The sequence below is a fragment of the Xyrauchen texanus genome, chromosome 14 (assembly GCF_025860055.1).
Source record: "Xyrauchen texanus isolate HMW12.3.18 chromosome 14, RBS_HiC_50CHRs, whole genome shotgun sequence".
Classification (NCBI taxonomy): domain Eukaryota; kingdom Metazoa; phylum Chordata; class Actinopteri; order Cypriniformes; family Catostomidae; genus Xyrauchen; species Xyrauchen texanus.
The window spans coordinates 14,677,634-14,749,722 of NC_068289.1; the positions used below are offsets into that span (position 1 = coordinate 14,677,634).

The window sequence follows — 72,089 nt, forward strand, 5'->3', positions numbered from 1 at the left end:
CTGCCCGCGTGTCGGGAGTGTGTTTACCTTCCAGTTAGCTGTATGCTTGTTCTCTGCACCCACAATTCTTCAACTGAGGATTCGTCATGGATCTGCTCCTGACTAACGTGATGCATAAACTTGCCTACGAACTCACTCTTCATGGAGGATTCCTCACAGATCTACTCACTGTGTGGCCATGGCGTGCCTGCATCAATGAACACCTATATTCTGCTTCATGCAGTTGGTCCCGGGTTCTCCACACTTCGCCAGCCCAGTCAAAATGACAATTTATTTATTAATAAATCCTTTCTTTTCAATAAATCATTGCTCTGCCCTTGAGTCTCTTTATCTCGCTTTCTGACAATATGCAATTAAAAATATAGAAGCCTCAGAGAAGAGAAATGTCCACACAGCAAACTAATAAGGAACTATACTTCTAACCACAGGTAAAGAGCTGTAGTTCCAACCACACAACTTTGCGATATTGTTTGTGAATGTTCATTGGAACTTTGTTTCGGGAAACACCAAATCATTGAACTATGTTGGTAATGATGGAACTTGCGACCATTGTTGTCTAACAATGCTTTTAAGGAACACACCACAGGATGGGAGATCAGCTAATACCAGCAAACCATCTTAGGCTGGTTAAAGGTGTTTTTTGCTTTTCTTTCTGAAGGCAAATTTTTTATTTCTGCAGTTTTGATGGATCAAGCATTGTGGTGAGACACCTGAAGAGAGTAAACAGAGAAATCACATGGTGACACCCAGCCATACAGCAATTTACAATTCAGATGAAAAATACATACCAAATTTTCCTCAGGATTGCAATGAGAAAAACAGAAACACAAACCATAAAGAATTTCAAATTAGTCTTAAAATGAACTATTGTGTTTTACCTGAGTCTCAGAGACCCCTGCAGATGTTCAACTGTTCAGCTAAGCATAGTGATTTAGATCACATAGAGCAAGTTAAAGCATCTCTATGTCTAGGGCTTTGGAGCTTATATTTTTACCAAACACCAAACCTGCCAAACAAAAAGTAATTGTCAAGTGACCAGATGGTCAGATGCACACTGGTCAAGTAAACATTCATGTCATGTCAAAGCATGTCTCGCTAAATGAGAATGTTTTTTTTCTCTGCAGAAATTACAAATGCATAAGAGAATAAATATATCAAATTGCATTTTACTGACAGCTTGAAAGCAGTATTTTGAGAAGCTTTAGATATAAATTGAGCTTAAAAATGTGTAAATAATAAAGAAACTCATAAAATGTAGTTTTTTTTTCAAAGTTATTAATCGATATTCCACTTTTAAGACTATTTTTAATAAAGAATGTCTAATTCTTCTGTAATTATATTATAATCATACATTACAAATTTATATTATATTTTATTATTGTATAGCAGTTCGAAATACTCCAATTCAACTAAGACTACTTTAAACAAAACATGTTTCCTATACTTCTTTTTATATTATATATCTACATAATTTTATATATATATTTATTTATAATGTCATAATGAGATTTATATATCATAATGACATTATTTAGGACCCCCACATTTATTAAAAAACTGCATGGAATATTAGTAGTTTTAAAAATGTATTGTCACACCATAGCATCTTTGAAATGAACAAGTCCTGACAAAAAGGTGATAGAAAATATTGAGAAAAAAAGAAAAGAAAAGAAAAGGTGATCAGTTACAGGACCTAAGATGTACACATTCCCTTATGCATACATGTAAATTTAACCAAAAATCTTGATGTTGAATTAAAAAATAAAACATTTTCAGGGGCAAGGTTTTGTCAACATAAACCTTTTATAAATATTCACATGGGCCTCACAATACTGGTATACTTTCCTTTTAAAGCATTTCCTGTTTCCCTCATTCAACAATAATTCCATATGTATGCAGTCACTCCCTTAATGCATGAAAAAGTAAATGTAAGCATAGTGTAGTTCTAGCGGGAAGACTATCAGCTGTACATCATCGCACCATTAGCTGGGTAATTCCCAGCCAATCACATGTAAGCTGTTGCTTTATAAGTCTGCTCACAATCTATCACATTGCTGTTTCAAGTGTGCTAACACGGCAAGTCTTCCTGATAGAAATATAAACACATTCATAGATTGGCTAATTAATGCATATCAGTTTGGAAACTTCAGTTTAATTCACATAAGCATTGATTTTGCAGTCATTGGTGTTTGTTAAAAGCAACACAAATAAGAAAAGGACAGTATCAAATTGCACCTCTTTGCCATAATTACCAGAGTGTTATTTCAGAAAGCTGCTGTGGGCTGTCATAGTGTGGTAACAGCAAGATGGTATTAACATACATGAGGGGTCCGAGGGGCCTCAGTATAAATACCTGCACACGCCCCGCTCATGTCACACAGGTGTTTGGATGTCACACATGCAGGAGGCAGTAGTTGAGTTGGTGAATATTAAGAGTCATGACCTACCAGGCCTTCAGCACCACTGATTCCTTCACTGCTCTGAGTGGAGACTCGGCTGCTCTGCCTCTGCTCATGCACCATACTGGAGCCTCCGACTGCTTGCCCATCACCAGCCACACCAGCAACATGGTGCCTGCAGGTAAATTTGGTGCTCTTGAAGAATCTAACACTTTACTTCTCAAACGGTAGGGCGCATGTCTGTTCTGATATGATCAATAAATGAAAATGTCAAGACAAACTTTGATGTTGGCTTGAAAAAGGCCCGTCTCAAAGTTTAAGATGGTTATACAGACAGCTAGCTAACTAGTTAGAGAGAGAAACTTAAAGCGGATTAAGTACCTTGTGTGTGTTTGTTTACATTTGAATGTTTTGATTTTTGGAATATGAATTAATTTTAATAGTTTTGGCCCCTTTGAACATTCCAACGAGAATCTGTGGAATTTTTCCAAGATTTGATTGCCCACTGTGTGAAAACTGTAATTCCAATCAGTTAGAAAAGTCAGGGTAACCTGAGTTAGAATAGTCTGAAGGTGTCTGCCAAATTTGGTGGATGTGGATTGAAAGCTTCAGGAGGAGTTACAATTGATAATTTTGTTTTTTGTTTATGGGTTCCATAAAGACCCTAAACCATGTCTGTTGAAGCTACTGGAGAGTTGAAGAGCTATTAAATGTGATGGACTTAATAATTGGACAGAATTTAAATTGCTTAATAAGGTAGGAGTAAATAATTTTTTTATGCCATCAAAGGTTGTGCACCAATTTATTTGTAACATGGTAATATGGCTTTTATTAATACCACACTTGGCCCCATGTTTGTCACATGTGTTTGGCTTTTAATTTAAAAATGTTTACATTTTTGTATATAGCCTATGTCATGTAAATAATTTTGCATATAGTTGGGTCTAGACAGATGACAGTAATATCAATCCTTATTTTTATTAAAAATGTTTGGTGCTGTGATGGGTTATCAATTCATGTCCAATGTAAAATCTGGATCCTTCAGCAAAATTAGCTGAGAAGATTGAGTTTTCGTAAAATTGAATGCTAAATTTAGCAATGAATGATTCATAATGCGTACAAAAGTGGTTCACTTCGAATATAGTTTATATGCTTTTAATTATGAAGGTTTAGACTCACTGAGCACTTTATTAGGAACACTTTGGTAATAAAGTGCCAGTCGTGGTCTTCTGTTGTTGTAGCCCATCCACTTCAACGTTCGATGTGTTGTGCAGTGTTGCCAACTATTTTCAATGGAAAGTAGCTAAAGCCTGCTCGAAAAGTAGCTAAATGTCGCCAGATGACGTCATGCGTCATTAGCATATTAATGACTTCATCGCGTCGTATTTGCATTCTGCCTAATTTGTCGGTACTGTAGCCTACTTCAGTTTATAATAACGGTTATCTCCCCTAAACCGTGCACATACTGTTTTTATATAAGTATATAGCCGAATGTCCAGTAAAAGGGTTCTCAATTACATATTTTCTGTTAGACAACGGAACGGAACGGAACTTAGCTAACGTTACATGTTTATGAGTTTGAAGAAGGTTTATTGTTGTGTTTGGATAAGTAAAATGTATAGAGTCTGTAAATATACGATCTGAAGTCGGAGAGTTCAGATACCGAACCGGAATGAACTAAAACTCTGATTAGAAGTGAATATAAGCGCATGCCAAGAACAAACGGTCAAATTAAATGTTTTGAATTAAAACAAAGGAGAAGGCAGCTGCTATGTGATCACTGATTGGTTCCTGCTAACACAGCGTGCACATGCGCAGCTCATTCATGTCTATGTCCGCTGGCGTGCAGTCAACGGAATGTGCTGCTCCTCTCAGCCGCTCACTGAACAGAGCAGACGCAGCGGGGAAGTAAGCCCTCACGCTTGCAGTACTGGCGATATTTGGAATTTGGAAAGTTGCTAAGGTTTGTCCAAAAAGTCGCTAGATTTGTCGCTAGTCGCTTTTTTGAAAAAATGTCGCTAAAGGGGTCTGAAAAGTCGCTAAAAATAGCGACAAAGTCGCTAAGTTGGCAACAATGGTATTGTGCATTCTGAGATGCAATACGATGCACCAAAACTCATGCCATGGTGGAAATCACTGAGATCACATTTTTCCTATTTTGATGGTTGATATGATATGAACTGAAGCTCCTGACCTGTATCTGAATGATTTTATGCATGGCACTGCTGTCACATGATTGGTTGATTAGATAATCACATTAATATGTAGGTGTACAGGTGTTCCTAATAAAGTTCTCAGTGAGTGTATATTTCGTTTTCACTTTTATCTTCTCTGGTCATATATTGTTTGTTCTGACCTCTTATCATTGAACTAAAATAAATTGCATTTATTATCTGGCATATTACTAAGTTGGAAATGCCTTACTCATATAAGTTAAAGAAATTGCAAACTTTGGAAAAGCCCAGCTAGACTTCCTTTGATAAATCCCATAGATAACAGCATTTATCCATTAGGATAATTAATTTATTTTAAATTAGGATTAGATTATTTGAAAAAGAGAGGAAAACAAAGACAAGGATATAAGAGATGAGAGAGAGAGACAGAGAGAGAGAGAGAGAGAGAGAGAGAGAGACTGGACTACGAGTGGATGTCCTTTTGACTTAGTCTAAGCCAAAGTTCAGATATGTATCAGATATGTAAGTAATGACACACATTTTAGTGGAATTTAAATGAGTTAAGTGAGTAAATTTCATTACAAATGACAGCACTCAAAAACTTTTAACTAACCTTGTTTGTTACAGGTACTATTTACATTTTGCCAAGTGTATTTGAGTGACACCACTCATCCATTAGATAGATGTGATACCTGTGAGAAGGTCTGTGATGGTCTCTTTCCCACTGCAGAGCAGGATAAAGGCCTGAGGTGTCTGTATTTTAGACTGGGGTGAGGACCTTTTTAGAACAGGTGCTGAAGCCGAGCGCTGGTCCTCTGCTCGTGCTCCCTGTACTAATTATGTTTAAGGACTTTGTGCTGCCTTACTTGGTTACTCAACGAAGACTCAATGTGCAGGGATTTACCTGAGAGATGTAATGAACGTGGTCGTACTTCTTCAAATCACATGTCCTTTGTTCAAAAGGGTTAAGGGTCTTCTTTACAGCCCCCTTAATCAGGTGTTTGAAGCCTGTCTCTCTCTCTCTCTCTCTCTCTCTCTCTCTCTCTCTCTCTCGCTCTCTTTATCTTTTCATCTAGCTCTCTTGTATAGCCTCCATCACAACAGACACTTGTACAATAGGTGTTATTTTAAGGGCAGACACTAACTCACTTGGGACTTGTATTGCACTCACCTCCATTGAATTTGCTCGCTTCCTTTGACAGGCAGGAGGATTAGAAGAGACTAAATTTCTTTCTCAGAGCTGATGTGGAACACACTACAGAACTTAGCAGCAATTACATTGTATCAGGGTCCATTTGTGGGGTAAAGGAGGAAACGGGAAATGTGGCTTCAACTCAAAAGCCTTTAATAATAACTCAAAATAGCTTTCCAGCATTTAACATGCAGACAGCTTGGTGCAACTCTCTCTCCCAGTCTCTGGTGTGCTTCCTCCTAATATCGCTCTCCCCACTGATCACTGCGATAAAAATAGGTGTAAGACATTTTTCTCAGGTGTGTGCACCATTACCACTCTCTTTCTCTCTCTCTGAACGAATACTACACCATGCCCCCACCTCCACATGCATCTTCAGACTTTTGTCAATTTGTCGATTCATAGGCACCCTGAGACCAAAATAAATAAATAAAAATCACAAGTGCATCATGTTGTGTATGTTGAGAAGCATATGAGACAATGTTCAAACTTACATGACCTAAAATAATGATTTATTTCTGCATTCATTAAAAACTTCAGTCATTAATTCTGAGGTGGAATAATAACTTCTACCAATATTAATCATAATAGCTAATTCTCATCTACTTCAGAAAGCTGTTTAATGCACGAAAGCTGAGTGCACTCTGTAAATGCAACAGGTACATTGTGCTGCAATAGTGGGATTTCCCTCTACATCAGACTTTGGGGTTCCCCGATGCACTTGAGCATACACTTATGCGCACTCTTCAAAAACACACAAGAACTTCACTTATGTGTTAAAATGGACACATTTTGAAATCTTAATCTCTCACGATCAATATACATCAGCACTGCACTTTAATAATATTAGAATCTTATTATCTCACACTGGACTGACATTAATAATATTCTCTCTTAACAACACACTGGCAACTGACTATCAACCAACAGCCTGAATGTCAATACAGCACAATACAACCTATGGTATATTTTATATATACAATTTTAATTGTATTCTGTGTATTCCATATTGTGTGTATCGTATACTGTACATTGTATATTATTATTTGTATATTGTGTTAAGTAATTATGTGTATGTTAGTTTTGTAAATTGTGTTGTGTAAATGTATCTCTCATCACTGTCATGACTGCTATGTTGCTCGGAACTGCACCCAAGACTTTCACTCACTGTTGCACTTGTGTATATAGTTGAGTGACAATAAAGTGATTTGATTTGATAAGCCGTGATCTCAGACAAAAATTGCATGTGTTAAAGCACGTTCTCTTAACAGCCTTTAATCCCTTAAACAGCTGCATGCCTTTGTGACATTTCAGAATGCTACTTTTTGCAAAACCCCTGAATAAGCAATTTTTTAAAGTGCATGTTAACAAGGTGATAGTCTTGATAGAATCAAAGTGTGGCAGTGCGGAGGGCAGGGCAGGGTCGTGATTCCACACACCCGGCCCATAATCAGGCTAATTAAGCCTTGAGAGGGATAAAGAGCAACTGATGACAGCAGTGCGACAGAGAGAGAGAGATTTACGGACAGCTGACACCCGTATGTGTGTGTTTCTCTTTTTTTGTTCAGTTTATAATGAAAATATAATTTATATTGTCAAGCCGGTTCTCGCCTCCTCATTTCTATTAACTCCTTTACACTGGTGCTGAAACCCAGGAAGGAGGAGGAATGCACCGTAGTTGAGCTCTCGGCGCTACCATCTACCCCAAAGGAGCAGCTGCAGCCATCTGCTGGAGGACAGAGGAACCCGGCCGTCTGGAAGTGGAGGATAGGCCTCTGACGCGAGGGGAGAAGGGGCTCCTAACCAACCGCCTGGAGCAGTTACTACTGCCAGGGGCGAGGGAGACCCCCACTGTTCACCAAAAATGTGGCGGGGTGTTCCGTCCTTCAGTGGCCAGAAGACTGCCTCCTCTCCCCTTGTCCCCTCCCTCATCCTGGTAGTTGGGGATAACCTGCTGGCAGACGGGGTGGAAGGCACGCCCCTCCCCAGTGTAGGGGGGGTGTACGTCATGCTGGGGGCTCCCCGGCCTGGGCGTGATTCCGCACACCCGGCACATATTTAGGCTAATTAGCCCTCAAGAGGGATAAAGGGAGGCCGACCGAAGATGGCAGTGTGACAGAGAGAGAGATTTACGGACAGCTGTCTGACACCTGTGTGTGTGTGTTTGTCTTTTTTGGATCAGTTTATAATTAAAATATTATTTACATCGTCAAGCCGGTTCTTGCCTCCTCCTTTCCATTAACTCCTTTCCAGAAAGATATACAGTATATGTGTCATGGTTCCAGTGAGTTTGTCAGTTTGTTTTCTTTTGTTTTGTTATTTCTATCAGGAAGACATGCAAGCTTGAGTGAAGTTTGAGATGCCATTTATTTGATAGATGTAAAACGGGAGGTGATGTCTCTCTCTTTGGTGTAGGCCCCGTCCGGCAGTCCGAGAGAGTTGTACCCGGAACCGTCAAGTCCTGCCGGAGATAGGAGGCAGGGGCGAGGAGCCTACCCCCCTGTGGGACAGGGCTCAACTGGTGGTGGTGGGGAGGTGGAGGTTGCAGTGTTAGCACACCGAAACAGCAATGTGATAGATTGTGAGCGGACTTATAAAGCAATGGCTTACGTGCGATTGGCTAGGAGTTATCCAGCTAATGATGTGATGTACACCTGCTGGTCTTCCCGCTAGAACTACGCTCCACTTCCATTTCTTTCCCTCATGTGTCACAGGCGCTGCCAGCATGCATGATCAGTGTTTACATGAGAACACTGATTGTTCGCAGGGGAATGCTGATCGTGCCACTAATTAGCATGCTAGCAGCACCTAGTTCTCTGCTGATTCACTGCCTACTTAATCCCTCCATTGTGTCAGTATCTTTGCTGGATTGTTGTTTGCTGTGAAGTAACTTACCTCACTCTCTCTGCCTAGTTGGTCCTGTCTCGTGTATCCGTTTGGTTGCCCATCTCTGCCGGTGTGTTGGGAGTGTGGTTACCTTCCAGTTTGCTGTATGCTTATTCACTGCGCTCACGACACTTCAACAGAGGATTCCTAGTCTCTGTCCGCGTGTCGGGAGTGTGGTTACCTTCCAATCTCCTGCGCGCTTGTTCTCTGCACTCACAATTCTTCAACTGAGGATTCATCACAGATCTGCTCCTGACTACCACAAAACATAAAGTCACCTATGAATACACTTTTCATGCAGGATTCCTCACAGATTTCTTACTGTGTGGCCACAGCACGCACGCATCAATGAACACCTATATTCTGCTTCCTGCAGCCAGTGCCGGGTTTTCCACTCCACGTCAGACCAGTTGAAGTTACAATTTATTTAACTGTTCCTCTGCTCTTGGGTCTCTTTATCTTGATTTCTGACAATATGCAAAGCCTCAGTGAAGAGAAATGTCCACACAGCAAACTAATAAGGAACTATACTTCTAACCACAGGTAAAGAGCTGTAGTTCCAACCACACAACTTTGTAATATAGTTTGTGAATGTTCGTTGGAACTTTGTTTCAAACGAACATTCGGGAAACACCAAATCATTGAAATATGTTGGTAATGATGGAACTTGCAACCATTGTTGTCTAACAATGCTTTTAAGGAACACACCCCAGGCTGGGAGATCAGCTAATACCAGCAAACCATCTTAGGCTGGTTAAAGGTGTTTTTTCTTTTCTTTCAGAAGGCTAACATTTTGATAGATCAAGCATTGTGGTTAGACACCTGAAGAGAGTAAACAGAGAAATCACATGGTGACAACCAGCCATACAGCAATTTACAATTCATTTGAAAAATACGCAACAAATTTTCCTCATGATTGCAATTAGAAAACACTCTTCAGGTGATTACTGTTTACAAAAACAGAAACACAAAGCATAAATAGTTTCAATGTAGCCTTAAAAATGAACTATTGACTATTTTAAACAAAATAAATTATGATTCTTTTGTAATTATATTATAATCATACATTACAATTTTAGATTATATTATATTATTGTATAGCAGTTCGAAAATATTAGTAGTTTTAAAAATGTATTTGTCACACCATAGCATCTTTGAAATGAACAAGTCCTGTAGTTATTAAGTTCTGTGATTTTTGGTTTCTTAGGGACAGGGATAATAATTTTTATAATAATTTGTATTTATTAATTGAGCGCTTGAAGCAGCATGGGACTTCACACTGCTCCATTGATCTATTGAAGATCTGTGTGAAGATAGGGGCCAGTTGGTTTGCACAGGAACGAAGGCACACTGGTGAGACGCCATCTGGGCCTGAAGCCTTCCTTGACCTTTGCTTCCGAAAGACACGGCACACATCGTCTTCACAGATCTTGAGTGCAGGTTGTGTAGCAGGTATATGAAACCGGTTGTTATAGCCCATCCGTTTCAAGGTTTGAGGTGTTGTGCATTCTAAGATGCTATCCTTCACACTACAATTGTACAGAGTGGTTATCTGAGTTACTGTAGCCTTTTTGTCAGCTGGAACAAGTCAGGCATTTCTGTCCACAAAACAGCCACTCACTGGATGTTTTTTGTTTTTGACACCATTCTGAGTACATTTTAGAGACTGTTGCTCATGAAAATCCCAGGAGATCAGCAGTTAAAGAAATACCTAAACCAGCCTGTCTAGCACCAACAATCATGCCACGGTGGAAATCACTGAGATCACTTTTTCCCTATTCTGATGGTTGATGTGAACATTAACTGATGCTCCTGACCCATCTCTGCATGATTTTATACATGGCACTGCTATCATGTGATTGGCTGATTAGATAATCGCATTAATATGTAGGTGTACAGGTGTTCCTAATAAAGTTCTCAGTGAGTGTATGTTTCGTTTTCACTTTTATCGTCTCTGGTCAAAGATTGTTTGTTCTGACCTTTGTTCTGAAGTTGGAAAAGCCTTAGTCATATAAGTTAAAGAAATTGCAAACAGTGGAAAAGCCCAACTACACTTCCTTTGATAAATCCCAGAGATAACAGCATGTATCCATTAGGACTATTTCCCATAGAGGTTTTTATGAGAAAGAGAGAGGAAAAACAAAGACATGAATAAAAGTGTGTGTGTGTGAGAGAGAGAGAGAGAGAGAGAGAGAGAGAGAGAGAGAGAGTGAGAGAGAGACTGGGCTATGAGTGAATATCCTTTTGACCTAGTCTATGTCACCCTAAAGTTCAGATATTATTTTGTACTATCTCCAGTCCACAATGCTGTCTTTAATCACAATCTGTTGGACTCTCACTCTGAGCAAATTACCTTTTCAAAGATTGCATATCTTTTTCCCCAGTGGAAATGTGTTTGCAGAAAGATAACTAAATCTGAAGTGTAATGCACTGGCCAATGTCATTTTATATCAGATATGTTAGCAATGACAAAAAAATTTGTGCAATTAAAATTAGTTAAGTGAGTAATTTTCATTATTAATGACAGCTTTTTAACTTGCCTTGTTTATTATAGGAACTATTTACATTTTGCCAAGTGTATTTGGGTGACACCACTCACCACCCCAGGGAGTAGAGAAGAGATTGGCAAGACAAACAGTAATTTATTGAAATAAGTCAAAATTATGTAGACATGGCAAATCAGCTCAATTTGCACAGCTGTTATGTCTCCATAGACAATTATCAAAGCAGGCATACTATTATTTTGACATGTTGACAGCTAAATTAACATGTACGTATTTTTTCCCAGATTTGTCTCACATGTGAGAGAGCATTATTGAAAGTCTTGTCAGAAATTCACTGAATTGAGTCACATCACCTAGCTATTGTTTGCCATATAAATCACAGTTCATATGCATAATTACTAAGAAGTGCAATTTAGCACTGGCTTTGAGCCAGAAGATGCACAACTCTATTTCAAATGAAATGTTTTGGCATTTCTATTCATAGACATATGCTCTCTATTAAATGTCATAGTATATACAGCTATTGGAGAGTTTGAAGAGCTAATACTGTAAGTGTGATGGACTGACTGTATCTGAACAATTAATTGTTGGCTTTTAGTATACTAATGGAACAAACCAATGATTTTTTACATTAGGTATCTAAAAGGTTGATTGCGTCATTTCAATGTTGGGCTTGTTCTTGCACTAGTGGATAAGGCCAGACTATATAAACAGATCATCTTGACATAAGTACTATTATTACAGGCTGTTCTCAAAAAGATGTAGCACGCAGGCACTTTGAGCTCAATGAAATTCAATAGAATCAATTTTATCTGTTTCTTTTCAGTGTGCAGATTTGGAAGAATTTACTGTATTTAGCATCCTTCCATCCATCCATTTATGCATCTTATCATGCATCCATCCATCAATCCATCCAACCATTTATGCATATAACCATCCATCCATCCATCTATGCATCCATCCATCCATCCATTCAACTATGTATGCATCCATCCATCCATCCATTTATGCATCTATGCATCCTTTCATATTTCCATCCATCCATCTATCATTTATGCATCTATGCATCCAGCCATCCTTCCATCCATCTATGCATCCATCCATCCATCCATTTATGCAACTATGCATCCATCCATCCATCTATCCATCCATCCATCTATCCACCTATCCATCCATCCATCCATGCATCCATCTATGCCTCCATCCATCATCCTTCCATCTATGCATCCATGCATCTATGCATCCTTCCATTCATTCATCCATCCATCCATCCATCCATCCATCCATTTAATTAGAAATGCATTGTTCCCATAGCAAGCATGAGTTGTACACAGGGTCAGGGACAGGCCAAGAAAGACATCCAGAATAAGAACAATCTGTATCTTGGATGTGATATGCTTCTATTGCTTTTTGGTTTAGTCCCCTCAGGTCTCCCACTGGTCCAGTCATCCAAACGCTCTCACATGCACCTGTCCACTTCTGCTCTGGGCAATGTGTCAGCTAGCCTGCACTACCCAATGCCCCCATGTCACTATAGCAACCAGCAGACCACCTACGGCATGATGACAGGTGCGTCAAGTAACACACAAGTTACGCAAGTGCATCAAGTATCGTTTCAGTGTGCATATGCAATGTCGTCATGCAAAAATACATATAATTTAGGTTGTGTGTATGTGTGTGGTTATGATGTGTGATGTCAGTGCAATGTTGATGTCCCTAGCGCAGGAAATGCTCTCTGCCAGCATCTCACAGACTCGCATCCTACAGGGTTGCAGTGTGCCTCATGCCAACATGGTCAACGGAGCCAGCTCATTGCAAGGTACAACCTTTGATAATAGCCTGAGCACAACCACATGACACACAAGTTCATGCAGTTTTTTTACCCTGCTGTCAAGTCCTCACAAACTGTACAGCCAAACTCATATACAGATATACCAAGATCAAAGTCATTCAATTAATTATCAGCACAAAAATTGGATATAATAGAAATATAAAATAAATGTGGTGTACAGTGACCCCCGAAAGTATTTCGAAAATTAAGCCACACTTTAAAATGTATCTATGTCACTGCATTAGGCCTACATAACAAAATATCAAACTAGATGACATTCATTTTAAAGAATGAAGCATAAGTACACTGTTCAAGTTAAACTTTTCACAAAAAGAAGTTGGTAAGGTATAAATGATAAAACAATACTATTTAAAATTAATATATCTGGACACTTTCTGGTTGTCAAATGTTTGTGGAACATGTCCATAGTTAATGTGCTGAACTACTTTAGTTACTTTGCTAGGACACCTGTGTGAACTGACATCATACATGGGTTGGAGAGTAACGAAATACATGTAACAGGATTGCGTATTTACAAAATATAAGTAACTGTATTCCATTACAGTTAAAGTTTAAATCATTGGTATTTAGAATACAATTACATTAAAAAGTATTATGATTACTGAAGAGATTACTTTGCATTTTATTGTCATTTGTTTCATTTAATATTTAGTCCTTTCAGATGGAGTTACTACTGAGAAAATATCTAGCAACATTTGTTTGCAGATGACTCTTGCAATGACATTCATACATTTTTAAATGTGCAAAAATGTGTGTGGTGTCTAATGTTTATGTGATACTACTGCAGTTGACTTTTACTAAATGAATGCAATGTAAGAGTTTACCAGATAAATTCTGCATGTTTGGGGTTCCACCTTGTGTCTGTAGAAAGAAATAACAATTGATGCGTTGTTTTCTCTGATGTGCTTCTTTTAACAGTGAGAGCTCTTAATCTAATAATAATAATAATAATAATAATAATAATAATAATAATAATACTATGAGAATTCACATCTTTCACATTTACCTCTGCATATACTGGCTAATTACAACTCATATTAGTGCCATATAAGTCATTACTATAGGTACAACAGGGCTAAAAGCACACCTTAAGGAAATGTGTTTTTTTCTTTCTGGTTATTAAGATCAAGATTTTATCTGAATATTGAAGGAGCAACACAATTTGTGTAAAAATAAATAATAACGGATGGTTGTTTCAATTAAAATTATTTTCTTTTTCTTTTATTTAAAAGTGGCGAGGGAGCCCTTTACCCCTCATCTGGGGTAAAAGGTCCAAGGGGGTTATAGTGATATTGTGTAAATATAGGGACAATAGTTATAGTGCAAAATATATCAACTTATGCAAATACATTTGAGACAGCAAGATACTTTTTTGAGTAGCAAATTAAGATAATACTTATTCAGAATAATCACTACTGTTAACTTAATTTACATTTGGCATTTTATTACATCTCAAGTATTCTATAAAGCCATTAACCTCTATTGTGATGGGATCAGTCAATGTGAGCCCACTTTGAACACTTTTCATATAAAATCGATTTGCTCCACTTAAAAATTAAAAACATTGTGTTTTATGGGGGCCTTTAGCCCTTGCAGCAGTTGTTTTTATTTTTATTTTACAACAAATACAATCATTTCACTTATTTAACAGTTATTTAAATTTATTGGTTTAATCGCCTTGGCTCAACAAAGGTATTTTATTACCTACATACATTTGCAACATTTTAAGAATTGTTAAATATTAAAGCAAATGACCTCGAAATCAAACTTTAGACATTGCACATAATGATCTCATGGATCAGGAATATTTTACAGTTTATAGTGACAAACAGGTGTTAATTAAAGTACTGTGTTAGGTTTCTCTCTCTCTCTCTCTGTTTAGTGCTTTGGGAGAAAATGAAATGTGCTTTTTACCCAGGGGGGCCTTTAGCCCCGTTGTACTCATATTAGTGTCTATGTAACATGTATTACGCTGTATTAATAATATATGTTTTAATGAGAAGTGAATTCAGAACTAAGTTCTTATTCAAAAGGAGAAAAAAAGAGAATTCAACTGCCTTTCAAACATAACCAAAATTAACAGAAAAATCTGTGTGAGGGGACTACAATAATTTAAAATACAGCCACAAGAGGGAGTTGCAGATCAATTTATTGAAAATAGCAAACGTACGGCCTCAGATAGATGTGGGGAAATGTGGGGAAATTATAATTATTTGAAATATTATACATAAAATGTCCCTAGTTCACTCCTGTTATGCAGTACATTTTCAAGTCCCCATCATGCCTTATCACAATATTAAAATTAAGTGAACACAGGTGATTTTTATATAGGCCTAATTTACTACTTTGGTTTGAGCGGATGATGTTTATTAACACAAACAACAATTTGTTAAGAAATATTCCGTGTTGTTGTAGTTTTTTGTAGTCGAAATGTAGCCTAGTCGCAATCGTTTTCTTAAGAACATTTTTTAAAATGCTAATCAATTTATGTTCTTACAAATTGTCCTCGTATCACTTTCAATAACGTGTTAGTCTTTTGTAATATGCCTTTGACTAACAAAAGCAGTTCTTAAATTACATCATCCTCCAAGAAGTGACATCATTTCTGTGGGACAACAGCAGTGTAAACATAATTAGGTTTTAGGCAATAGGTTTAAAAATAAAAAACATTCTGTGATGATATGTAGTATTAATTGTTTTGTACAACATTCCATCCATCCTAAAATTTTAGAAACCGGCCTAATAATATCAAGTTTTATGTAAGATAACTCTTCAATCTCTCAGTGAGCAATGGATTTAGGTCTTAATTTCCATCGTGTTAGTCATATCATTCGGCATATCGCGGTGCCAGTCCGCCCTTGCCTGAGCATGACCAGAGCTTATTCCTCAAAGTCTGGAATAGTCTGTTATTTTCCCTTTCGTAGAAATACTTCCTTAAATTACAACACATGCATATTTATTTAATTTTGAAAAGCTACAGAGTTCAAAATTTACTACATAACAGGAATGACTCTGCTACAAACTAACAGATATCACTGAAATAGATGCTATAAAAATCACACCTGTCTCTGGGACAGTCCTGGACTCTGTAAACAGCATCTGGTTGGCTGACATGTCTTTGCAGGGCGGGGTTTTTTGAGAGAGAGAGAGAGAGAGAGAGAGAGAGAGAGAGAGAGAGAGAGAGAGAGAGAGAGAGAGAGGTGTGGTCGAAGTTACATTGTGGTCTCATTCAGTAGCAGAATTTAGCAAAAGAGCTAAAATGGCTTGCAGCACTTTTAATGAGAAATAATTTTGGCTAATTGAACCTGTTGGTGTTTCAAAAATCAGTGTGTGGGGCATTGAAAGATGTTCAAGTTTCCTTTTTGAAATAAATTATAGTTTAATATTCTGTCTCTAGCATGAATACATTGCACTTGCTCCAGATGTGATTCCCTCATACCACATTCTTCATTTCTGTCCTCTTTGGTCCCAAAGGAGCTCTGGCTCCACGCCTGTATAAGTTCCCTGAGCACAGTTTGGGAGGAGGGTCTTGTGCTTTCACCCACAGCTTCCCCCCACTGCCCCAGGCCCTGCTCAAGGATGAACCCACTCTAGGTGACATCAAGCAGGAGCTGCACAGGAAAAGCCGGCCACTGGATGAGCCCCCAGATATGGACTCACCTCAGATCCGTGAACTGGAGAAATTTGCTAATGACTTCAAGCTGAGGAGGATCAAACTGGGTTTGTCTTTTGAGTTGGACTTTATGGATGTTATGGCTTATAATGTTAGAAGACAATTGCTATGCTGGATAGTGCTGGTTTGGTGCTGGTCTAGCTGGTGGACCACCATAACCATGCTTTTCACCAGTACCAAGTTTGTTCTTTCTGATGCAGCTAATTAAATTAGTTTTAAAGCCTGGTGGGGACACCAGCACACTAGCATTCAAAGCAACCAAAACATAACATAAGCTGTTTAAACAGTTTTTCCCACATAGGTTTAGTGTTGTATTCACCAGTGCCTAAATGGCACACAAAGACAAAACAAACTGTTGTTGGTTTCTTTACAGTACATGTTAACCTGTCCTCAATGGTTTCTCCCTTTCTAAGTGGGCGGTTCTTAGCCAGAATAAACTGCAAAGTTGAAAGGACATTATGCTACAAGTCAAAAATCTCACAATGCGAGACTACCACACGTGAAACATAAGAAATGCTAAATATTTTTGTGAATATTGGTGTTTTTGAATACCTATCCCTAACTTTTAGCTTTGATTGATAGGTTACACTCAGACCAATGTGGGTGAAGCACTGGCGGCTGTGCATGGCTCGGAATTTAGCCAAACCACCATCTGCCGCTTTGAGAACCTGCAGCTCAGCTTCAAAAATGCCTGCAAGCTCAAATCCATCCTGGCCAAGTGGCTGGAGGAGGCTGAGCAAGCCGGAGGTGAGTCAGCAGATGATATTTGAACACCACAAAATTACTTAGTTGGTTTAGCAATTGCACAATCTCATCTTTGTTCTTTATGACACTCTCGGTTAGGTTTAGGTTTAAGGTTTAGGGTAGAGAGGTAGGTTTTTTTTATTTAAAACTTGGTAGAACTTTAACTTTCAAAAACCTCAAAACCACATCTGTTTGAGTAAAAATTTAACTTGTTTTTAGTGCCACACAGTGGCGGGATCTCCAAAACTTGGAGAAGGCTATAGCTGCAGGCAGGGCTTCAAAAAAGGGGGAGGACCTCCAAACCGGCAGCAAAGATGTAGGGAGCCCCTTACCTAACCATTTCCCTAACTTTAACCGTGAGTGGAAGTCAACCCCACCCCACCCCTTCTGACTGTAACCCTGCCCTCTTTCTGAGATTACTCCCCCATTAAGAGATCTCTGGCCAGCAGCTATACCTATTTGACACTGACAGCAAAGATATAGGGAGCCCCTAACTAGGCTTGGGATCGATGCCTTTGTCACACATCGATAATCTGAAGATTATTTTCAGATATAACTTGGGCTACTCGTTTCACAAGGGACAACGGAGCACAACTCACATAGTTTTCCATTAAATGCGACCCAAATCATTATCAAAGACAAAGATTTTTTACTGTAGCCATTGCTGGATGGTATATTGTGTAGTGTAAGTATCTTTCAAAGAGCCTAGACAATGTATTTTCAGTTACAAGTATGTCATTTTGTAGTTTGACAGCTTGAATGAAAGACCAATTCAAGGATATAACCTGCAAACTCATCAGCATCCCTTTGTTCATTCCTGAAGAAGTACAAAAACCTTTTTAACTTTGGAGTGCCATCTGCTACGCCACTGTGAGTGATACCTGGCTTCAGTAAATTTTATATCACTCTCTTGTGGTCACCCAACTCTATTACACCAGACTGAGGCCAACTGAGTGACTTGGAAAGCACACTGTGGCAGGGCGGAGAGCGGGGCCAGGTCGTGATTCCGCACACCCGGCCCCTAATAAGGCTGATTAAGCCGAGAGGGATAAGGCCGACTGGAGACGGCATCTGTGTGTGTTTGTGTCTTTTTGGTTCAGTTTATTATTAAATTATCATTTATATTATCAAGACGGTTCTCGCCTCCTACTTTCACCACAATCCCTTTACAATGGTGTCAGACAGCTGTCCGTAACTCTCTCTCTGATGCACTGCCGTCTCCAGTTGTTCTTATCCCTCTTGGCTTAATCAGCCTTATTAGGGGCCAGATGTGCCCTCCGCCCTGCCACACACGCAAATGAGGCTTCTAATTTAAATGTTGGCTAATTTTAATATATCGATGCCTCAAAAATATATTGATAAAATAACATGCTGATCAATAATCAGTACATTTATATTTTATGACATCCTTACCCCTAACCTAAGCCTTTACCAACCCCTAACCATGAGTGGAAGTGACGCCCCCTTTTGGAGTAACCCCACCTCCTACTGAAGTAAACCTCCTGCCCTCTTTTCGAGATTTCTCCCCATTTGGAGGTCTCCGGCCTGCTATACCTGCTTGAAACTTCCAGCAAAGATATAAAGAGCCCCTAACCTAACCCTTTCCCTAACTGCGAGTGGAAGTGATGCCCCCTGTAGTTGTCACAATCCCTTCTGGAGTAACCTCGCCCTCTTTTAGAGATTCCGCCCCATTTGGAGATCCCTGGCCTGCATCTATACTCTACCTATTCGAAACTACCACTATATGTGCAAACAGGTGACATCATTTTAAGTCAGGTTGTTAAGAAAAATATATATGTTGTTCTGGATTTAAACCAGGTTCCTTTTCACACCAGGACTAGCCAGGACTGCTTCTGCTCCCTTTTTAAAAGACAGCTGCCCCCTGCTTGTGTGTGATGTTATATATATACACACACACCACTGTATCATTATCGATGAATTACAATTAAATCATTATCTTACACTTGCCTGTAATTTGTGAACCTCCCCAGCTCTTTTTAACGAGAAGATGGGCATGCATGAGCGGAAACGGAAACGGAGAACAACCATCAGGTAAACTCGGAATTTGAGCTAAAAAAAATAAAACAAAACCCATTATATCAGCATCTCCGTCTAATTAATTCTTAATTCACTCTCTCAGTCTTGGGGCTAAGGAAGCCTTAGAAAGAAATTTTGTGGAGAAGAGCAAACCCTCATCTCAGGAAATTGTGCAGATGGCCGAAGGTCTCCATCTGGAGAAGGAGGTGGTCCGTGTGTGGTTCTGTAACCGCAGGCAGCGGGAGAAGAGAGTCAAAACTAGCCTACACCACAGCTCATTCATGTCCAAAGAGACTGTATTCTGTAGACCCTGAAGATCTATAGTCTGTGCACTGCGTGATTATCCACTGGCAAAAAAGAAACTCTGGGATGTACAACACAGGCTTTTAGCAGTCAGTGGGCTTACTGGACTGATTTACCAAAAGGAGTGTGAAAGGGTATAAAGTGTCACCCAAAACTACTTGAACACAATTAAATATGCTGCATTTGATACAAAATATCAAACTAAGTGGCATCTGCAAACAAATTACGCTAGACCATTTCTCTGAACTAACTTTCTGATTACTTTTAATTGGTCTCAGTTTAATTTTAGTTGATGTATGAAGTCAGATCCCCTCAACCACAGGTGTCTAAATACCTTTTATTTTCATTTTTAAGGGTATACCAATAATTTTATTATTTAAACCCAACAAACTGCTTTTGTGAAATGTTTTGCTTGAAAATGTTACTTTTTATGTGTTACCAAATGCAATGGATAGGGATAGTTCACCAAAAAATGAAAGTTCTCTCATCATTTACTGTAGTCACCATCATGCTACCCCAGATGTGTATGACTTTCTTTCTTCTGCAGAACACAGTAGATTTTTAGAAGACTATTTCAGGTCTGTACAATACAAGCGAATGGATACCAAAATTTTAAGGTTCCAAAATGCACATAAAGGCAGCATAAAAGTAATCCTTAAGACTCCAGGGGTTGTATATCTTCTGAAGCAATATGATAAGTGTGGGTGAGAAACAGATTTTACTATAAATATCCACTTTCACATTCTTCTTCTTTTGTTTTGGGTGATTTGCATTCTTTGTGCAAATATTTAGCTGTTTCTCACCCACACCTATCATACAGCTTCTGAAGACATGGATTTAACCACTAGAGTCGTATGTATTACTTTTTTGCTGCCTTTATGTGCATTTTGTAGCTTCAAAATTTTGGTACCTATTCACTTCCATTGTATGGGCCTACAGAGCTGATATATTCTTCTAAAAATTCTTCTAAAAATCTACGTTTGTGTTCTGCAGAAGAAAGAAAGTCATACACATCTGGGATAGCATGTAGGTGAGTAAATGATGAGAAAATATTCATTTTGGGTGAACCATTCCTTTAAGTGTCTAAATACTTTTTAGGGCCACTCTAACTTTTTGAGGGGCATTATTTTTTTTACTTTTTATGGATTATAAGAGATTGCAGTGCAACCACGAAAATCTTTTTGTTCATTTTTATACCTGATGTCTATATGTTGAAAAGGCAAAATAGCATTTTGATACTTGAGCAAATGTAGTTTATTATTTATTCTTTAGAAATATATTTAAAACACATTCAAATAAAAGTTTAATATATTGACTAAAACTAAACATGCAAAAAAAAAAAAAAAAAAAAAAACACCATAGTGTTGTATGAATTAACCAAAACTTTTTGTTCTGTCATTTGTCTAGAAATTATGAACATGTCAGAATAAATCATTATTATTGTGGTCATGCTTGGTTTCCCATATTATCATTAGAGCCCACAAAGTCATTAGCCACTACAAAAATCTGAAAATATAATGTGAATTACATGGTTTGCTGTAATTCTGTAACAATGATGGAAAATGTGGCATGGTTCACCATGGTATTGTAATCTAACATCATTCCAATGGGAGAGCATCTATCCTCTGTGTATACTATATGACTCTTGTTTATATTTAGTGCACCTGGTTTCTACTGAATATAGTGGTATCACCAGAACCCGGTCCCTGTTGGGTTTTATTTGAGGGAATATTTACTGTATTATATTGCTCTTGACAGTGTTATAATGAGGTAACAAAGCCACTCACCAGCATGCAGCTCTCTCAGCAGAGATATGTGTGGTGATGATAATATCATCATCTTTCTGCCATTGACTCTGTCAGCTCACATCCCTTAACACCCAATGTGATCTAATAATGCAATAAATACTCTATAGTCTGGAATAATGTTGGCAGGATTTGATATTTTGAGTGTATATCATACATAAATACGATTGCTGAGAAAACAATACAATTATGCATTGGTCTGCATGCATTCCAGTGCATATTTTTTGCAGAGATGGGGGTTTCAGTCCAGCAGAAAAGGCCTTGGAGCAGTTATACATTCATACTTCATTAAGTTAGTTCAAAATTAATGGACTCCACTGTGGTTCACTTAATTGAAGAAAGGTCACTCTACAAACTCATTAAGACCTTATTTAAAAATCATTTTTGGTTATGATTATGAATAATGATGTTTAATTTAATGCAATCGGAAGTGGTCTAATAGACCATTAAAACAGTTGTAGAGGTCTAACACTGTGACGTAAACAGAGCTTAAAGGATCCCATCATTCAAAGGTTCATTATAAGGCACCGTCACATAGCCTCTAAGTAGTTAATGGCCGTACAATCAGCTTGCCGTTATTATACATGATTCAATTAATAAACACATGTTAAACAGGGGTTATTTACAAATATGAAGGTACTTTATTATTTAGAAAAGCAATTCAAAGCATAAACTGTACAGTAATATACACATTGTATTGGTGACAATGAAAGAACCATTTTAAAATGTGTTTTCATATCGTATTACCACAATATGACAACAAACTTGTGGCTTTTTGCAAATAACAGATTTGTAACAATAATTAGGGTGCATATATATATATATATGCATGTCCATCACTTAAATTCACGGGTTCCAATTAGTTGTTTTTTTTTTTAATTTTGAGATATGAAGTCTTGGAATAATATCCTAATAAAATCAGTAACATTGTAAACACTATGAAAGCTTTAAGCAGATCTCACAGTAAGTTTGAGCATCTCTTTGCAACACCTTAACAATTACTCAATACTTTTCATTAAAAATTTGGGCATTCTGAACCTACAATTTGGTTTTGTTACCTACCAACTTATCATCCACAATGTAGTTGAACGGTCTCAATGGTTGCATTGTTTCAAGATTAATAAGTAAATACTTCATCACATTATCATATCAACAATGATTCTCATGCAAGATATTTTCTGGTCAGTTTTTGAGAAAAAATGCTTATTGAATGCATAAAAAACCTCACTGTGAAGAAAAGTGGTTTCCATAACTTCCTAAAGTCATACACAAAATAAAGAGACGTCACAAAGTACACATAATGAGAATCTTATGAGCTATATGACATACTTGAGATGATTAGTCCTATAACATGGGAAAATCCCATGCAGATCCAAAATGTTCCATATTTTCAGCTATGTACATTTAAAGAATAGAGCGGACAATTTATTGCCATAAGCGTAACAGATAGCACCCTTTAATTTAAAGGTGAGGTGTTTAATGTCTGTGCCATTAGTGACACTTAACAGAATTGCAAAAAATGACCGTTCTCAAACAAGTTTCAAATACTTCCCCTTCTACCACAAGCAGGTTTTCCTGTAGTCTGAAGAACTGCCAATAAGATGAATGGGATTGCTAACAGATAGCTTTCTCCAGGTATTATAGAACATTGTGCCTCAATCAAACAGATTGCAATTAAGTTTGATGCCTCCAGTTGTGCAGTAATTAGACACTTTACCTTTAAACCCCTACAGTATGTGCCTAGTATTTTTTCTAATATGCCAAGAAGCAAGAGAACTAGTAGGTCAAATATGAGTACTCATTTTATGAGTATATTTGGTCAGAACCCTCTTTACTTTAAGTCCAAAATCTGCTCTATACATCAAACCATTTAATCCAATTATAGACCAGTGACCTATTGCATTCTCTACATGCCTATAAGAAGAGTATGTGACATTTTTCCTTCATTTATTACTCGACCATCCCCACAGACTTCCCTGCTCCAACTGTATGAACTCAGCCCTTTGTTGACAGACAGTTGTAAAGTGTGATGAAGTTTAGTCCACTCCCAAAGCCTTTAGCTGTCTCTCGATCTCTGCATCTGAGATAGTGGCTGCTTTCGATTTTGCTGGGGAGGTGCCAGGGAGGCTTGTGCCTGATGAGGGGGCTCTTACCATCTGTGCAATAACAAAAGGAGCCATTTATTAGAGTAGTAACACTTTAAATTTCACAGCTCACCTGGTGCTAATACACTATCAGCAGAAGCCTCACAGTTTAATTGTCATGTTGGGGGGTAGATTTAAAGAGGCACTAATCAAATGTGATCATTGCTTCTCCCAAATGTTGTAAAAAAACAGAGCAAAACACTTTATTTGGGTAAAAACATGAAAAAGAAGCTGTGGTATATGGTAATACGTGTATTAAATTTTGCCCCAGGGAAATACACATCTGGCGGAATCGGAAACAATGATTATACATCTCATGAATTGAAAATAAAAGGCCTACAGTAATCACAGGCACAGCCAGAGTCCAGCCATCTGCTTACAGTAGCTTCTGGGACTGTCTGTATGAGAAGCATTTAAATGGCTTTGTATTTTAAAAACTTTTAGGTCTCATCACACAGCTTGTATTTCATTCAAAACCTGCTTTGTGCCTTTATTAGGGTTGTAAATGTTTCCTTTAACATAACTGTCTCAAAACCTGACTGTATAAGGCAGGTTATTACACACATATTATATGGCTACTTACCAAATAACTGAACTTGTAATATTAATTTGAGAATTATTTTATTATGTGAGAACAAAGAGAGCGTGAAGTGTCCAGGGACACTGAACTCAACCTCTGCTTTGCCTATTGGTGTAAAATTGTGTGATAATAATCATCTGCCTGTCCATTTTCCTGCTTTTTTACCACATGGTCACACATGAAACGGTCGTGTTGCTTAAGAATGTTTATGCACCCTGAAATCGATCCCATTCTACAGAGTTTAGTGTCATTCGCTATTAGAAATTTTTTCATCAATTAAATTTTTTTCCAGTGGCGCTACTGATGGCAGCCTCAGGCCATGTCCACACTAATACATTTTCATGACATTTTTTCCTAAGTTTTGGCCTTCCATCCACACTGAGACAGCATTTTTGACAGTGAAAATGGAGCTTTTCGAAAACACTCTCTCGCAGTCTGGGAAAATGGAGATACCTGAAAACGATGACTGAAAACATGTGATGCAGTCATGTGATCATTCAACCCAAAACAATCAATGATGGTGCCACATGATTTAGTGGCATTGTTGTGCCTGCTATTCACTTTGATAGTGTTGTTAAAGATAAACGTTACTTTGTACAACCTTCACATTTAATTTCTTCAAAGGCGAAGGGATTTTTTTCGGAATTGCTGTCTGGCGACAGAACACGAGGACAATTGCGTTTCAGTCTGTACATGCAACGGCAATTTTTTGAATGCACAGTAAGAGGATTTAAGAGTTTTCATATGTTTCAGTGTGAATGAGAAACTTTAAATAAACCTCTTGAAACCGGCAGTGTGAATGGAGAGTGTTTCAAAAACTGCATTTTTAAATGTACCCAGATTAATGTGGACGTAGCCTCACGTGGAACCCAGTAAGTAATCACATTTACATGACTAATGGGAAGCATGATGCAGAGATTGAGGTTAGGGTTAAGTTGCATTTTCACCCTAAAATTTTACTTCACTGACGTTTAGGTTTATGGTTGGGGTTTGGGTTGATGAGTTCTTTTGACTGCATCATTTACAAAAAAACTAATAAAATAACAAAATTACTTGCTTTTGGCATCACGCTGTGGACATGTCACCCGAAAACTGGAGCTCACATGTGCCCATATGATCAACAATACTTCCAGCTCCACCCACTGGGGGCAGTGATTCGAATTTTTGTAACCAAAGGCCGATTTCAACTGAAGAACTTTCGTTCTACTGTTGCCAAATTCACATTGCGATCCGTTTTTTATTACATGGCTAAAATACATTGTAAAAAAATGGACAGGAAATTGTGATTTGAGTTCAAATGATTTTATTATATTCTGCTGAGCTTTAATATGACTATTTGCCAATGGCAATATACTGGTACTACCTTCAAGTCTCTCGTATTACGCAGTCTCTCTCTTTCAAACTAACTCAAGTTAGAATACAGTAGCTCATTGGTGCTCTTTTTGTAACTCAAAACAATTAGCTAAATGACAATTAAAAATGGTCTAGGAGAACTTCAGTATTAATTTAATTTATATATTTAAATACATTATATGGCAGGGTTTCTGTTAGCCGGTAAATACAGTTTTTTTACCGTTAAAACATCCCAATGTCTGACTTCAAAACTTAAAAAATGCCTGGTGAAAAGATTCACACAAAGCGTCAGCAACCCCTTTAGTTGATGCCACAAGAGTACAGCATTATGCCATCATGATGACAGAGGTTCAAACTTTACCAACAGCTTGCAAAGTTCTAATCCGTGACTACATCAGGTTGTATCCCACACATTGGCAGGACACCAGGAGAAGGACACCAGGCATATGTGCATTTTAAGCTTTAGAGAAACAATGAACACATTTCACTTCATTTTGGCAGCAAAATGCTTCTGTGCTATGAGGAAAATAGTAATTTAAATAGTCATTAAAGAGAAAGAAATTAGCCAAGGTGAGAAATGATCTAATATTTTTATATTTCTTTGTGAATGAAAAGATATGTGACAAATTGCAGTTTAGCTTTTTGCTTTGCTCTCTGTTTCTGCTTTGAATTATTTATTTTTTATATAATTAAATGCTAATTTAAACGCTAATGTTTTATTTTTAATGGAAAAACAGCTATAATGAACAAAAGTTGTAGTTCATTTGACTTGATTATGTCATTATTATATAGCATATTATGCACAGTTCATTGCGTTACAGTGTAAAACAAACACAAAAATGAGACGATTCAATTTGTCTGGTAAACTTTCAAATTCCCAGACACACTGACCAGCACCAAAATGTCTTAATATATGATAAATATAAAATAAATATGTTAATAGATGTCTAGATGCTCAGGAGTCCCCAGTTCAAGCAAGAAAACGAAAGCCCTGTTCAGGAGAACAAGGAACCAGTAAAGACAAAAAGAGCTGTACGAGAGAGACCTTAAAACAGGAAGACATATAACACTGAGGCTAAATATCAGTTAGCTAATGAACTGTTTTCTTCGCTGAAGCTATTTTAGATAATAATGTACAGTCAGACAATCATTATCATAAAATAAACCTCTTCAGGACGATACAACACTTCTTCTCTTCTCACTGATGTCCTGATCATCCCGTCAGTGTTTATTTTGCAATAATGACCGTCTGGCTGCATATTATTCCTTATGAGAACATTTGGTTTAATCACCAAAAGACCAACAGTATGATCTTGTTTCAGTTTAGTAATTTAACGATCATTTGATTTAATAACAATCAACGCAAGACACAGTACACTTTTCAAATGGTCCTTAAGGAGGTACTGAATGCAAGATCACAATCCCTACACATTAGGAAATACGAATATATTAACCAAATTTACATAAAATACATAATGTTTGTACTATCTTTCCAATGTGACAGTAGAAACTCTGAGAGTAGAACAGAGTACAGTATACAATATGCATAATAATATAGCCCATGCCCACATCTCTCTAAAGGGCCTCTTGCATACAAAGTCACTGATTGGTTCCTTTTGCTTCAAGTCTATCCTGGTCTTTGCTGAAAAACTGCAAATGCTCACAAACTCATGTTGAATGTAAGCAATTGTGGTTGACATAAATTGAGATAAATTGGCAAAAGAGTAATGAGAAATCATTATGTTTGTTTATCCTGTTTCAGACATTACATTTATAATTTAGATGTTTATGATTAACAAATGCACATAATAAAACTACTTGAATTTCCACAGGTATACCAAATGCTCTGTTAATTACTCATTAATATCAGTTGGATTAAATCCAGATTAAACTGAAATGTTTCATGTTCTTTGCATTATGAGAGGCAATTGGTTTACATGAAAGGTAACTATAGATCAGGGGTTGGCAAACTTTTTGACATCAAGTAAATTTTTACATTTTTCTTGTTCATCACTATGCTACATTAAAAAGTGGTTTTGCGTGCAAATGCAAGGGAATTCAACATTTCTAAATCATTTCTTAAAATAAATACATTTAATATGAAACTTTCTTGCTCTTATTAAATTCCCTTATTAAAAAAGTCCTTTTTGATGATCTTGTTTGGAGATCAGTCCTACAAGTTTTGAAAATGTTCCACTTACTTATAAAAGTGATTAGAAAACAATTTGAGAGAATGAGAACGATAAAGAGATTGAAAGGAAGTGTCTCACCTTTCCTGAGATCTCAATGCCAATTTCATCGAGCACCTGGTTTACAATGTCCTGACATTCCTCCTCATCACCAGATTCATCAAATATCTCATCCAGTGTATCGTTGACTGTGGCCAGACAAACAGTTGTACAAGTTGTTAAAAAGTTAATTGAATAACTTAATCTCTACACTAGTGGTTTAAAACTGGTTTTGTTTCAGGACATATATATTTAGTAGTTTTGCTTGTGGTTTTCAAGGATAAGGGCATGCTGTATCTGTACATGTTGGTGCATTCTAAAATTGTGGCAAAATAGAGTTTGACTGGACACACAGTCTTTTGACCTTAACAACAAAATATATGGTTACCGAAACTCCAGGTGATGTTAACTGCTAGACTCTAATTAGACGCAGATGTTTTGAAAAATAAACTACTCACTCATGTCTTCTGTCGTTCCCATTTTTAAGTTTTCCTTTTGGAAGTCCTGCATCGTTTGTAGTGTCTTCTTGGGATCCATTCTTTTATTGACAGCTTGCATAGTCTGAGAGACAGAAAGAGTTCAAGCCATCCATCACATTACCGAAGAAGTAATGGCACAGCCTTACGGTGCACAAAACGGTGATCAAGATGACAAAAAATCACCATGGACAAATACATTTTGAATGCAGCTCAACATAAATCTTAACATCGCACCATTTGGTTGGAAGGGGGGGGGTGCGGAGAGTATATGACACAGAACATAAAAATAGGTCACGTTGAGAGAACGCTGTTTTATTGTCCCTCTGGGTTTCAGTGCAGCAGAGCAGAAAAACAGGAAAAGTTTTATCTGATTAGAGGGAATTATTTACACACATGGTCTTTGACACAGCCTCATTATCACCTATATCATATCTTACATATATTACACTTGATAACGCCATATGATTATTAATTAGCTTCCTTCCTCATACAGTATAGATAGGATGCAGATAGAATGAGGGTGACATTCCATTCTAAAGTCAGCATTACTATGCCCTAATCACTCAGAAGTGCAGAATACTTGAAGTGAACACTCAGAAGATTGCAAGGCATCTGAAACACACAACGTGAATTTATACATTAGTGCCAATTCATTTTGAATCAGAATGCTGCCTTGGAAACGTAGCATTAAAATCCATAATTCTATATTTAAATTTTAAGATTGTTGTGGCAAATAAAACTTGTATTATTTGATCATATTTTGCAAATATTTTATTCAAATTCATTTGTATTTACTTACCGTGTTGTGTTAAATAGGAATGGGAATGGTAAGGAATTTAACAATTCAGGTTCAGATTTCTCTTAACGACTCCAATTCCTTAATGGTTGCATTAATGATTATTTGTTGAAACCAAGCTGACAAAATGACTTGTTCTCTACTTCATCCAAAGTCTGATGTCACACTGTGGTAGACATTTCCATCTGACTGCCTCCACAACAACACATAAATGCCTACTTTACCATTAATCACTTTCATAGCCTCACCCAGTATCGGTGAGCAGTTAGGTGGCAAGCAGAGAGAGCAGGTCAGTCAAGAGCCAATCAAAACAGTGGGAATGTACTCTGAAGTCTTAAAGCACCAAAAGCAGCACCAAAATTGAGCCTTTCTGACAGACGTCTGCAAAAAACTTTACTAATATTAAGTGAACCTCAAGGAACATATTAAATTATAAAAATGCATGTCATGACACCTTTTAAATAAAAAAAAAAAATTTAAATAAAAAAAGTGATAACATATTTAATTAATTCATCATTATTTTTATTTTTATTATATTCCAAAAATCAAATGTAGGCATATCTTTAACTACACATTGTCACATGAAAAACCAGTCAGTAACAGCACTGCCTTATTTAAGTCTCTGTTTTGGAACAGTCTGGTTTAAATATAAATGGGTGGGAAAAACAACACCCCACCAATGGGCAGCCAAGGACTGAATACAATTAGCTGAAATATGCATATGCGATGCCACTGCATGCCTGCAGTGATTGTTATAGATTTGACTTGCTCTGTGAAGTGTGTATTGGAAGTGTGTAATATATCTTTGTATTCAGCAAAATAAGAGTCTCGAGTCAAAAATATATGGATGAAAAAAGAGTGCAAGTAGAGATCCTGCCTCGGGTTTCACTAGGAGGTAAAATTAAGACAAAGGAAACTACATACATTACATTCAAAATGCCTTGCTGATTGATTAGCATTACATTGTAACATTACAAAAAAAGATATGCTAAAATATTCAACTGCTCCAAGCTCCAAAAAAGACTATATGGCTCATATTTCAAATTCAGTTCAAGCTATCACAGAAAAACTTCTAAATAAGTGATAATGAGGACAGTGTGAATTAACACTGAGAATGCCATGTTATGGTCTCTTTCTCAATGCAGAGCAGAAATGATAAAACTGGGTCAAATAATAATACTGAACTAAGAAGTTACTCAACAACATGTAATTAAGACCCGTTTAAGCATTCTTTTGAAGTACGTTGCTGCGTAAGGCATTCTGTTGCAGTGCTTCCTGGCAACACATCAGACTAAATGTGAATAATAGAAAACGGTTGTCAGGCAGATCCATTAGGAAGTTTGGGGTCTTACCTTTGCTGTGGTAGACATGGCTCCAGCCATCTTCATCTGAGAATTCATGACCTTGGTCTGTGTAGACATGGAAGTGACCTTGGAGCTCACGGCATAGGTACGGTTCTTCTGTTTTCTAAGCTGTACAAGTTGTTTGGCTAAAATTTTGCATGCTTCTCTGTTTCCAGTCTTGGCCATTTTCTTGATTTCCATTTCCTGTTAGGAATAAACACACCAGTTCAGTGGGTGCATTCATACTAGGGATGCACTAATGCATCGGCAACTGATATTATTGGCCAATTATTGATCTAAATTATAACCATCCACATCCAACAGAAACACAAAATGCAGATGTTAAAAAGAGATGGTTTATTAATAATTAATAAACATTTATTGTGTTGCACAGAGTCTACAATCAGCTTTTTACTACTCATGATACAATTACCTGTGCTGTTCATCACAAATATGCAAAAATAAAATAAAGATAGGGCTGTCAAATGATTACGATTTTTTATTGAATTAATTACATGCTATGCCAATTAAGTAATCAAATAAATCTCATATATAAATATTTGATATATATAGTTGAAGTCAGAAGTTCTTTCTTGAGAGCCTCGCACATCTCGGAACTTCGGGCACTTCAACAGTGCTCTCTAAAAGATAATGTTTGTAAAAGAGTTGAATTCTCTAAAAGAGCAATAGACAGCGGCGTTGAACGTCCTTTTTAGGACGCGTCTTTATAAAGATGCCCATCTGCCCCTGTGTAGTTCCTAGATGCGGTCAAGTGCTCTCCGCTCCTGACGGTCACAGGCGCTGCCTCGTGTGTCTGGGGCGTGATCACACCGAGGCAGCATTTGTGGATGGTTCGTGTTCTCACTGCGAGAACCTTACCATGGCAACGTTGCGGTCGCGGCTTTGAGGATGACCCGGTTGGCGATGAAGGCGATTTGGGGATGGCAGCGTGCTCGGTTTTGCCGGGTACATCCCCACGAACCACCCGCCCCTCGACATGCTCGTTGACTTCCGCCCAGGCTCAGGGTGACAGCGGCTCGCCTCACGGCCAGTCTGCCTATCCTCTTGAGCACCCTGAGCTGGATGATGAGCTTGCCGCTGCATCGGAGAGTGTTCCAGTGTCTGACGTGGAAGACTCGACTGGGCTGCCACCCTCGGGTCAGCACGCCCAGTCAGAGGCTGACGCCCAGATGGCCGACATGCTTGCCCAGGCTGCTGTCAGTGTGGGGATGGACTGGAAACCTCCGTCCTCCCCACAGCCTTCGCGGCTGGATGATTGGTTCCTCGGGTTAGCGCGCCGCTCACAGCCACGTCCCCTGGTTCCTTTCACAGAGATGCGCAGTCGGGTCAGTATTCTCATTTCAGCAGGAGAGGTTGGAGGGGAGGCTGTCCCCCTCCACCTCGAAGGTGTATGTTGCCGCTATTGCGGCCCACCATGACGCAGTAGACGGCAAGTTGCCCCGGGAGGAGGCAGACCCATCCCCTTTGTTGCTGTGTCCGGTACGTGCTTTACGTATCTGTGTCCGGTACGTGCTTTGCGTATCTATTTGGTCTGCACACAGAGCTTTAGACGTTCTGAACAGCTCTTTGTCTGCTTAAGCGGACAGCGGAAAGGGAACGCTGTCTCCAAACAGAGGCTTTCCCACTGGGTGGTTGATGCCATAGCATTGGCCTATCACACCCAGGCCGTGCCCACCCCTTGCGGGTTCAATTACACTGGACGAGAAGTGTGGCATCCTCGTGGGCACTGGCCAAAGGCACCTCCTTAGCAGACATATGCAGAGCAGCAGAGTGGGGAACACCCAATACCTTTACGAGATTTTACAATCTCAGAGTTGAGTCGGTTTCATCCCGTTTCTCAGGTCCGAGCCGGTAGAACTCAGTAACGCGGTAACAACTGACCGGGCGTACCGCTTGCACCTAGCGCCCTTTCCCTCCACTGAGGTAATATTGTGCGCTCTTATCCCAGGAGATCCCACTAACTCGGATCCCAGGATGACTCCTCCCTAGCCCTCTGGTCCGCGAATTCAGCAGAGGAATTCCCCAACCAAACCCAATGCGAGTACTCAAATTACTCTGTACTGGAATAGGTGCTCCACAGGTTGGGCCCCGTGTGGACTTGTCCCCCTGTGTGTATTTTCCGTAATAAGGTCCCCTTGTGACGGACCCGTGTCTCCCTTGGGCAGTCCTCACTGCCTTCCGGTCGCCGTGTTTGTAGCAACTCCTCCTTCCCAATGACGTAGGATTTATCACCGCGCCATTCTCCACATGCGACTTAGAATCCCATGTGATGTATTCCACCACTCTTTACCTCCCCCTGCCTGGGCAGGTGTGGACTCCGTAGGGTCTTTCCCCCCTGAAAGAATAGGAATTAGGAAAGGATGCCTTCCCCGATGCATGTGATAGCGTTAAGATGGCCCCAGCCGCTTTAACTCTATGCGAGAAACATAGAAAGAGAAAAGGCGCGGCTGGCGCGGCTTGCTCCCATGCTTGGAACGTAGCCTTGTTCCCCCATATCGGGGTGTAGGGAACCAGAAGGCTATGACGATCTTATGGGGCGTTGGAGAAGGGTACGTGCAGTCTGACACGGCCTGTCATTTTGGCACGCAACTGCCTGCCTGCACCTGTGTCAGCAGCGCACGTACATGGTTCAGCGCATGGCGTGATTAAAATTGGACCCCTAGTGTCGTTTTTCTAAATGAGCGACAGATGGGGAACGTCTAGGTTACTGTTGAATACCCGTTCCCTGATGGAGGGAACAAGACGTTGTGTCCTCCCGGCCACGTCGCTGAACCGAGCCACTGTTATGGCAGAACCTCACTGTCGGCTCCTCAGGCAAAATCCTGAATGAACAGACGCATTTCCCTGCCTTTATACCAGTAAGTTCGGGGGCGGGACATGCAAATTATGTCTGCCAATTTCTCATTGGCCTTTTCTCAAGTTCAGAGATGCGCAAGGCTCTCAAGAGAGACCCCTAGTGTCGCTTCTTCGACACAACATCTCGTTCCCGCCAACAGGGAACGGACGTTACAACAGTAACCTAGACGTTTACATACACTTGGGTTAAAATTTTTAACCACTCCACAGATTACATATTCGCGAACTATAGTTTGGCAAGTCGTTTAGGACATCTTCTCTGTGCATGACACAAGTAATTTTTCCAACAATTGTTTATATACAGTTTGTTTCACTTTTAATTGACTATATCACAATTCCAGTGGCTCAGAAGTTTACATACACCAAGATAACTGTGCCTTTAAGCAGCTTGGAGAATTCCAGAAAATGATGTCAAGCCTTTCAGCAATTAGCTTCTGATAGGCTAATTGGAGTCAATTGGAGGTGTACCTGTGGATGTATTTTAAGGCCAACCTTCAAACTCAGTGCTTCTTTGCTTGACATTGTGGACCTCTACAAGACTGGTTTATCCTTGGGAGCAATTTCCAAATGCCTGAAGATACTCTACCATTGTCTTGGCTGTGTGGTCATTGTCCTGTTGGAAGGTGAACCTTCAGCCTGGTCTGAGGTCCTGGTTTTAATTAAGGGCATCTTCAGCCTGGTATGAGGTCCAGGTTTTAATTAAGGGCATCTCTGTATTTTGTTGTCTTCAGATTTCTTTCAACCCTGACCAGTCCCTGCCACTGAAAAACACACCCACAGCATGATGCTACCACCACCATGCTCAAACATTGTGATGGTATTGCGCAGGTGACAAGCGGTGCCTGTTTCCTCAAGACATGACACTTGGAATTGAAGCTAAACAATTCAATCTTCGTTTCATTAGACCAGAGAATCTTGTTTCTCACAGTCTAAGAGTCCTTTCAAGTGGGCTTTCATGTGTCTTGCACTAAAGAGAAGCTTCTGTCTGGCTACTCTGCCATAAAGCCCAGATTGGTGTAGTGATGCAGTGATGGTTGTCCTTCTGTAAGTTTCTCCCATCTCCACACATTATTTCTGGAGCTCAACCAGAGTGACCATCGGGTTCATGGTCATCTCTCTTACCAAGGCCCTTCTACCCTGATTGCTCAGTTTTGCTGGGCGGCCAGATCTAAAAAGAGTCATGGATGTTCCAAACGTCTTCCATTTAAGAATTATGGAGACCACTGTGCTCTTGGGAACCTTAAATGCAGCCAATGTTTTTTTGTATCCTTCCCCAGATCTGTGCCTCGACACAATCTTGTCTCTGAGCTCTGCAAGCAGTTCCTTTGACCTCATGGCTTGGTTTTTGTTCTGATATACATTTTCAGCTGTAAGACCTTATATAGGCAGGTGTGCCTTTCCAAATAATGTGCAATCAATGGAATTTGCCACCAGTGGACTCCAATTAACACAAGAGAAAGGAGATGCGCCTGAGCTAAATTTCAAGTGTCATAGCAAAGGGTCTGAATACTAATGTCAATGTGATATTTAGAGTTAATTTTGTCAGCTATTTTTTTAATTTAGTCTTAGACCTGTGCCAAATGTCCTTTATTGTTTTTTTATCATATTTAGTCAACCTTATCCTGTTTTTTTAGTTGACAAAAATTCTGGGCATTTTAGTCTTATCTTAGTCAAAGAAAACCCTCAGTATTTTAGTCTAGTTTTAGTCAATTAAAACTGTTAATATTTTAGTCATATTTTAGTCACATTTAGACAGATGCAACATCAGGAAATCCAAGTGTGGCACTATAGTTAATCATTGTTATGATTTTAACTTAATAACACAAACCCTGGGCATCCAGAAAAAGAAAACTCTACTGAAACAAAACTAAGTTATATTATACTCACAAAGTACTTTATGCAGGTTATGCAGGCATATTCCTGCAGACACCTTTTTTGGGCTATGTTTTTATAGGCAATCGTTTTTATAACATATTAAAATTCATTTTGATGCCAAATGCAATTCATTTAGATGGTTATGTGAAGGACAAATAAACACAGCATTGTCACCAAATACATAAGTCATTGGTCTATATTCAATCCTATATTACCTTTGCTGCTCATTTTCAGCTCCTTCACAACAATTTGCTAGCCTATTAGCTAAAGAGTTCAGTTTAGCTATAAAACACAGCCTACATAATGTAACACCACCGCCTTGTCTTAATACAGTTTACTAAGTTGTCTAACATAGCTGTTACTAGTTGTCTTAATTATAGCTTAAAAAAACAACCTAACATTACCACCAAGACATTAACCTAATTAAATTTATTTTTGGATAGCTTTCAAATCAACTTCTCTTTCTCCCAAGTCCAACTGTTGCTGTCATTATTTAATGAATGTTAGCTTTCTGTAAACTGCTTGAAAGTTACTCCTCACTGTGCTTGCTTAGTCCTAATATGCCACGTGCAGCACAGGAAAGGAAACGGCTGCTCATGCCATCCATGAACAGGATACTGGATTGTAATATAGAAAAAATAAAAAATAAATAAACAGACTAATGTTTTGTCTCCTCTTTTTTCCAATGAAAATAAAGAGAGATTTTGGTAAAGATAAAACATTTTAAACTACATTTTAGTCTCGTCTTTTCTCGTCAACAATATTGCATGTTGATATAGTCACAATTAGTGTTTAATGATGTCAGTGCCGTCTCGTTATCATCTCATGTTAGTCATGGAAAAAAAGGTAATCAACCAATATTTTTCGTCATAGTTTTTGTTAACAACAGTTTTGTATTTGTAAGAAATTTGAAAAGTTATCAAAAATCAGTTTTTTGCCTTGTCACTATGGGGTGTGGAGAGTAGATTGATGTGAAAAAATAATTAAAAAATTTTAGCGTAAGGCTGCAACATAACAAAATGTGAAAAAAATTAAGGGGTGTGAATACTTTCTGAATGCACTGTACACATACAGTATATACACACATATATACATACCGTTTTTACGTCGCTGTGTCAAGTTAAACATAGGTTGAAACATAGAAAAACCTGTCTTGAGATCCCTGTGTTGAAATTTGAACACCATCAAGCAGTGTTTTGAACGCAAGAATGCGTCCATCCTCATCTTGTGCTGTCTGCTGTCGGTAAGTGTGGTTTGTTCTCTATATGAGCTGCGCATTACCTATACAGCTGACGTTTCACTTGCTACTCACACCCATCCTTATGTGCAACAACAGTTACAGTTTTGGCCACTGGCGGCAGTGTTTTAAATTTTGGTAAGCATAGGCAAACATTCCCTTAAGAAAAGTGAACCTAATGTTTCTGATTTCACTGTGAGATATGTCTGCTTTTTACTCCTTTTCTCGCAAAGCTGCAAACTTATCATAAAATACAACTGAACATTCAAGTTATTTGAGTTTTTGTAAGTAATCTGTAATGTTCAATAACAATTCATAAAATTTGGGTTTTATTGTTTATAAGCGCAAAATTAAAAAAGTCTATTAAAATGTTCACATTACAATAAATAACATTATAGTTTTTTTCTTTCATTATGCCTGTCTTGCCATGCATCCATGTTATACATTCAATTTACAGATCCAATCCAGTAATGTTTAGTGGCAAATGACAAAATGCTACTAGAGCAATTAAAAGACCAGTTAATACTTTGTATGAGTGTAATTGAATTGTGTTCAAAGCATAAGGAAAATGGAAAATGGGCAAAATTACAACATATCAGAATAGATATAGAAAAAAGCCAAATTGGTACATACACCTAATAGATTTTTCACTTGTGGGACAGAGCAATAGCAGAGATGCTCAGCACTGTACCATAACCAGCTGAACATTTGATCATATGTACGTGTTTAGACCCAAAGGTCTGTTTTTCTTTACATTAGTAAAAGTCTGAAAAAAGCTCTATGCCCTGAGGGACTTGTAGAAATGAGTGTTTTTTCTGATGCAGTGTGTGAGTGTATGTTTCTGTATGCAGAGATTTCTCCAGAGACTGTGATATAGTCAGGGCAGCCGATCAGCATTATAGCCTAAAACTCCTTGTACTTAAAAGGTGTTCCAACAAATTCCATGTGCAGTGTTTTAACTGGCATATATTTATAATATAGCTCTCTCTATAATTGCTGCGTCACAGTATGTACTATATTTGACAAAGGACGCACTTATCTGCCGGCAAAACAGTACGTTCTTTTAGGTATGCGAGTAGTATGAATAGAATTCGTACATACTTCATTCGGGAACATTGGCATCGTCATGTGACCCGAATATTTAGTGAGATGTAATAACAACAACCGAAAAAACTATCTGCTTTGGTTTTGTTAAACAAGCACCATTGAAGCACGAGGAAGAATTATCTTGGTATTAATAGCACTAACAGTTGAGTTGAGGCACCCGCCTCGTGATTCACTGTCATTCCTTTAAATCCAGTGTTTTGAACATGATGTCACCTCAGCTGCCAAGGGATTATGGGATCGTTAAGTGTCCAGTCGATCCGCACTTAAAAATCTAGCCAGAAATAGTAGGTTATCCAGGTATTTCTAGCTTACAGCTTCATTGATATTGTGGATTCGTACATACTACTCCATTGGCATACTGTTTTTGTTATAATATACAGTAGAGAAGTATGGATATTCGGGTGCATGTTTTGTGTTGTGTCAGAACACAATATGTTACTGATGCCGCTGCCATACTGGATATAGTTCTGTTTATATACAGTAGTTTATCACTTAATTGTTTTAATAGTCGAAAAAATTCAACCAAAGTGATCACATGCCTTCAATAGACTCGAAATATGATGCATGAATTGCATGGACTACTTTTATGACACTTTATTAGTTAAGTGAGTCCCTATCAAAATTGTAATGAATTTAGCAAACAAGACTGAATTTAATTATCATTAAATTATTTACTTTTGTTTTCCGCAGAAGAAAGAAATACAGGTTTAGAACAACATGAGGGTAAATGACAAAAAATATCATTTTTGCAGTGCACAAACCCTTTTAAGACAGTCGTTATTGAATCCATAATCTAAATCCCAAACTTATTCTTCTTAACATTTAACTCAGCAGATCTTGTTTTCTCCTGTGTGCTCTTAATGTTAGTCTCTCATGTAGACTAGTGCAGATCAGCTGAACAGGCACATTAACCAGAACATACTCTAATGACACATTCATTAGAACAGGTGCTGCTCTCCACCTCACATGATGCCTGCTAAGCAAAACATAAGCAGCCACATTATCTGCACTGACACACATATAATCATACAGCACTGTCCTACTTCAACACACAACTGCATTTCAATGTGACAGATTCTAGTACTGAGAACATTGGGCATGTTTGCCTGTCACAAACAAAATATGACTGTATTAGGGCATTTTTTACTATCACACCACAATAAAAATGATGTGCCATGCTTATAAATATTCAAGTATAGAGAGCTGAGTGAGATGTAGGTGTAGAATCAGGCCTATTAGAGATGTTTTATTGTCAAGTCAGCCACTAGGTAGCACTTTAGTTTGAAGAACCAGAATGAAAGTGACAAACTGATGTGCTTAAAAAAACAATCTGCTTCAGAGAATAGCGTACACTCTAGAAAGCAGTCTAGACCTACAGTGTGAACTTTGTTTTAGTTCTACATAACATTGCAGCATTGACCCACTTTAGTTGACTAATAATTATCCTGCAACTAATATATATGATTAATTTTGGAGTAGTTTATAGGTGACAATAAGATTACAAGAATAGTTCCCCCAAAATTTACATCATTTACTTACCCTCATGCTGTTCTTTATTAGTCTATTTTCTTTCTTCAGTAAAACATGGAATATGTTTCAATGTCCAATCTCCTCTTTCCATACAAAAAAAGTGGATTGTAATTTTTTAATGTCAAACTCCAGAAAGGACAAATAAGTATTATAATCTTACTCATACTTACTCAACGCCACCTAAATGGTCCCTATCATTAAAGCCGACTCCTAAACTCACACCTAACAATCATCATTGGCTTTGCACATTCATTTTGAAGCAAGCAGCACATGCAGATTATACATATTTAATTAAATCAAAGCCATTTGAAGTTTAATAATCATGCTAGGACATTGTGATTTTAATTTGATTAGTTGTGCATTCAAACATTAATCTTCATCCCAAATATGTAAAATTCCACGACGGTCTGCATTGTAAAAGTACTTGGTATAAGCACGCTCCGGTCTTTGAATTATTGAAAATGAATTCACATCCTGAGGTGTGAAAGTCACCACACCTCAGGTTGTGAATTTATTTTTAAAAGGATTCAGCAAATCCGACTGTCATCATAGTCTAAGGTTTATAAACCAAATGTTTATGTAGAACACTACAGCCTTGTTGGAACAAAAAAATAAATCATATTTTTTTTACCAGTGGTGTGAGTTAAACTTGGTTGTGAGTGAGTGGAATGAGTGTTTTTTTTTCTTCTTCTTCTTCTTCTTATGAATCAGTGTAAATTCATATTTCAATTCCATTAGAAATTTCAGAGCTCCAAACTGCGACTAAATTTAACGACTATTTTTCCTGCAGGACAAAATTTTCTTATGGGTGGCACTGGTGTGTCTTCAGTGTTGGCCAACTCTCTCCATTTAGGTGCTACCATTTTCTATTATGCAACATCAAACTGCAAACGTATCAAAAGCGTTCTCCATTACCTGGACCCATTATCAGCACGGCTAAACTTACAGAGCATGGATGCATGGGAGCCCATGGGAACCCTGAATTCTAACTCTGAGTCTTCTAAAAACATACGATAGCTTTTCGTGAGGAACAGTCCGAAATTAAAATCGTTATTGGCTGAAAATCCACAGAAAATACCCTCCACTGTAGCTCTCAATTCTCATTTATGCTAAAAGCACTGCATTTTTACACTTGGTGCATGAAGACACTATGGCAGAGGGGAAGAATTTCCACAAATAATGAATTAAATCTCTGTCTATTCCTCAAAAAAGATTTCATATGGCTTCAGAGGTCTTGGAATATCACCATCTACTTTTGTTGTATTTTGTTGTAATGCTTGGTCAATGTGCCTAATGTCTCCTTTTGTGTTTTACGAAAAAAAAAAATTTAATCATAAGGGTTTGGAATTTTAATACGGGTGAATAAATGATTATCAAATTTTTGGGTGAACTATTCCTTTAAGACAGACTGGGTAGCAATGTTACAGAGGCTATATACACTTACCTAAAGGATTATTAGGAACACCTGTTCAACTTCTCATTAATGCAATTATCTAATCAACCAATCACATGGCAGTTGCTTCAATGCATTTAGGGGTGTGGTCCTGGTCAAGACAATCTCCTGAACTCCAAACTGAATGTCAGAATGGGAAAGAAAGGTGATTTAAGCAATTTTGAGCGTGGCATGGTTGTTGGTGCCAGACGGGCCGGTCTGAGTATTTCACAATCTGCTCAGTTACTGGGATTTTCACACACAACCATTTTTAGGGTTTACAAAGAATGGTGTGAAAAGGGAAAAACATCCAGTATGTGGCAGTCCTGTGGGCGAAAATGCCTTGTTGATGCTAGAGGTCAGAGGATAATGGGCCGACTGATTCAAGCTGATAGAACAGCAACTTTGCCTGAAATAACCACTCGTTACAACCGAGGTATGCAGCAAAGCATTTGTGATGCCACAACACGCACAACCTTGAGGCGGATGGGCTACAACAGCAGAAGACCCCACCGGGTACCACTCATCTCCACTACAAATAGGAAAAAGAGGCTACAATTTGCAGGAGCTCACCAAAATTGGACAGTTGAAGACTGGAAATATGTTGCCTGGTCTGATGAGTCTCGATTTCTGTTGAGACATTCAGAGGGTAGAGTCAGAATTTGGCGTAAACAGAATGAGAACATGGATCCATCATGCCTTGTTACCACTGTGCAGGCTGGTGGTGGTGGTGTAATGGTGTGGGGGATGTTTTATTGGCACACTTTAGGCCCCTTAGTGCCAATTGGGCATCGTTTAAATGCCACGGCCTACCTGAGCATTGTTTCTGACCATGTCCATCCCTTTATGGCCACCATGTACCCATCCTCTGATGGCTACTTCCAGCAGGATAATGCACCATGTCACAAAGCTCGAATCATTTCAAATTGGTTTCTTGAACATGACAATGAGTTCACTGTACTAAAATGGCCCCCACAGTCACCAGATCTCAACCCAATAGAGCATCTTTGGGATGTGGTGGAAAGGGAGCTTCGTGCCCTGGATGTGCATCCCACAAATCTCCATCAACTGCAAGATGCTATCCTATCAATATGGGCCAACATTTCTAAAGAATGCTTTCAGCACCTTGTTGAATCAATGCCACATAGAATTAAGGCAGTTCTGAAGGCGAAAGGGGGTCAAACACAGTATTAGTATGGTGTTCCTAATAAGCCTTTAGGTGAGTGTAGGTGCTTAAAACAATACAAGTCTCCAAGTGTCCAAGAAAATGTACTTCGTTTAGAATATTCTTGACATGAAACCTTAATATAATAATTTTCACAGATAATCATTTGAAAAATAGGACAAATAGGAATGTGTGGTGCAGCACCAACATTCCCATACAACAGTGTATGTCATACGTATGTTTTTTTATGTAGGTCATAAAAAATTAAGAAATAAAGCAAAATCTTGCCTGATTACAATAAAAATGAACAAAAACGATCCTCTCTCGGGAGATAATTATGCACGTTTCTATGTTTACTTATAGACAATTAATTGAAATGGGGAGGGTGAAAGGGAGTGTTTAATTCTTTAGAGCTTTAAAAGTGCAGTGTGCCTGAATGAACACTTTCAACTCATCCTATGAGAATTGAACATTCTCTCTTTAAGCTATGAAGGCCAGCTAATCTACCTGTTTCAAAGAGCAATTAACAGGATGATCAAAAATAAATAAATTAACCTACTTCATTATTTCAGTGTTTGTTGCAGTAAGATGAAATCCAAGAAGGACGACTTAGAATAAGCAGCAAAACGTGTGCTGCTGGAAGGGAAGAGGTGGAAGTTTACAACCAAGTTATCAACAGATATGAACGTGCTTTGCTCCACTTACCATTTGCCTGTCCTGTCTCTCCAGGGCAGTTCGGTCTCTGGTGATTTGTCTCTGGGTGCCTCTCAGCTCTTTGGACTGCTCTTTAATGATATCTGCTGGGGTGAGGAGGAACATGCAATAACACCGTCTGGAAAATCCTCATACAGTTCATTGATCTGAAACTATGAAACATTTATTTATCCTCCTTTCTCTCCCTCCTCCAGTCTTTCTTCTATTCTCCCACAAAAGAAGAAAAAAAATGGGTTTTGCTGACTTAGTATATCCTAAAAAGAAATCTAAACTTTAGCAGTATCATTTTCCTGAGAAACAACTAAACTGCTTTCTATACTGCGTCCAGTATTGACGTTTCGTTCTTGAACGAATCTGTCTTTTCGAACAAATCTTTTAAGTAAACAGATTGTTTTTGTTTACCTCCATAATCTGACTTGTATTTTTCATTCACTGAAGAGATTAATTGTTTGATCCATGCATGTAACTAAATATTAGTCCGATAATAATTACCCTTTAATTTGAAATAAAAAAGATAAATTTTTTGATTTAGCAAACAGACCACATGGCCAGGTCAGTGGATTGGCTTCATAATGTGGTGTTCTGCCAAAGCACAAGCATTTTAACTATGCTCTCTTACATTATTTGTTGTATTTCATTCAGTAAAACTCATAAATAAACCATAAATTCCTTTTCATCATGTAGTTTTTTTTGTGTGTGTGTGTAAATTAGCATTTATTTCAGGTGGAATTAAATGGTAGCACAAAAACCAAGCTACGCATGATGAGTTTGAATGAGACAAGCAATTATTTCTGTACATAAGCATGATTTTTTTGTGCCATGTTTTACTTAGAAATGTTTTTTCTAACTCTCTTGCATGCAGAAAGTAATGTTATCTCTTTTTAGCCACAAATTACTGCTGTACCATTTAAGCCCACTATGCTACTTTTAAGACCGCATCAGTGCTTTTCAATGGGACATTTCTTGCTTTTAAATGTTTATCACTTTATTTTACTGTACTTTTGCTAATACCTAATTCATCAAAATGTGTTCTTTATATTTCGTATTCTTCCTTTATCTCTAGTCTCTAGTGGGGCAGTGGTGGCTCAGTGGTTGAGGCTCGGGGTTATTGGTCAGGGATTCAAGCCCCAGCACCACCAAGATGCCACTGTTGGGCCCTTGAGCAAGGCACTTAACTCCAGGTTGCTCCGGAGGGACTGTCCCTGTAATAAGTGCACTGTAAGTCGCTTTGGATAAAAGCGTCTGCCAAATGCATAAATGTAAATGTAAATGTAGTCTGTTGTTAGACTGAGATCAATCAATATGCATTAATGTTTATTTTAAAACTGATAATTATATACACACATCTGGGATTGAACATTCTGTATTAAAGCGAGACTGCATGAGTTGTTTTTTAAGATTATAATTACTAATATATTGAATTGCCTAGGTGTCTTTCATCATATTGCTGTTGCTGCTATGTCATAAAAGCAATAAGCCACTCAAGCTTTGGTCTGTGCCAAATAACACCTCTTACGCATGGTGAAATCCATGTAACGCAAGTGAACTTGGTGTCTTTCATCATTGCTTTTTATGAAAGCAATAAGCCACTTGAGTCAGTGTGTTACAGTGGTTTTACCACAGGTAAGGAAGATTTAGGATCTCCACTTCGAATCATGCCAATGGCCCTGTCCCAGATGATCTAACATCATTAGAATTCTCTCTCGTTAACATGTGCTCATTTACAGACGCTCTTTACAGAAAAGCCGGTTTTCTTAAAGAGACAGTACCGGTTTTATCAGGTGTTCAACAAATCAATGTAAATACATAGATCGTATTTATAAATAGTAAAAATTATGCAATTAAACAATAAACATGTACCAAAAATTAACATATGAAATATAATATCTTATTTTATTGATTGAACACAGTTCGTTTAAAAAAAAACAAAATGTGACCAAAATTATGAATATAATTAGTAGTATTTTTGCAATGTACCTAGTTATAAGGTCCCCTGTATAATTAAAAGCATTAGCTGCCTGGACATAACGGTCCTTCCACAACAAGCTTACATTAAATATTGTTGCTTACAGTTGTATCCATATTTTGGCCTGTTTTTTGTTTTTATGGCTAGAATTTTTGGTCAAGAAAAAATTGACATTTTAAACTGATCGTTTAGTGTCAAATTTACAAGGACATATTTATGGAAAATAGACAAATAATTCTGAATTTAAAATTGTCTGAATAATCAGACATTCAATAAAAAACTTTTGAATCTGAAAATTGCTTTGAGTAAAATAATTGTATTTCTAAAAGTCTAGGGAGCCGCTAGCCAAAACGCTGATGTTTGGGGGTAAGGCCTGCAAGATCATGCCCCTTACATTTTAATGCATTGAGGGGACAGACTCTTTAAGGATGCCCAAGAATGCAGCAGCCACAACGCCTACAGGGAAGTTACGCTCTCCTACACAGCAATCAGCCCACCTGTGCCCTCATGAATGCCAATCATATTAGAACAGCCCATGCGGTTAAATGGTCAATTTTAGAAGCCAAAGAGGTTATATTAGGAGGATACTGGTTTTCAAAACATAAAGTTAAGCAGACAAATGGATGCTTATAAAATTCAACAATTCAGATGAAGATAAAAGTTTCATATACTTTGTAAGGTAAGTCGGTGTTAACAGCCCCTCCGAATTAAAAAGTGGTGATTAATTCAAAACACATATGAGTCTAATAAGATAATGGATAGATTTATTAATATAATAATAATAATAATTTCAGAGGAATAGGATATAGTAGTCAACAAGTAAATGTGTGAATAAATGAAAAATTATGGAAAAAAGAATGTTAAAAAGGAAGAAAAATACTAAATAATAGGGAAATAAGTTGAATAAAGTTATTAGATGGCAATAAGCAGAAAAAGAAACAGAAATATGAAAATGGAAAATAAGAAAAAAGAGAAAGATTAGTTAGTTAAATATTAATTAAAGTTTAAAATGGGAACATATAAAGTTGTGAAATAATTCAAAATATAAACAATCATGAAGTTAAAAATGGAAAAAGGGGAAGAATGTAGGATTCAAGTCACAAAAAAGTTGTAATGAGTTTTCTGAATAGTTAAACATAATCATCATTATAATGTTGTTACATGCACATCCCTAAATCTTGATGGGAGAATTTGTGTACACTTGTGTACGTAAGTCTACGTAAAAGATGACGTGTTCGAAAACGTCAAAATGAGGGAGGGTTATCGTCCACAAAACTCGAAGAGCTCAAGCAACTCTGCCATCTTAGAATATCCTTTGGCACATTGACTCTCCGCTCACCTGGGCACCGAGGTCTGACATCAGGATGACAAAGGCTCGAAAATGATGGGAATTCTTAACCAGGGCAATAGCATGGTAATGGTAAGTAAAGATTATGATTTATGAAAATTATATTATCACAGTTTACCACTTTTCCTGATAATCACTTGTCATTTCTTATAGTCTATTGTGAATGAGTCATTTATTGCAGTCTTTATATATTTGAATATATACAAATTAGAAAGATGTTAACCCTAAAAATATCAGTATGGTCAAAAACAGCTTGAGAACATGTATGGATGAGTGCTTTGATTGTTGAACATTTAAATCCCAATGCATTGGTTCAATTTCCAGTAAGGGTGTTTGAATGATACAGTGATCAGCTGAGCCCTACTTGAGGCAGGGCAGGTGTTTAATCGACTACATCTGACCAGCTAACCAAGTTAAATCTCAATTTGACCTAGTGCTGCCCATTGAGTGTGGATGGTTTACATATTAATAATACAGAAACATCAACCATTCTGCATAATAAATCTATATATATATATTTTTTTTGTTTTTTGATTATTTTCTTTATTATTATTATTACTGTTTATTATTATTATTATTAATTTAAAAAGATCTGTACATCAGCCATAATGAGGTCACTGAATAATCTTGTATTGTATTATTGACCTTTACAATAATCAAACGTGCTTTTACATTTATGGCAAACACACATTTAGGTGCTACTTTAATTATAAATGAATACTGCTAGTCGACAACTGGATCAAATGCAAACATGATTTTAAAAAATGCAGTGGCAAATAGCAGCAGGCAGGAAGACAGACAGGTGTACTTTAGAGATTAGACAGTGGAAAAACTGTTATAAAACAATTAACAAAGAGTGACTTACCGTCGACTGTCTTCTTCTTAAACAGAGATGCCATGATGACTTGCTTATACTTTGTTATACTCTTTGATTTAAAATGAAACTGGCTTATTTGAGCGCCGCCTAACCTCCCTGCCAGGGAACCTACAGACTATCGATCTATTCAAAGGTTCAGATTTCCTTGTTTGTAAGCACAACTGACTTTTTAGCGGATGATCCCATTGAGTCACGCAGGGCGTGACGTCACAGGCGGCGGATTTACAATGCAGTGCTCCTTGCGTCCTTTAGGGGGCAGTGTCTTACTCCTAAAAATTGAAACTTTCACCACATGCAAACTGAGTGACATGCTATAGAACTCTAAATCTACTTTTAACTAAAATTTTCCAAATAATCTATAAGTTTTTATGAACTAATATTAAATAAGTTTTAAAAATTTATTTTTCACACCAAAGGACCATTTTAAATGATCTAGCATCTAGCAAAAAGGTGATTAAAAAAGGTGCATAACACTAAAGAAAAGGTAAACGGTTACAGCAGCACCTTGCCATTATACAGACATTATATGTTTACAAACTAAAGTTTTGATGTGGAATTAAACCAAGACACGTTTTCACCAAATACCAACGTGAGTGAATTTAAATATTTTACACTTTGGTTTCACAATTTATCAAAACAATATACCCAGATAGCACACGTACATCGCCAAGATATCTGTTTAAGAGTGTTTCATCTGGAATGCACTTCATTCTAATTTACATTGGCGTCTTAACAAGAGCAGATTTACTTACATTCTAAATTATAAACGTCTCAAAGACATCTGCTGAATGTCTTTTTGACATCCAAGAGGAAACATCCAACAGAGGTATTGCAGATGAGCACACACATCAGATATAAACCAGATATAAACACACACATCAAATAGATGTCTTTACATGTGATTTACATGTGCTATCAGGGTACTTTTTGTCTCCATCTTTCCCATAAAATTTATTAGATACCAAAGCACTAAAATTGTCTTTTTATTCCTATATCTATCACTACAGTGTCATTTACTGCAGGGTATATGCAAATCATTGATTATGGTAAATTTAATAGTCTTATCAATTGTATGCTCCATCCATCTGAACAATGTGTAGCTCAGTTACTTGTGGGTGTAAAGCTTATCATATGGTAAAGTGGAGCAGACAAAGTGAGGGCAGGAGATTACTGCCCCACAAGCAAAGAAAACTGAGCCAACAAGACTTATGTGACTTTGGAAGGGAGAGCGTAATGCCCCCCACTCCCACCCCCACCCCCACCCCGAGCACATTATACCCTCTCTCAAAGGAGGACACAGCGCATCCCGGGGCATTATTCTCATTACAGTTATTAGGGAGATGTTTTCGTGCAATCAGCAAGGTTGGCAACAGGGACTTACACTAAATGTGCTAATGGTAATAACCCCACTGGTGATCAATCTTGCCCCAAGCACACAGACCAATTCTAGCATGCAATAATGAGACAAATCAAAAATTTTATTTGCTATAGAGGGTGTCTTAAAATTATATTAAAATTTCCATTTCATATGAGAGAGAATCTGTTTTGGCGCATTTGGAGATGTCCCGCAGAGAATTTTTCGCAACAGTTATCTATCTTGTTCCATTCGTGGAATTGCCTGAGGCAAGCGGATGTTTAATGTTAATGTGCTAACTATTTTTCCAGACAGTAATATAAAATAGAATATTTCATCTGTGTAATTAAATAGTCTACTTTTATTAAGTCATTTATTGTGTTGATGTTTAGAAGGGATGTACGTACTGTTCCAGAAATCACTGCTTATTTTACTTTGAAGTTCAGTGTAATGTGCTTTGAGTTTATTTAAATGGTTAGTTCACACCAACTTGAAAATTCTGTCATGATTTACTCACTCTCATGTTGTTCCAAACAAGTATGACTTTTTTTGTCTTCTGTAGAACACAAACGGAGAAGTTTAGCAGAACGTCCAAGCTGCTTTTCTTCCATATACAGTGAAAGTAGATGGGGACTAAGAGCTGTAAAAAAAAAAAGAAGCTCTACAAAAACATAATAAAAGTAGTCCATATTACTTTCACACTATAACAAAGTCTTCAGATAACAAACAATATCTATGTGTGTAGAAAAGACTAAGATTCAAGTCGTTATTCACTGATAATCTTAACTTCTTGTTTGACAGCCGTGGTTCTCATTCACTTTCATTGAAAAGAGCAGCACAAATTATGTCAGCAGTAAATTATGACATTTACAGTGAACGATGCAGTAAATGATGATTTTTATTTTTGGGTGTACTGTTTCTTTAAGGTAGTAATAGATACCAAAACTTGTACATTGGTAAATTAATCAGCTTAAATCCACACTGTCAAAATCATTTTGAATGCCATAATGTTAGTGTAACTGACCTGGCTTTTAACAAGACAACGTTTTAGATGAATGCAAACAAGGTTTATATTTAGATTTAAATCTAGGCACATCTAGTAGGCACATCTTTGCAGTGATTAATGCGTTTTGCTAGAGTGCTCTGGACTAGTGGCAGGGAGCTAATATATCGAGTGACTGACTCCACTCCATCTGCCCCTGGGAAGAATACACCATCAGAGTGTCCCTTGCCATACTGCACCAAGCCAACCAGGGACTATAGGTAATGACAGATTATTATCACCCCTGTTGCGTTTGTCTTACACACATGCATGGAGTTACAGCTACATATTCTGCATGAGTGCATGTCACATAACAAACCATTAATGACCACATACTTAATCATTCCAAATATGTCTAACACATGGAGAGTGCCACACAGTGATGCCCTCAGAAATGCTCAGGTACTGCATACTTTCAAAATGGGGTCACAGTGGCAGGTCTTCTCCTGTACTGTAGTAACCACAGCCTCAGGGTTAAACTGAGGCCAGAATTATTCGAGTGAGGCAAATGAATGGTATTTGCAAGGGGAATTAGAATCATTAAAAGAAGAAGGGCATTGGGAGGACGAGTCCTTCATACAGAGTAACACAGTCCTTGATAAATAGACAAAGTCTAGACAGACTTTTGTGTGCCAATTTTTCAGCAAACTGCTCATAACAGTGCTCTCAGTAAAAGCTGTGTAATTATAGCAATTCAGGCAGAGAAGCACGAGAATTAGCTGCATTCCATCTTAATTACTTAAAGTGCTGTAACAGCAGAATAAAGAACCTGTGACAGAATCTTTCTGGTTTATCACAAACAATATAGTGCATGATGAGCAATTGTGTTCTCAAGAACTTTCCTAGAATGGCAAACAGACATTGCTGAATCAGGAGTTCAAGATTGCTCAAGACAATGATAACTCTAAAAGTCCCTTTAAAAACATTTCAGAATTAATGACTCTGTCAAATGGGGAGTGCGTCGGTGACGTTCACAGACAAAGATAAGTTTGATTATCTCAATCTGTCAAATTTTTATCATGACATTAATTAATTAAAATAATTAATTGGTAATATTTTTTTCCAACCCAGTGTGAGCAAATTTGCCAAAAGGACAATGTTTTTTTTAAAACAGAGTCATCCAATTATCTGGTGCCTGTAGGTCCTTTTTAAAGATAGTCCTAAGATAGAGTGGTAAGTTTATTAAAATGGATGGACAATAATGAAGGAGACCAATTAACATGAAAAGCCCATGTCTGAACCTGCTCCATGGTGGTCAAACCAACTGGAATAAGCCTCCTTTTAAGAGTTGCATGCAATTAACATTCAAATTTGTAATGCAGGATAAGTGTGACCATATGATTTCTGAAGCAGCTGGACTGTTTCTGAAACAATTAAAAATGTGAAGAGGATCTTTGTGTCCAAGGACATGCTTGTTGATGTTTTCATTAAGACCACAGTGACATATTTCGCCATTTGTCTTGGGGAAGGATTTTAAATTTCACCAAGAAATTATATTCTTTGATTTAGCCTGTGACAAACATTGAACCCCATTACACCTTATTCTTCACAGATGTCATATAGATAACGGCCAACACTGCCTCGGGATATGAAGGGGTAGTTATGCAAATGATTACCTCGTTCTGGTAAAGATATTGCTGTGTTCTCTGAGTCTAGTATAGCCTACCTTATGAATTATGGCTCTCTCGAGAGTACAGGATTTCACAAGGATTTTTAATTCAAGACAATATTTGGCTTGTTATGTGGCATGAAGACATTCAAACAGTCATAAATAAGGTGGATACAAGATTGCAAATTGAGGAAAGAGAAAGTATTTTAAACAGATGTCTTTTGACAACTGGTGAACACACCACAACAGTTAATTACAAAATGAAATTCCATTCAAATTTAATTTAAATATGTATGGCAGTTTATTATAAATCCTATAGCTTTCATATATTAAACATGATGAATATGGATAGAGGTGAATAGTTTTTAAAATATGGAAAAATAACAATATTGCTGATTTGTAGTAATGGAAGAATATACACATTATAATTAAAAGTGCACTCAGTAATTTTATCCTCATTAAAAAAAATGTACCCCTAAAGACATGAAATATAATTCTACAATACATTTAGGAAATCATGAGCACTCACATTAAAATGAAGACTCCAGTCATATCAGTAACCTTATAAAAGTTTTATTCGATATGGAGAGGGTCCGCACATGGGGGCTGCCATGTTAGAATCACATGACCAGCCAAATACTACTCGCTTAATCACAGTAATGTCCTGTTATTTGACACTTTCACTCTTTCGCACTCCCCACTGAGTACATAAATGCCCGCTGTAATTAAATAAATAAACAAATACAAAATCTTACCCTACACTTCTCAGCAGATGCACTAAAGGACAGATTATATATGATCAAACATATAATGTGTCTTTTAGATGTTTATTATGACTTATGCTTATGATAGATAAGATGCCATCGTGAATGCGCTTGTCGGCTAAGCGCAACGCTATATTGTTTACATTGCAATGCAACATGGGATTCAGAGTTCGTATTACAAGCATACTAAAAACCCTTCCACTTTTCCAGCACCAGAAATGGTTAGAATGAGTGATGGACGGAATGGGAGGAGGCTCGAGTGGACTGACTACTTTGTATATTCTTTGTTTGACATCAGAAAACATGGTCGCAATGCTGCATCATAACAGTGCGCTCCAACGGTAAAAGCTTTAAACTTTTATTAATGATTGTTTGAATATTTTAACATAAAAATAAAGAAATTGTGATGTTGAAAAGAATATTTGAACAGCTGGTTCATTATAACAACCACTTTAGTCCCTCTTTTGCTGGCAAACAGCAGCATGAATGCCGATCACACCGGTTTGATCGTACGCCTCTGAGCCCAGCCTAGTGTAATCACATCGGTTTGATTGTATGTGCGAAAGGGTTAAAGTAATCATGGTTGTCTGTGAAAACTACATTTCTACAATAGCATCTGAAACTATTGATTTTAAATGATGCAGCATCCAAGCCACTAGGTGTCAGTGTAATTCCAAGATGACAAGACAAACGTTACTGAGTGCACCTTTAAGCTTAAGTGTCCCACTTCACAATTTGTACAACTTTACCCTATATTCACCCTATATTCTGGTACTTTCCAAACAAATGTATCATATCTATGGACTATTTTTGTAATTTTTCAGTGTCTGTTCTCAATAGATTATTTATCATGCTCTTTAACATAAAATGTGTTTGTTAAAAAGAGTTTACATGAACAAGAGCATATTTTTAATCCATGTTTGAGTGTACATGCTATTCTTACCCAAAGAATCGGCTTGAAATGATAACCAAGCTGATTCATTTCTCAATTATTAAAACAGAGATGCAGCATAACTGATAACAAATGGTTTACATTTTCATAACAATTGCCAATAAAATTGCATAGTCTACATCGCCACTAATATAGCATTTTTTTTCTGACAGAGCACTGAAGACAGAAACTCCCCTTGAGGTGCTTGTGTAAGTGTTAAAGCAAAGCAGCAAAGCAAAGAATAGGCATTTTAGTGCTCCTTTCTTTCTGAGATCCCTGGGTTTTGTCCCCATTCTTTGGGCTGCACTTCTGCACAACCATCTGGAGAGGAGGCAGAGAGGACATTCAAGCACAACTCGCACGGAGAATGGACCTCGAATGCATGCGGATACATCCTGTCACTTTACATACTTGATTTGAAGGAACAAAACACTTCATGGAATGTGTGGAATGTGTGCGGAATTCAACGATTTAAAAAACAAAAGAAATCTACAATTTAAGCAGATAAAACATTTTATAAACCAAATTAGAAAACCAAATTAGTTCATAGCAAATTAATTTACCAAAACATCATGATATGGATGCTCTTCACAGGCAATTAGAACACATTAATAAACTTGTAAATTCAGCAGACTATGAGATATTCAGAAGGATTTCAGATGAATGGGTGTATAGTTTATCTTGTCTAACAGATTTTGTCAATGCTGTAGATTTTGTTTATGCAAGTTAATCTCCATTCTTAATATTTAGTATACCAACACAGCATTTACAAAGACAGAGCCTCTAATTTTCATTTAATTGGGGTCAATGCCACTGTTTCTCTGAACACAAGTTCCTTTGCAGGAAAATTCTCAAAAGCAAAGGTCTTGGCTGGAGTGATGGCATTTAGATTACACAACACATCAACCTGTCTGTCTTTTGTGCCATACCTGCTTTTTCTTGTGTTGATTTCAACGACCACATGCTCATGCGACCAATGATAGGATTAAAACTGTAAAACAACAGCATGTAGATTCAACTAAATTCTGAAAATGTAAAAAAAAAAAAAATATTCAATCACAACTGAATTTCTGTTATTTTTTTAGGTTGGTTTTCAAAAGGTAGATTTGTATGGTGAAGTATAAATAAAGTCTGGCCAAATAACAAAAATACTTCACGCTTGTGTCTTTTATAGTGATAAACTGATAAATTAGCTAGAATGAATCGGTGGAAATTTCGCCATTTTAAGATTATTGCATCAGCCAATAGCGTGTACACTTGACAGCTAATTAATAGAAATGTGCCTTGTGTCAGTTCCATAAATCTACAAACAGCCTTATCAATAGATAAGTCACAAAATCTATTTTGAAATATTTTATTGAATTGACTAAAAAATTATGTCATAGAAAAAAGTTGTTTGATTTCAGCATACAGGTGTGCATCTCAATTGTCTTAATGAACTCTAATAACTATATCTAATGTTTGGTAAATTACCCCAAAAATAATCCAGTGCAAATGACTAATTACTTCTCTGATATTTCTGTTGAAAGTAATCACATTACTAATAACTTTACTTTTACATTTTCCTTTCTGAAACACTTGTCACAAAAAAACCTTTTCCGATTAGTGACTTCTAAATAATGTCTATCCTAAATCATACACACGGCAACACACGCTTCTCCCTTACAATGACAAGTGAGGGACATAATTTGAGTTTTAAAGGGACAGTTCACCCATAAATGAAAGTTATTTCCTCATTTACTCACCCTCATTGTATCCCAGATGTGTATGACTTTCTTACTTCTGGTGAACATGACCAAAAATGTGAGTATATCTAAACATATAAAGAATATCTCAGCTCTGTAGGTCCAAACAATGCAACTGAATGTTGATCAGGCCTTTAAAGCTCCAAAAAGGAGATAAAGTCAGCATAAATGTAATCCATACGACTGCATTGTTCAATCAATATCTTCTGAAGCAATCAGTTTGTTTTGGGTGAGAACAGACCAAAATATATCTCCTTCTTAACTCTACATCTTGCCATTGCAGTCTCTACCAGGCATGATCATGATTTCAAGCTCGATTACACGTCCTAGTTGCTGACGCATGTGCAGACCACTAGATGGCACTATAAGAAGTGTAATAGAGCTTGAAATCATGATCGCCAAGGAGACGACTGTCAAGATGTACAGTGAATATGAGTTTGTTTTCACTCGAAAACAACTGGACTGCTTCAGAAGACATTGAATAAGCCACTGGAATCTTATTGATTACATTATTATTTTTGGAACTTCTAAGACTTGATCACAATTCACTTTCATTGAGATGAAATATCCTTTTAAAAATAGTAATCTGTGTTCTGCAGAAGAGACGTCACGCATATCTAGGATGGCATGAGGGTGAGTAAATGATGAGAGAATTTTCATTTTTGGGTGAACTATCCCTTTAAATGTATTCTACATAAATATCATTAACCCAAGTAATGTACATTGAAGTAATAAAATGAATTACATTAAAAGTTAGTCACTGCAGTCTGTCAACAAGAATTTAAAATATAATGCTTTACACTAATTTGACTGAGATTACAGTAACAAATTACTTGTAGTCAGAAAAAACAGACACTGCCTATATCACATATTTTTTGTTTATTGCATTACATTGGCCATAAGCCATCTTGTTCCCTTTTTATCGGCATTGGCCATTGCAAAACACATATCAGTCACCCTCTAGCTTCCATTGTGCTATATCAGAGAATACTATAAACTCATATTAACTCATAACTCAAATAATAGCTCATATTAGATGCTTTGAATTCTACTAATGTCCTTACTATTGCCATCTTCCAGACTCAGAGTCTTGCTCTGGAAATGATGTGAAAGCAACTAACGATGACTGTGGACATTTAAAACAATGTGAAGTCTTAGTAAATGTAAGATTGTAAATAGGATCCAAATGAGCACATTTCCTTTTATTGCACTTAAATTTTTCTTTGTTCTCAAGTAAAATGACTTCACCACATGGGGCTTTTGATAAAATGTGTGTCAGTGGAAATTTAAAATATAGCAGCAGCCTCTTATGGGGCAACATGCATCAGGGTTGGCCTTTGAAGCATCCTTTGTGAGATGTGAGGCAAGAGAAAGAGAGAAAAAGAGCCAGAACTAATTCCTTTGTGTCTCCTGCTCAAATGTTCATCCCACCTCATAAAAAACATGATTAGAAACATCACAGTGTGTTATTAAAGAAAAGTGGAAGATAGGGAGAAAAAGTCACTGTGCTGAGATTCATTCAGTCAGGCCTGCAGTATTAACTTGGATCGACTCCACTGCTCTCTCTCTCTCTCTTTCTCTCTCTCTGTGTGTGTGTGTGTGTGTGTGTGTGTGTGTGTGTGTGTGTGTGTGTGTGTGTGTGTGCGTGCGTTCATGCGTGTGTGTGTGTTGTAACTGCAAGACTCAGTAACTGTGCCCTAGATTTTTCATAAACTTTGTACCCCAATACAATTAAATTATTCACATATCCTTCTGCATTGTGTCTCATCATCAAAGCGAACAATCATTTGCAATCAAAAGTTCAGCACACTGTCTCCACAGGATTAGATGAGATCTAACAACAGCTGGGAACATCGCTGGGCAGAGCAAATTAATAATATAATGAACCATAATGTATATTCTAAACTGTTCTGTATTGTCTTTGATTGGCTTTGTTACAATGGACGTACTCTGGCACTGCTATAGTCTGAAGCTGAGTTTAGGTATTATACAGAGTGGTTGAATTACAGTACTGTGCAAAAGTTTTAGGCACTAAAAAAAATGTTGCATAGTGAGGATGTCTTCGAAAATAATGCCATAAATAGGTTTTATTTATCACTTAATGTCATACAAAGTCCAGAAAACATACAAAAGCTAATCAATATTTGGTGTGACCTCCTTTGCATTTAAAACAGCACCAATTCTCTTAGGTACACCTGGACGCAGTTTTTCTTGGTTGTTGGCAGATAGGATGTTCCAAGCTTCTTGGAGAATTCACCACAGTTCTTCTATTTATTCCAGCTGTCTCAATTGCTTCTGTGTCTTTATGTAAGTTCTGTGAGTTCCCTCACATGTATCCAGGAACTATTCACTAAATATGGAAAAACTGCAGCCCTGTAAGAAGCTCAGAAGTTTTATTTTGTTTGTCTATTTTAATTACATCAACATCAGACAGTGAGTGCATTTGGTCTAAAGGCCTACGGACCTACAGCAGGTGGCAGCACATACCTAATGCTAACCTATCCAAATCATTGCTAATTACAGTCAGAGGACAGGACAGAACAAAATTGACATGTTATTACAATATTTCCTCCATTGAATAACTAATTTACCATCGTAACAGAAAATGATTATATAAGGACAGCAAAGAAAAATAAATTAAAGAGGGACTGCAATCAAGGCATCATGACCTAACTAATGCCTTCCAACCAACGACTTGTTGGTTAAATGTTATTGTTGAGCTGATTGAGCTCTTAAAAGTAATAGTGTATAACTTCTATTAGCCAATGACTGGTAGACGAGTGGCTTATAAATGTTTGTCGCTGCTTATTCAGTGGAGACCAGTTTCCACCAATCAGATCGCGGCGCTCCAAACTTCCCACCAATCAGAGAAGCTCCTGTAACTTTAGAGCGCAGTTTGCGGAGCCGCTCGCGTCTGTACCTCTGTTTTGATCCGCTGTCTCTCTGTAGGTGGTGCAACATCGATGGGTACGCTTTTGTTTTTATGCTAATATTTCCTTTTACAAACTGTGGGGCTTTTGTCCAACGCTCAGGTTTATATAGGGGGAGAATGATGACACAAGTGTTTATGTGTGGTTGAGAAAGCGCACGCCGAACCCGTGTTACTATAGACCCTCTTGAACTTGTGTAAGCGTCTGCCATGAGTTGTTTGGATGTTATGTATCATCAGAGTTATGGGGCTCATCATTACTTGCCCGCGACATCAGCAGCGGCGGCAGCAGCAGCATACAAAGCGGCATACTATCATCATCATCACCACCAGCAGCAACAGCAGCAGCAGCAGGTAGGTTCTGTCACATTTAACTCACTAAGAGCTCAAACAAGAAAGTATTGATTCAAAACTTGTGTTGAGATGATTTAAGAAAGATGCCCTGCTGCATACATCTCTGATCATCAGTTGTGTGTGTGTGTGTGTGTGTGTGTGTGTGTGTACATTAATATTTTATTACATTTTATGAATATTATGAAATTATTTATATATATGAGTGAAATGAGACAATATATTTTCTTATTAAATAAATAATAATTATAAAATAAATACATTTGCCATATGGGCTTCATTTTATGTCATTCGAATCTAATAGTAAAACGTTTTGAAACTCTTTATAATCAGAATTTATGATCACAAAACTTAGTTTATGCTTGAAATTAGGTTTGTACACACACTTTGTGTCTGTGTCTATATTTCTTTATAAAACAAAAATTCAAACTTATGAGTTTGAATTTTTGGATGAGTTGGATCTGAATAGTGAAGAAAAAGCTGCCAGTCCAGCATTCACCTGAACTCAATACTGTTTCAAAATAGTGTCTACTTTCAAGTTAAATACTGTTGACCGGTAGTGTACATACTTAGTTAATGTTTGAATGCAATGCTACTAAATGCTAAAAGTATCATATAATATTATATAATGATATATGACCTGAAATTCTTAAAGTTCCAAGCTGTGAATTACAAGTGAATGTGTTTATACAGTCCATCATACGGAAAGCTTTATCCACGTAAATCAGCGAACCACTAATGTGCCAAGTGTGGGCACCAGGCCATCAACTCAAAGATAATCCCCAACAATCTATTTTGGTCAAACACCAGATGGGGAATAAGTGTGCTGTATCTTTTAATCCCTCACAATTTACATTGAACTACTTGTGTCTTCCAGCAGAAGAAGTTTGGTGTCTACAGCAGGATGCATGATTCTGAGGAGTTTCACAAGCAGCTGGGAGCAGTGAAGCCCCGTTCTGAGCCTGAGCTCCAGAGTGAGGATGAGCAGAATTCTGGGGAAGAGGAGCGCTGTAAGGAGGCGCAGCCTGCCGAGGCTGAGTACTTGAGTTCCAGGTGTGTGGTGTTCACCTACTTCCGTGGGGACATCGGGGATGTAGTGGATGAACATTTCTCCCGTGCTTTGAGCCAGCCCAGCGCCTTCACCAATGAAGTGAAAACCAGCAAGCTTCCCACTGGAGGACCATGGAAAGGTAGAAGGCAATGTTATACCATTTAAGAACCCACAATATTTGTCATCCTAAAAATGCAATAAATGTACTATAAAATCAATTTAGTTGTGCAAGTGATAAAGTATTCGCTTTATGCCGTACTATTCAGGATAGTTTCGGACCTTAATTCTGATTGGACAATGTTTCAATTCCAGCTGTGCCAAAATACTCAGTATAGTAACAGCAATGGCGTGGCTGTTCTGTTTTTGTTTACAAACTGTGGACCTATAATATATCCTTGAAATCTTTTATGAAGATTCTTGGTTAAAATCTATATGAATGTTTAGGGAAAGCATATGTTTTGGGTGTAGTAACTGTTACCTTTTCTTTAGAATTTTTTTGCCATTTTTGCCTTTACTAGTTTTTTAAATGGCCCTGCAGTGTGACAAAGGAATTTTTTTAAAGTATAAATATTCCATGCAATCTCACAATTGACATATATTTATTTACAACAATTAAAAGAATTAGAAAATTCATGATTGAGTACAGCATGTAACACTGCAGAACATACTGTATCAACTTCCTATAATTATTGCATGTCAACTTGTTATGCATTAACCATTTTATACAAGCAATAAGGCCATGCAAATTGTGAATAAGGGGTGTTGATACACAATACAGCACAACCTTGCATAGCTATTTGCGTAGAGGAATAATTCTCTCAAAAATGAAAATTCTCTCATCATTTACTCACACTCATGCTATCCCAGATGTTTATGACTTTCTTAATTCTACTGAACATAAACAAAGATTTTAGGAAGAATATCTCAGCTCTGTAGGTTCATACAATACAAGTAAATAGGGTTCAAAACTTTGAAGCTCAAAAAGCATATAGAGGCAGCATAAATATAATCCAAACAACTCCAGTGTTTAAATACATGGGTGGGAAACAGATCAATAAGTCATTTTTATTATAAATCTCCACTTTCAAAAAGCCCTCCTAAATCATTGGAGAAAATCTATAGTGAAAATGGACTTAAATATTGATCTGTTTCTCACCCATACCTATCATATGGCTTCTGAAGACATTGATTAAAACACTGGAATCATATGAATTACTTTTATGTTGCCTTTATATGCTTTATTGAGCTTCAAAGTTTTGGACCCTTTTGAATTGTATTGTATGGACCTACAGAGCTGAGATATTCTTATAAAATATCTGTTTGTGTTCTGCAGAAGAAAGAAAGTCATACATATCTTGGATGGCATGAGGGTGAGAAAAATCCATATATTGTGGTGCTGTGGAACTAATTGTTTCGTTGTGTGTTTCAGATGGAGGCTCCCACTCTGAGGGTCAGTGTGGATCTATATCATCATCCTTGTGGGGTAGCGGCTACCCAACTCAGACCAGTCCTTGTGTCCCCTCCCCTCACTCTGACTTCCCCCACACCCCCGCCTTCCACCTTTCCGACACTGGCCTCTGGAGTAACCACAACCTTGTGCAGACCGGTCTACCCCCTTCTTCTGTGCTTACTGATTCTTGGCACTATGGCCTGGGAGCCCAGAGTGGAGCGGGATACCCCCACATACATGAGATGTACCCTCACATGCATCCAAGGCACTCGCATCCACATTCCCATGCCCACCATGTGCTCCATCACGCTCACAGCCCTGCTCTGGACCCTCGTTTCAGCCCCCTTCTGTTACCTGGTGTCAGAGCGTCTTGTAGCCCCTCTACCTGCACAGATGGAATAAAGACAGAGTTGGAGCCAAGTAGAATCCCGACGCCTAGCTGGCCTGCTTCGTTCCATGGGTCAGTGGATATCTATGACACAGGTGAGACAAGATTATGGAATTTTGATTCAGGACTGGGGAAAAAACAAATGTTTACCTATAAAATGTGCTTCATGTTGGAACATCTAAATTAACTGGTTTTGTTAAAAATGCCATTACTGAATCAACCTGAATACATTAGATTACATCAACAGAACTAATTGTAAGGGTTAGATCAGGTAAAAATCACTCCATAAGGTAACGATTGCAGGGTATCACTTTTTACAGTGTACATTTCTATGTTTTGGATAGTTGACACATACCCTGTTCATGATCAAGATTTTAGCTTATAATTAATATGGATGTGTAAGGGGAAGTGAATATGTTATTTCGGGTAACAAGTTCTTTACTGTTTTAATCAAAGTTTTGCTTTCTTGTTCATTATAATTGATTAAATCTTTGTGTTACAGATATACTAAAAAACTCTTTAAGTTGACTTTACTCAATTGATTGAGTAAACTCGTTCCCTCAATTTGAGTAATGGCATCTTTAAAAGTTGTGTTATTAAGTTGACTTTACATGCTGATGAAATAGAATGAACTGAACTATTTAAGTTAATGGATTAATTCACTCAAAAATGAAAATTCAGTCATTGTTTACTCACCCCTGTGTTGTTATACCTCTATATGACTTTCTCTCTTTTACTGAACACAAAGGGAGAAACTGTGAAAAATGTTGTGCTCATTGATGTAGTACAATAACAGTTTATAGTGACCACCTCTTCAAGCTTCAAAAGAACACAAAAGTATTATTCAGAAGTTGAATAAATTATTCCACGAGACTCAGGATTGTTATGAAAGCATACGATAAGGTTTAATGAGAAACAAACTGAAATCTAATATATTATTTAGTGAAAATGTTCACTGACCTTTGATATCCTGTGCAAGTTTATGATGGGGCACGAGAGCAACAGTTCACACAGCCCCCTCATGACATTGGGGTGTTCAAGTGAAAACTCATTTGTTTATCTAAAAACAGGCCATCCACAGTGATAGCGCCAACAGAACACAACACAGCTGCACAAACCAGAGAACACAACTTACTAGACATGTCTGAAGAGTTTGTAGTTGAAGATTTGATGCGTTTTTATGTCCAGCCTTATTTTTTTGAACGGAGTACTCTGAAATCAAACAGGCTGGCACAGTGTTCAAACCTGATGGCAAACGACACTAGATAAAAGATTGAATTGAATTGAGTAATGGCATCTTCAAAACGTAACTATTTAGGTTACGTTAACTAGTTGCAAGTAGATGTAACTCATATTTGCTATATTGTTGTTTCTACTGTTGTTAATAATTTTAATTGAATTAATTCATTTATAAATCAAACAAATTACACCTCAAATAAAAATCATAACTGATTCTAGGTCAGTCATTAAGTAAACTTAATTCTCCAAAGAAATACCTGCACTTTAACTGTACATGCACAAAAACAATTAGTCCAAATGTGACACTGGTCACCCTAATGGTAACATCACACAAAACAATTATTTGCAACAAAACTACATAAATAATACTACAAAAGCGCTAAAACATCTTTAAATTCCTAATTACAGCTATTTAAATGCCCCCATAACTTCCCTTTGACCAAGTAAACATAATTAAATAATTAAAGTGCAAAGCATTATGGGTATTCCCCATAGCCACAAATATGTACTCAAAAGTTTGAATAATTTACACTTAAAATCCTTTTTAAGTTCAGTGAACTTAAATATTTGAGTTATGAGCCAAAAATATGACATTTCAGGTAATGTTTATGACAACTTGATTTTTGCAGTAATGACAAAGTTAGGTTTAAGATTGTATTATTAATATTTACAAATATTCCATGTAGTCTCTCAATTAATATGTTGTCATAAAAGCTGTATGCATAATAATTATTTTACAAAAAGAATTGGTACAAAGCTTTTAATATGAGTTTCATATAAAGTATACACTGTACAAAGTGAATATTTTTTTCCACCTGGTCTGACCCTTACAATGAGTTTTTGTTGGTGTAACCTAATGTATTCAGAGTCCTGTTGCACGAAGCTGGTTTCAGTGGCTACCCATGTAAGTTTGAGTTTAGTATTAGCAAACTCTGTTTTTTTGGGCTCAAGTGTTTTTTGTTTTTTTTTGGCATTTACCAGTTTTCATCGCCATAGCAACTTACACCACACTGCTAATCTGCTCCGAGCAGGTTTTATTCTGGGTTACAGATCGCAAACTGATGCTGAACCAATCAGCTGTGAGTAAAGTGACTCCCCCTGTATCCCTCTCTCCAAATTAAAGTGATTTGGCTAGGAAATGTATATATTTAGTGTAGTCAGATAAATATATTATGATTTTATATATTATACCCACATATTATGATATTATAAGATGGTTCATTTGAGAGATCGAGGAACCTTTTATCTTTTGACAGTGCATTAAAAAGTATTATTGAGTCTCTTTGCATTTCTTTACACACTGTACCTGTATGCAGTGCGTGATGCTGAGAACCTCAAGACAATTGTGATTCTCACATATTGTGTGACAAGTCTTTGCACATGAACAAATATACTGGTAAAATTATATTGTAGGCACAAAGTGACATTGCTTGCACTTAATGGAATTATATTAGGCTTTTAATTGAAATAAATATTAAAGCTTTTACATTTTAGATAAATGTATAGATTGAATAAACATTTGTCTTATTGTGAACCTATATCATCTAAATTAAACATTATATTCAGTTTCTTTGTCTTTCGCTGTGTTTCTTCATGCTATGTAAATGTTGAAATTCTTTATATTTTCATAATGATTTTTAGCGGTGATGAAAATCACACTGAACGTGAGAAGTAAATCATGGTGACTCTCTCCAAGCTTCGCCCATTGGCTGTTTGCGGCAGATGTCACTCATTCGTGTGCACAAGTTTCAGGGTCAACCACAAACTCGGGATCAAATTCTTGAGTTGACAGAACATTTGTACCAAGCTTCTCGAGTTCGCTGAACTCGATCTGGCTTTATCTGGTTTTCTTAACCTGAAACTTTCTCTGAAACTCTGAGTTTGTCAACTAGCTTTGTGCAACAGGCCACAGGTTGAGTCAGTCTTAAATAATGTTTGACTTGAGTAAAACCAGCTTATTTAGATGTTTTCACATAAAGTACATTTTATTTTCTAGACTGAACACAATTTTACAGTGTAGCATGTCACTCCAAAGGACATGGTCGACTCCCCTAAAGTATTTCATGTCAGCTACTGCAGTGTTAAACATAATGTGTGTTGTTAACATAATATATTTTCTCACCCACAGCACTCGAGCAAGATAAAGCAAAGGCCAGTGTTTGGTTCTGAAACAGAGAGAGGATTAATTGGGACTACATGCCTTAGACAGGGCCAGTTCTGAAATTGGGGCCCACGATACTGCATGTGGAATCTTTCCCAGGGTTTTCTGATTTCTTGTGAACTATTGACATGGAGCTAAATCTCTATCAGTGAGGCAAGTGTACCATCATGTCTGAGTTTGTGCCCTTAATGTGTTCTCGACCCAAAGTCGATCCCATTCTAGAGGACTGTCTCCCATCTGGGCTATTAAAGATCTCTGCCATAAAGGATGCTACACATCCCAGTTGAGGTTTAAGAGGTATATCTCCCTCTTTCTTTATACAAAAGAGGTTTTCTGTGTTGTTTATACTTTAGAACTGCATTTATGTACTTATCACAGGTTCTGTTGAAAGAATCGATTGTCTTGGTGCAGTAAAAGCAGTAATGTTTGAATGTTTGAGAACCATTGTTTAAATAAAATCTTTATTTACTTTAATATATTTGTCTAAAGTAGTCTTGTGGTTTTACTGATTTGTACTTTCTGTTCATATTTGTGTTAATTGATTTTTATTTTACATAGTGAATTGTCATGCCTTTGGGGAACAAGTGATAAGTTTACTGCTAAAACTGAACTGCTAAGTTTTATTGGCAAACAATCTGTTTTATTTTGATGCATTGATTAAATCATTACAATGATTACTGTCCCTTGAACTGTTGTCAGTCTTAGTGCAGTGCTTTAATATTGGTTATTTCCCTGAAATTATGTACTTTTGTCAATAAGGAATTTGAGAGGTCAGTGGCAGACATTCATGACTCTTACAGAGTCTTGACCAAGTTTGGAAACAAAATATGGAGAGCACAAAATCCCAAATGGGATAGTGTCATTCCATTCACATTTAGATTCATCTCTTGCAAAGCCACAAAATCTGTGATGTGTCATAAACTGTAAAAATGTTTATATGAATGCTCTTAAATGTCAAAAGCTGGTATGTGTTTCCTGCCTTGCTAGGAAACACATAAATCCAAGACAAATCGAACAAGTTGCAGTTAAAATACACTCTTATCCACCGCAGATATGTCCTAATAGACATTATGATAAACAAAAAGAATGAAGAGATCTGCCTTTCCATGTAACCTCGATCCAAATCCACCCAAAGAATGCAAAGAGCGCAGAGTATGCACTATGGTGTAAAATCGAACATTATTTTAGAGAACTGCAGCTTTAAATATTTTTATACAAGCACAGTGCCAGATATTGCATTATATTCAGTGTAAAAGACAGCTGTTGGGCTGGTTGCCTTGTGATTGGAGAAGCTTAGTTTGGTTTGGGAGTGAGATCTCTGACCAGGTGGCAGAACTGACCTCAGGACCTCAACAACTGCTTCATACAGAGGTACATATAGATGGCATTCTATATTGTCTAACACTCCACACAGACTAATAGAAGGATTCTTATGTTTATATAATAATTTTGTAATAGCCTAATTAAAATAATTAATAATATGAATTCTAACAAGAACCTATACTCGTAAGGCTAATTCACACTGTCCCTACAAATGCAAGCAAAGTTTGTTGGGATGTGTTAAAATAAGTGTGTTAACCCTGTTGATGTCTGGGCAGAGTGAAAATGGCAGTTACGGTATGTTTCCCAACATTATAAATTCAACAGCCATCATTAGAGGAATAGTTCACCCACATTTACTCACCCTCAAGTTAAATTACTTTCAATCCAAGGAACACAAAAGGACTCATTTTAAAGGATGTCCCGTTCACTGATTTCGATACAATGGCAGTTGATGGTGACTCACTTTAAAACTTAAAGGAATAGTTTACCCAAAAATTAAAATTCTATTATCATTTACTCATCCTCATGTCTTCTCAGATGTGAATGACTTTCATTCTTCAGCTGAACACATTTGAAGAAATAAAGAAAAATATCTTAGCTCAGTAGGTCCTTAAAATGCAAGTGGATGGGGATACATCCTTTGAAGCTTCCAAAATCACCGACAGTCAGCATAAACCTCATAAAGGTCACACGACTCCACTGGTTAAATTATTATCTTCTAAAGCGAAACGATCACTTTTTGTGGAAAAAAGATAAATATTTCAGTTCTTTTTAACTATAAATCATCGCTTCTTGTCAGCAGCAGCATGCACATTCACGAGAGGCCAGAGTTCACATTGTCTTGTTTGACGTATTCGCACCAAAAGCGATCGTTTCTCTTTAGAAGACAAAAATGTAATCAGTGGAGTCATGTGGATGACGTTTATAGTGTCTGTCTGTTCTGTTTGGAGCTTCAAAGGTCGTATCACTATCCATATGCATTATATGGACCTACTGAGCTAAGATATTTTTCTATTTTTCTTCAAATGTGTTCTGCTGAAGAAAGAAAGTCATACATAGCTGGGATTGCATGATAAGTAGTCCATTTAGTGTGTAATTTTACTGTGAATATATTGACTTCCATCAGAGCTTTCCTTTACATGTTAATGAGTGAAAAGCAAATGCTAAGATATATACAGCACATATTTATTAGATCTTCACAATAAAGTAATATACTTTTTTTTTTTTTTTTTTTACTTTCAGAAGACTTTCATATGATGCATGAGCCGCATGGACTACATTTATGATACTTTTCAGTCCTTTTTTAAGTTACTTAAAACTGCCATTGTATTGAAATCTGTGAACGCGACAAGTGAATCCTTTAAAATTACTCCTATTGTGTTTTGCATAAGAAAGTCACACAGGTTTGGATCGACCTGACGTGAGTAAATGATGATAGAATTAACCATTTTGGGCAACTGTTTCTTTAAAATATTTGAATTTTTGGGGTAGCATTAACTAGCCTTTAGAAGAAATGGTTCTATACAGAACCACAAATGGTTATATTGCTCGATTCATATTTGGAACCCCAAAAAAGGGGGTTTTATATGGAACCCTTTATAAGGGTTCAATCAAAAGAACCCTATATGGTCCTTTTCCAAACATTATCTTCATATAGTTTATTTAATTGCTACAACATTACATGGATATATGAATTGTTCATAGCAATAGATACTTTATCAGAAGAAACAATAAAATAAACATTTTCCTAAAACATTATTAAATCATTATTACATTTGTATCTTCAAGACCTCTTTTATGCCTAAAAAGGGTTCTTTTTTTACTTGGAAACTTCTTGTCAAGGGTTCTTTGGAGTTGCGTAAGGAACTCTAAACATAACCCTAAATAACTTTTTTCATGAGCCCACTCCTGCAGTCCATCTCTTTCTTACCTCGTTTCATCCATGTTCCTCAATGTTTTTGTCCATGTTGAGCATTACAAAATGTTGATCATTAAAATAAAACTACAAGACTTGAATGATGGATGTTATTGTGCTGTAGTGGATGAATAAGCCTGTTCATATTAGAAAGATGCACCATCTTTCTGCTTTGCTAATTGCTGTACTTGATTATATACATTTTGAGATGCTGAGAGCCGGTCCTGTGATCACAAGCAGTAGAAGAGCCCCTCAAGTGCTCCCAAAAAACAGAAAAGCAGCAGACAAATGAGGAGTAGAGAGACATGCCAGCTACATTTACCCACTCTCCACAAGAGTGATATAAAACAGCAGTAAACACTTGGAACTACAGTAGTGCTCCAGATTTTGAGGCTTGCAATGACAGATTAGTTGATCATCAGTGTAGCAGTGCACAACAAAGATCATTAACATCAAGATGACATACAAAATAAACTCACTGCACAATATCTTTACAATGAACCAGTGGTTTTTATCATGTTTAAACTGAAATGTGAGAGTTAAAAAAAGAGTAGTTTAAATGTTCTTTTCTGCCACTATGAACAAATAGCCAATTAAATGGATTAATAACATTGTGAAACAGAAAGCCACCAGCAGTTCTCAAATGTGTTTCTAGTCCTCTTAGAATATGCTCTAGTTTCCTCTGTGGCTCATGCTATCTCAGCATTTCACAAGGAAACCAAGTTTCTTCTCCTGGGCTGCTCCACAGGCTCTGCCCCTCCTTCAGGAAACCATCCATTGGAGACATGGAGCCCCTGCCTGCAGCACAGGATTTCAGTCACTGAGGCTGCAGTCTTCACATTAGCATGTGATGTACTTCTATACTAATTCCTGTCAGATCCCAGTGGCACCCCTGGGAGACATCATAGGCACTTTCAAATCAGGCAACTGATACAGGACAGGGCAGGGTGTATTCTAACTTTTCATATTACAACTTTTCTTAACTTCCACTCATCTCACCTAGGGTCAATTGCAACAGTGGTTCTCAACTTTACCTCATCACACAGATTTTGCAAGTGGCGACCCAACACGTTACCAAAATTGTTTATCTTACATTATCAAAAATGTTGGCCACTGTCTAATTTGGTTAACTTCTACTAAGTGACAGATGAATTTGCACTGAAATACTGAATTACTGAGGACAAACTGTATTTAATGTCAATAACAAAAGATATGGGAACTGTATCATCATTCCTTTTAAAAGATGATTAGCTTTTTTTATTTTGCTATCTTTACTACGCACAATTATATAGTTAGTTGCATGTCATTATTTGCATTTAGCATTGTTTTTTCCCAGCCTGATCTCATGAAATTTATATAACAATGGCAACATTTTTGCAAACCATAATGACGTGTTTCATTATAAGTTTTTCTGCAGTTTCCCATTGAAATGTCCAGTGGGGATGCCAAAAGCAAGTGAAATTATGTTGTAATCAGATGAGGTTTTAAGGTGAATTTTAGATGAATGTTATACCTAAAACTTAAAACAGAAACTTAACCAATAGTGTCCTAAAAGATAAATGATAGGTGATCAAAACAGACATCCTTATCCTAAGCCAACACCTTAACTGAACCAATAGTGTTTTAAAAGCATATTTGACATGAAATGCACATTACTTAACAAAGCAAACTTAATGTAAATTCGGTGCTTCTTTGGCACTTTCCTTACACTTTCACTTTTGTTTCAAGCCTCCTTGGCTGGGCTCAAAACTTGGTCTTGAATCCAAAGTCCAACGCTCTATCAGGTGAGCTACAGTGGAAGTTAATCACACTGGAATAAGTGTGTAAATGTAGGTGGAACTGTAATACAAGTGGTAAAATGTGTCATTTTTCAAATGATACATTAGAGTAAAAGTGTTTCGATTTCATAACATTGCAGTGTGTATGTAATAGAGCAAAAAATATGTTTATAAAGTCATAAACAATCATAGTACCTGTGATTTGTCTGAAAGTGAATAACACACAGTTGTTATAGGGCCTCTTTCATTTACCCAAGAAAACTGCAGCAAAACGTAGAAAGTAGCACAAAAATAACTCAGTTTGCAAAAATGCAGTTATTGTAATGTGCTTTGCATGAGGCTAGGTTGTTTTTTCCCCCCTGTTATCCGTGACCCTACACGAATAGACCTATAGTTAAGAAACACTGATTTAAAAAACAGTGGCATATATGTTGTTGACATAACATTTGTAGCATTGGACACAATATCAGTGACTATTAAGTTTTTGTTATAAAATGCATTAATTTTGCTACATTTTGCAACACTTTTCCAATTGGATACATTTTAAAAACGCCATCTTTGCTTTGTAGTGTGGACAGGAAAAACGTAGATTTGAAAACTATGACATATCTGTTGTCATGTATTGCAGTCATGTGATCCATTCAACTCGAAACAATCAAGCTGGCAGCCCATGTTGTGTCAGTATTGTTTTACCTGCTATCCTCTTTAATTTTACCAAAAAATGTAATCAAATAAAAACAGCAAAACCTTAAAAAGACATTCTTGTCTCATCATACTTGAAAGTTCTACTACATACTACCCAAGTGCTGGGGTAAGTCTATGAATAAATTCTTTTCATTACAGTTTAGAAACAGCCAATCAGCCCAAATAATTCCTTTAAAGCCACAGAAATCAAATGAATGGGTTGACTGTGTGTCAAACAAAAGCACTGTGCGTAAAGGCTGCACTGCCATACCAGTTCATCCCAGGACTCTGAAAATGGTCAGATAAAGCACATATTTCATTATAATTTTTTTAGAGCATTGATTGGCCATACTGTCAGAAGGATTGTTAGCACAACTGAACTTTTCTAGATTTGTAGTTATGTTGATTAACATACAGCCATTTTAAAACTATTTGAAGACTCTGCTTACCATATTACATTATGCTGCTATATTTATAGGCTCACTGATTTGACACAATCAGGAAGGAATTATTTGTAGGGGGCCTGGGTAGCTCAGTGAGTAAAGACGATGACTACCACCCCTGGAGTCACGAGTTTGAATCCAGGGTGTGCTGAGTGACTCCAGCCAGGACTCCTTAGCAACCAAATTGGCCTGGTTGCTAGGGAGGGTAGAGTCACATGGGGTAACCTCCTCATGGTCACGAATAAGTGGTTCTCGCTGTCAATGGGGCATGTGGTATGTTGTGCATGGATCGCAGAGTTTAGAATGAGCCTCCACATGTTGTGAGACTCCACTGTGTCATGCACAGTGAGCCACATGATAAGATGTGTTGATTGACGGACTCAGACTTGTCCTAAACCATCCGGATTGAGGTGAGTAGCTGTGCCACCACGAGGACCTAGTAAAGTAGTGGGAATTGGGCATTCCAACATTTGGAGAAAAGGGAATAAAAAAAAAAATATGTAGGAAGGACTTATTTTGGATCTCTTGTTCAGATCTATTCACCTAGATGTATTTCACTCTGACAACACACTCAAAAAAGAAAAAAGAAACAAATGGAAAGCACTGTAATTTTAAAAATGTATCTTCATAAAAAAAATGCATTGTGAACACAGGATGGTTAAATATTTGTCAGCTCCATCTATTAAATTGTCACCACTCTTAAACAGAAAATCTGACAGTTATAGTTATTTGTCTGCATCAACAAAATGACTATACTTTGCACCTCACATGTTTTTTTTTTTGTGTTTTTTTTTTTTGTGTGTTATTGCTATTTGCTAGTTACTAATAGGACACACTTAAAATGATTTAAAAATCAAAAATTCTTTAAAAATTGGATAACAGTGCTCAGAAATGATAGTTGTGACAGAGAAAATATAAAGCAGAGTTACCTGTAAAATTATATATGTTTTTAATTCATATGTTCCTTCTGTCAGGGCGTAGTAGTGAAGTATCTATTAAAGATACATATTTATAGTTTGTTTTTAATTAATCTAATATATATTTGAATCTAAATTTTTCTTCACTACACTGAGGACAGGTGTTTTTAAGTGTAATGTACAGTACAATGATAACATCGTCATCATAGTCATAATTTTGATAAAATTAAGAGGACATATTTTTTTTAAACTAATGGCAGGTATAAAGTTGTGGGATGTGTTTTGTCTGAAGAATCGGTGCTACATGCATTATTTTTCAATCTATTAAGCACAATCATTTCTCAGTTCAGTTCACTAAAATATTTAGCAGGAAGACAGATTAAATAATCGAAGTGTCATATCTGGGGAAAAAAATCCTTAATACTAAATAAATACATGGAAAGCATGGTGTCAAATTCCCGCATTAGTAAAAGAAGGTTAGTTTGCAGAAGGGCTCGACTTCTTGCCCCGGGAGAGAGCTGGAGAGCTGAGCTGTCAAAACAGAGCTTTCTTCCTTGTCTCTTACCCACATTCCTGCGTAATTGAGCCGATGATTAGTCTAACAATCATCAACACAATGCCAGCTGCCAGAATGTGAAACTGCTTAAACACAGGCATCCCAGTTTCATTCCGCTCGTTTGGCACTACTCTGTTTTTTCAGCAATGTAGATGAGCATATGGCAATCATAAAGATCACTTCAACCAAATCTGATCTGATCTCTCACATCCACATGCCAATATCCCTTTCAATTTGAGGGATATATTTTGGCTAATTTAGTTTCCTCATGCAAGCCAATGGAGATAAAACACTTCAGTCTGACTTTGTTTGGATATTAAGGGCAGGGTCCATTTTCTCTAGCCAATATATATCAACACACCCATAAGTTGAATGAAATGAAGCATGCTGGTTAAATTAAACTGCATATGTCCTTTGATTAGGGCTTGTGGTTGTTTTCAGTGCCACCTGACCATCCAGTAGTTAACTAAGTAAAACCAGATGTTCAGTGGCTTAGAACTAAATAACTGGTATTGCACTAAATCAGTCTTTATAACAATAATATATGTTGAAATTGTGAGCAACATCCACAGTAATGCTATGATATGTTATTCACAATTGATTTAGTGTGCTTTCAAATCCTCATTTACTTTAACTGTATAGTGTATTGATGAATCATATGTAAACACATGTCTGATAGAGTATACACCATAGTAAATACTTTTTTCTTGTAGGTCACTTTGGTAAGAATGCATTTGCTAAAAAAATAAATGCATATCATCACCTTCCTAAAATAATGTCCTAAGTAATTTTTTCAGGTTTTTCAGAAAACTCAAAAAACTGAACCAAATATCATGAAG

The 72,089-nt window shown here is 37.2% G+C and overlaps 3 protein-coding genes across 3 annotated transcripts; 2 read left to right on the plus strand and 1 right to left on the minus strand.

The window, feature by feature from the left end:
• Positions 1-2,438: 2,438 nt before the first annotated feature.
• On the plus strand, positions 2,439-19,775 carry LOC127654772 (pituitary-specific positive transcription factor 1-like). The gene is made up of 7 exons (XM_052142137.1): positions 2,439-2,580; positions 12,575-12,724; positions 12,876-12,974; positions 16,482-16,727; positions 17,263-17,427; positions 19,416-19,476; positions 19,565-19,775. The coding sequence occupies exons 1-7, from the start codon at positions 2,439-2,441 to the stop codon at positions 19,773-19,775; spliced, it is 1,074 nt and encodes a 357-aa protein (XP_051998097.1).
• A 2,569-nt stretch (positions 19,776-22,344) lies between these two features.
• chmp2ba (charged multivesicular body protein 2Ba) lies at positions 22,345-46,754 on the minus strand. The gene is made up of 6 exons (XM_052142140.1): positions 46,609-46,754; positions 42,421-42,512; positions 30,502-30,696; positions 28,333-28,435; positions 27,917-28,023; positions 22,345-23,725 (listed from the first exon to the last, which is right to left on the minus strand). Exons 1-6 carry the CDS (start codon positions 46,640-46,642, stop codon positions 23,606-23,608), a joined length of 651 nt encoding a protein of 216 aa, XP_051998100.1. The 5' UTR covers positions 46,643-46,754; the 3' UTR covers positions 22,345-23,605.
• A 10,212-nt stretch (positions 46,755-56,966) lies between these two features.
• On the plus strand, positions 56,967-64,315 carry vgll3 (vestigial-like family member 3). Its single transcript, XM_052142136.1, has 4 exons — positions 56,967-57,348; positions 58,223-58,535; positions 59,826-60,329; positions 63,602-64,315. The coding sequence occupies exons 1-4, from the start codon at positions 57,205-57,207 to the stop codon at positions 63,640-63,642; spliced, it is 1,002 nt and encodes a 333-aa protein (XP_051998096.1). The 5' UTR covers positions 56,967-57,204; the 3' UTR covers positions 63,643-64,315.
• The last annotated feature ends 7,774 nt before the right edge of the window (positions 64,316-72,089 follow it).

Bases quoted from the DNA above. Each gene is read 5' to 3' on its own strand.
- vgll3 (XM_052142136.1), top strand. From the start codon at position 57,205: ATGAGTTGTTTGGATGTTATGTATCATCAGAGTTATGGGGCTCATCAT. The intron at 58,536-59,825 runs GTAGAAGGCAAT...TGTGTGTTTCAG, and splicing joins CACTGGAGGACCATGGAAAG to ATGGAGGCTCCCACTCTGAG. The intron at 60,330-63,601 runs GTGAGACAAGAT...TCTCACCCACAG, and splicing joins AGTGGATATCTATGACACAG to CACTCGAGCAAGATAAAGCA.
- LOC127654772 (XM_052142137.1), top strand. From the start codon at position 2,439: ATGACCTACCAGGCCTTCAGCACCACTGATTCCTTCACTGCTCTGAGT. The intron at 16,728-17,262 runs GTTTGTCTTTTG...TTTGATTGATAG, and splicing joins GCTGAGGAGGATCAAACTGG to GTTACACTCAGACCAATGTG. The intron at 17,428-19,415 runs GTGAGTCAGCAG...GAACCTCCCCAG, and splicing joins GGAGGCTGAGCAAGCCGGAG to CTCTTTTTAACGAGAAGATG.
- chmp2ba (XM_052142140.1), bottom strand. From the start codon at position 46,642: ATGGCATCTCTGTTTAAGAAGAAGACAGTCGACG. The intron at 28,024-28,332 runs GTGAGTAGTTTA...GTCTGGCCACAG, and splicing joins GGGAACGACAGAAGACATGA to TCAACGATACACTGGATGAG. The intron at 23,726-27,916 runs GTGAGACACTTC...GTTATTGCACAG, and splicing joins GCATTGAGATCTCAGGAAAG to ATGGTAAGAGCCCCCTCATC.